Source organism: Carassius auratus, chromosome 25 (genome assembly GCF_003368295.1).
Source record: "Carassius auratus strain Wakin chromosome 25, ASM336829v1, whole genome shotgun sequence".
Lineage (NCBI taxonomy): Eukaryota > Metazoa > Chordata > Actinopteri > Cypriniformes > Cyprinidae > Carassius > Carassius auratus.
This window is the reverse complement of record NC_039267.1, coordinates 4397552-4469193: the sequence shown is the minus strand read 5'-3', so window position 1 is coordinate 4469193 and position 71642 is coordinate 4397552. Positions and strand designations below refer to the sequence as shown.

Sequence of the window (71642 nt, the reverse complement as noted above, 5' to 3'; positions counted from 1 at the left end):
CATCATAAAAAGTGCTCCACATGGTTAATAAAGAACTTCTGAAGAGAAGCAAAGCATGCCACTCTCTTGTAAATGAATGTATGCCAGTTAGCAGAAACTAGAGATAACGGTCTATAAAGATTTAAATATGAATATTTTTATTACATATATGCATTGCTTCTCTTCAGAAGGCCTTTATTATTGTGTGGAGCACTTTTTTATGCACTTTATTGGACTTCAATATTTCAACAGCCATTCCCTGCTATTATAATTTTTGGAAGAGCCAGAGCATTTTTTTTTTACTTAAACTGTATTTGTCTGAAAGAAGTGAGTCATACACCCAGGATGGCTTGAGGGTGAGTAAATCACTGGATAATTTTCATTTTTGGGTGTACTATCCCTTTAATCCTCGACTTCTCGTAAATATTTGTGTGTTGTGTTTTTTGGTTTTGTGTTTTTCTTTTGGTTTTTGGCGTTACATTCAGCTGTCACAAATGCATTCTTTTTTTTTTTGTATTTATTTATCTTTTTTATTTCAGGAAAGGAGAGGTTTTGTTTGGCTCAGAGTTGTTTTATTGTCTCTTAAAACCAGAACCTTAAATCTACACATATAAATAGATACTGTTAAAAAAAGTACTTTTCTCTAACTGTTATTACTAAGGAGCAGATTTTGACTCAACTACTGTTTAGATGTTATATACACTCCAGGCCTCTCAAGAGATCCATTTCAGGTCATTGGTTATTAGTTCAGGACCAGCTTGGACCTTCTGAGACTGTTTGCTGAAATGGTTGTTTTTCTGTTGTTGTAGGAACATGACATTGAAACCCCTTATGGGATGTTGCATGTGGTGATCCGCGGGGCTCCCAAGGGAAACAAGCCAGCTATCCTGACCTACCATGATGTTGGGCTCAACCGTAAGTAAATAGAGTATGTGTGTGTGTGTGTTTGTGTACCTGTGTACCAAGGTAAACTACACCCACATTTCTCTCAAATACCCCAAGCAACATGCACTGCACGATGTCTGTGTTGGTAGACCATCTGTCTCCAAGCACTGACCTGGAGTTAATGTCCCCATCTTCACAAACAAGAAGAGATAGTTCTGTTAGTGTGTGTACTTCTGCATATGTGCGTGTTCAAAGAGCAGCCCCGTGGAAGTGATGTGTGTGGGCTGTGATCAGAGCTGTACTTTGGATGCCAGCTGACTGCAGTTTTTCAGTTCTTTTAACAGATTGCATGCAGTGTGAGATGAAGCTGATCTCAGGTGGCAAGTGATCTCAGCAACACGTACAGTATATGACGGATCAAAAACTGAGGCAAAAAGTACACCAAAAAAATACTAATTATCATAAAAGACAAACGCAATTATGGCTTGGAGATTAGTAGTACAAACTAGCTTTATCTATTTAGTTTTTTTATATATATATTTTATAGTTATATTTTTTATTTACATCGTATATATTTGTATTTATGTTATATTGATTTATAATATTTACAAACATGGCTCTCTTGGAGATTAATGCATATATATAGAATTGATACACACACACACAAAGTTATATAAAGTTATAAGTTATATATCAATTTATGGTGTATACAATTTTTATATATGGAAATAAATATATTAAAGGTTAAATCAAATAAAAAAAAATATTATATATATATATAAATAAACACTGTTAATAATTAATAGTATACACTTAGTACATATAAGAATTTTAATCATTTGTTAATTATAACTAGTTTTTACTTGTAGCTATATTAAAGAAGAATTAATTTCTAATCAAGAAAAACGTTTGTAGAACAAAGGTCGGCCAAGTTGCTATTGACCTTGATATTAAATTCCATTCTGTCAATGTGATTTAATTAAATGACTCGTAACCTTGGCCGAGATCTCTGCACATCACTCACAGCATGGCTTTCCTTTCCTTTCCTTTCCTTTCCTTTCCTTTCCTTTTCTCTACTTCTTCTTTTTTGCTTCCTATTTCCTCATAATCTCCTCCTTCCTCTATCTATCTATTCCACATTATCTAGCCCTGAAGTGTGTTATTGTCTGCTGGTTCTTATTCCTATGCAGTGCGCGTACATGAGAAATATGTAGGTCACAAAAACATACCCATCATGCAGTGATGGGGAGGGGAGCGGGGAAGGTCAGCACTGCGGCATAGAGTAGCTCTGACTCCGCTGCGGATACATGCATTAGTATGCATAGCCATCCTCCATCACAAAACATGAGTCAGTGAGCGAGCGAGAGAGAGACAGAGAGAGAGCAAGAGGGTGACACAGACCACCAAAAGCAGACACTGGCTTATATAAAAAATGAAAAGTGAGCAATACAGCTGGGAGGCAATGGGAAAAAATTGGGTCACTTACTACAGGGTAGGGAAGCTTGGATATTATTCATGCCATAATGCAGCACCTTTAAATCGGCAAGTCTTTTTGGGTTAAAGACCATGAGAAAGGTCATTTTTATTTTATTTTATTTTATTTATTTTATCTTCTGCAGCACACAAGTTATATAGACGGCTTCCAAAATTTCTACTTTTGTACTCCATGGAATAGGTAACAGCATATGGGTTGGGAACGACATAAGGATGAGTCAGTGTTTTTGGGTGATGTTTTCCTTTAAATAGCTTGAAGACCTGCCAAAACACCATTTGATGATGATTCTTAGTGCTGCTTGAGCAGTCAACTAGAACACTGAAATTGTTTTGTTTCTTTATTTCATGATCCAATGATTCTGGCATGAGAGACGAGCGGACAGAGAACCCAATTTACTGAACTGCCCCAAATTTGAAGTGTTCTTTTATAAAATGTATGATGTTACTGAAGGGGATCAAATGTAATCTAGGATAACAATGTATTATACAGTATGTGGTTGTTTAAGAAGTACCATGTAAATACCACGGACACTGTATAAAATGTGATATTCATTCTGTAACATCTGATACAATTTTACCAAGGTAATAATGTAATATAATTGTTTTTCTACAATGTCTTGTTGTCTTTCTCTGAGCAGACAAGCTGTGCTTCAACACCTTCTTCCACAATGAAGACATGCAGGAGATCACTAAGCATTTTGTGGTGTGCCACGTAGATGCCCCTGGCCAGCACATTGGTGCCCCTCAGATGCCACAAGGGTACGATGAACACACACATGAATATGTACACCAGTATTTGCCATTTTACAGGATATGTAAGGTATAGGCTATACTCTACTGAAAAAAAAAGGTTAATGTATTATTTGGTCTCTGGTAATTTGTTGCCTTCTACAAGGCAATTGTTAAGAGTTTATGTTTTTTATGTTTGTAATGGTCTGGGCCTATATGTAGTCAAAACCATTAGAACTTATTCTGCTTATTCTTTTTTATTTTAATTTAATTTAAAAAAAAATACAGTGGGGTAGACTTTGTACGTTACAGTTAGTCAGAAAACAATAATAGGCCTATAGCTACAACTGTAAGACTATTATGCATTACTGCACTTATAATAAGGCTATTTACCAATTAAATTATAACATGGACATTAAATATTGAATTGAGTAGAATTGCGTTAAAATCTTACCTTAAATCTAACAAAAGTGTCGGCCTAGCAACAAGACGAGCACCGCTTCAATAGAGTGTAATTAATAATCATCTGAGGTGATTTTCTCTACCGTCGATTACTGAAACACAAGATGGCGCCAGCTGCGTTTGGATGAAACACAATGGCGGGAGTCTGATGAGTATCTCCGGTTTCGGTTACGGATGAGTGGACTATGTAAACATTTATGTGTAATAGAAGATGGCTAATTTTTTAAGCATTGAATGCTCCGAATGACCAATTAGAATCAAGTGTTTCAGAAAGCCATGTAAGAACTCGGTATATCATTTAAGCCTATACTTAATTTATTAATTTTTTTATATCATATTATTCCTAGGTATCAGTATCCCACCATGGATCAGCTAGCTGGGATGCTTCCTAGTGTGGTGCAACACTTCGGGTGAGTGTGGTTGGATTATACTCTAAATTATGGGCTGTGATGATAATCTAATCTAATGATAATAATCCATTCCTTTAAATTCCTAGCTTCAAGAGCATTGTTGGAATTGGAGTGGGGGCTGGTGCCTACATCCTAGCCAAATTTGCGGTTAGTAAATCTCAACCTTTTACTGTATGTTAGTCAAGATTTTTTTTTTTCATTTACATTCAGTGCAATTCAGTTGTGCTCTCTACCTGCAGCTGATTTTCCCTGATCTTGTGGAGGGTCTGGTTCTACTCAACATTGACCCCAATGGGAAAGGATGGATCGACTGGGCCGCCACAAAATTGTCAGGACTCACCAGTACTTTACCAGACACTGTCCTGGCCCACCTCTTCAGCCAGGTACAATATCAATCTACATTCCTTATGTTTCACTGTAGATAAAGTATACAGTCACCTTTAAAAATGCATTTCAAGGCTTTAAACTGATTTGAATATATGCATTAATTTCAAGAACATTTAATGTAAAAACAATAGTTATTTAACTACTTTTCACATTTTTTTATAATAAATGCATATCAAAGATTTAATTTCCGAAATGTTCAGTTGAATTTTCAAGCTAAATATTTAGATAACATTCATTGTATTACAGGAAGAGCTTATGAGCAACACAGAAGTGGTCCAGACTTACCGCCAACAGATCAACAACACCATCAACCAATTCAACCTGCAGCTCTTCTGGAACATGTACAACAGGTAACCGCCCACTACCTCTTTTATATACAAAACATTGTAGGGAATGCATGAGTAGAATAAAAAAAGTATATATATATATATATATATACTGTATATATATGTAATATTAATAATAACTAAATAATTTTCTTTTTTTCCACAGCCGCAGGGATTTGGAAATGAACCGCAGTGGCTCTGTGCTAAATGCTAAGACCCTGAGGTAAGAATTAAGTTAATTAGAATATGATTCGTCTCATTTACATATGCCTAAATGATAAGACATAATTCTGAAATCTCTTTTTGCAGGTGCCCAGTCATGCTGGTCGTAGGTGACAATGCTCCAGCTGAGGAAGGCGTGGTGAGTCTTTGTTCCACTTTTGTGCCTGATATTTAATCTCACATTTTTGTCTCTCAAGTTTCAAAGCTTCCAAACTTTTCTCTCCTATGAGTCTTTACATAAACTCCTGTTTCTATGTAATATTTGCCAAACTTGGATGTATATTGTCATTCAGAGACAAGTCAATCCGCTCAGCATTTCTTCCGGTTGTCTCATGGGAGCAGATGGCACTTGATCTCCCAGGCTTTGCCAGCTTGTGTGCGTTGGATATTTTTAACTCCGCACTATAGTCCTTTAATCTAACATATGAAAGCTGGGTCAATGCCCCATCACATCTAATCAGACACGCAGGGTGAGAGATGAGGAAAAGAGGGACATGATGAAGGAGGGGAAGGGATGGATAAGAGCGAGAGGTACAACCAAAGGAGGATGAGAGAAGAAATGGATTTGAGTAATTCAGGCCAAGTGGAGAAAGATGAAAAGGTGGGAGCAGAAGAAACAAAAGAAAGATGAGGAAGAGATTAGGATGTAATAAAAAATGATGCATGGAAAATGAAGTGATTTAGAGCAGGAGGAGAGATTAGAAAAGCAAATACACCACTGGTGATGTATGGTTTATTAGGATCGTACAATATTTGTCCGACATAAAACTATTAGAATAACAGAAATCTGAGGATGCAAGAAAATAACTTTTGAAGTTGTCCAAATTAATTCTTTGCAATGCATATTACTAATCAAAAATTAAGTTTTTATACATTTAAGGTAGGACATTTACAAAATATCTTCATGGAACATGATCTTTACTTAATAACCTAATGATTTTTGGCATAAAGAAAAATCAATAATTTTGACCCATACAATGTTTATATACAGATATAATACATATAGTAAAGGATTTTGATTTTTGTATTTGACTTTTAGATTTAGCATTTAAATAAAATATTAATTAATACAGTATTGGTTGGGGGGAAATATACATGAGGAAAGATGTGTTCCCAACATCAGTATCACATCCATTGACTGATGTAGACTGTTGTGGTGAGAGTTTTCATTGTGTCTGCGGTGGTCCAAACAAGAATCCACAGGCGAATGCGTCTACGCAGCTGTCTTTCTTTAGCACTGGAATATGACTCATCTCTGCAGTAACGCAGAACTGGGTCAGACCTCACACACACACACACACGCACATCCATCTTTCTGCCCATCATTCAAATACCTTCTGTAGAACTTGTACTGCTCTGTAAATGCCCGATAAATATCTGTTTACAAACATTTATAAAATACAGTATGCATGTTTTCTGCTCCTACTGTAGGTTGAGTGCAACTCTAAACTGGATCCAACCAACACCACATTCCTAAAGGCAAGCGAACTGTTAAAATAGAGGCCAAATTTAAACCATTTTAGCACGTACAATTTCAGAAATAATTTCTCAAAAACATATTTGATTTATTTCAGATGGCTGATTCCGGTGGAATGCCTCAGATTACACAGGTGAGACCGCTTGACGTGTCTGAACTCAGATCAGTCTCTGATAGTATTACAGTGGCGACTGAACACAATACCAAAATTGTTCATTGTACAGATGTTAATAAAATGTCCTTAAAATCTTTTTAAAAAAAATTTTTTATTCATGAATGTATTACCATTCATTTAAAGCTTGTCAAACACTAGTTTAACAATTAAACTATGTTAAATGTTTTGAATCCTACAGCCTGGAAAACTCACAGAGGCGTTCAAGTACTTCCTGCAGGGAATGGGTTACAGTAAGTTAACAATGTTAATAATGTTTCTGGGTAAATCAGTTCAATTGATGATTCTTTCTCAGGTAAATGTAAACCGATCCTGTATGTTCAGTGTGTCCTTTCTCCCTTGTGTGTCTATTTCCCATGATGAGAGAGTTGTGAATGTGTGCAAGCAAATAAGTGTGTGTGGAAGTGTTGTATTTGGTATAATCTGTACCCTATGTGTATTTTCCTGCCCCTTCTCAGTTGCTTATATGAAGGATCGGAGAATGAGTGGGGGGCCAGGTACTTCCTGCTTCCTGTTCACGCCTGCCCTCTTCCTCATTTAGATGACACATTTATTCTTCTAATCCCTTGTTTGCCATTCCTGTATTTATTCTTCCCAGACTGATATTTCCATTCATTCATCATTTACTTTACTGATCAGTGATTTTTCCTCTGAAGGAAAAATGTGCTTTGAATGCGCTCTCATGCTCTCAGCATGGCAGTTATTCGAAACTGTACCATTGAAAACAAAATCATAGACGAAGTCATGGCATGAAATGCAATTTCTTTTTTCGTTTTAGCTTAAAATTATTAAAAAGTTGTGAAACGTGCTGCTTAATGCATTCAGAAGCCTCCCCTCAAAGAGAGCATTTGTAGGCTGGAAGATCTTTTATATTTGAATTCTTGTTTTTTAAAATAAATATGTATTTATTTTATTTATTTACATATTTATAATATTGGTATATTTTCATACAGTATTTTCTTGTTTAAAAAAACTAAGTATCATTGGAACAAGTGTTCCAATGATACTTACAGTATTTTTGCCTGCAAATATCTAAACATCCATTAAACAAATGAAAAAATAATGTAGAAACATTATTTTGAGTGCTGAGTTTTTAATCAGAAATTGCAAGTAAGTTTCACAGTTTACTAACAGCGAAGTGAAATGGCAAGTAACACACTGAATTAAATCCTAAAAAAAAAAAAACACACACAAAAAAAAAAGAGAAATAGAAAGAGTGAAATAGTTTTTTTTTTCTAAAACATTTATATTATTTGCACCTTGGAATAAAATTGTTTCATCAATGTGTATTTGTGTGTGCACATAGTTTTCTTGGTTTTGGTGCAGAATCTCACAAAATGTTTTGAAGTTAATTCTGAACAAGAGGAAAAATTCTAATGGACTAAGGGGAATTAATTCTTATTTCTACACAATTTGACTTAAATTATTTGTTTTTGTTTTGTTTAAGAATGTATAGATATACAAGAAAAATACTTATTAGGAAAACAAAGGCATTTATATATATATATATATATATATATATATATATATATATATATATATATATATATATATATATATATATATATTCAAAAAGATTCTGGTTGGCTCTTTAAGTTGGATTTGAGTCAGTATTCGCTGTGGAATGTTATCAGCTTGAGGCTGAAATTATTTTCAACAAAAAGTTCAAGCATGTCAGCCCTGCCTCCTCTGCAACACATCATGCAAATTTCCCTGTGGATAGGAAATGACTATTCATCCCTATCTCTATCTCTCCTTCTCTGTTTTTCTCAGTGCCTTCGGCCAGTATGACCCGTCTTGTTCGCTCGCGAACGGCCTCTCTGACCAGCGGCGGCTCTGTGGATGGTTCTCGTAACCGCGCATGCACACACTCAGACAGCACTGAGGGCGTCGGGCAGGTCAGCCACACCATGGAAGTGTCCTGCTGAACACTCTTGCACTGTCTCACACGCACACATTTAGAGAGTCGTGGCATGGAAGGAGGGCGTGAGAAGAATGGAGGTCTCATATTGCTTTCATTCTTTCTTTCTCAGCCATTTTCTATGTCATTTTCTCTCAGTTTTTTAGTGTTAGCCATCTTAAAGGAATAGCCGACTCAAAAAAAAAAAAAAATGCCATAATTTACTCAACCGGATGTCTTTAGAAACCCATATGACTTAATTTCTTCTGTAGAACACAAAATGAGATGAATAAAGTCCAAGCAGCTATTTCCCATATAATTAAAGTGAATGGTGACCACAACTGAATTTCAGTCGATAACTACATGTGTGTGTGTGTGTGTGTGTGTGTGTGGATTAGCTTTAGAAGACCTGAAATGTCATGCACAGGTCATGTAAACCACTTTTATTATACCTGAGCATGATGCCTCTTGGTCCCCATCCACTTCCATGTTATGGAAGAGAGCTGCTTGGACATTCTGCTGAACATCTTTTGTGCTCTACAGAAGAAATAAAGCCATACAGGTTTAGAAGAACTCTAGTATGAGGTTTTCTTTTCGAGCAGAATTATTCCTTTAACCTGTAAAATGCTGTCCTTTTTTTCCCTTCAATACAGTGTTTAGTTTCCCCCCAACTTTGTAACGCGGTTACTTAACGCTCTATGTGTCAGTATTCTGCACCCTTTGCTTGCTGCCTCTGGCCTTCAGCTCCTCCTAAGACAAAACTACAAGTCCCATCAGCCCCTGCTCTCACTCATTCTTTGAGGAGAAACTGATTGATTGGGTCGCAGTTAGAAGGGGTTGGTCTTGAGGAACAGCATAAAGCAAAGTAAAAGAAAGAAGAAAGGAGGGTTCTTAAACCAGAGTGCTTTAAAAGTTACATTTGTAGCTCTCCCTCTCAATTTTGAGTGAAAGCAAAGTGATTGTATATAGGCGAAGAGGGCAAAAATCTCTTAACCAGTAAACAGTGGCTTTCAGCTAATCATCTCAGCTCATTCAGTCATTGGGAGTGTATGTATCACCACGTACTGTAAGAAAGAATCAATTTCTGATAGTTTTTTAGCATTATTTGATATCATGATTGGTTTTCTAATTTAAAATGTTATTAAAGCATGAAAAATGCTTTAAACTGTTTTTCTCCATTAAAGCAGGATCAGAAGTATGACTTGACTTGCCTTAAAAGGTATTTTTTTCATGTTAGCTTCATTTCACCATTCCTTTAACATTACGCACTAATACAATCAAGTGCTCTTTCAAATCAAGTCTCACTTCGTTAAATACGACATACCTAGTACCCTTTTACCCACTCTCTGTCATATGAAAGCGGCTTTGCCTGGGATCGGTTCTGTACGGTCTCCTTTTTATAGACAATCAGCTTCTGACCCAAACCAAACCGGAACCGTCGACTGAGGCAGAGCCTGTGTGATAGAGTTTGCAGGTCGTTAGCGGTACAGAATTACAGCTTCAAGCTTCCTTTACAGCACCCAGCCCCGCTACAAGAATATACCAAAGCTACTGATACAAATGCACACACAAATGCACACATACACATTTCGCAATGAGGGCTGGGTTCTGCAGGGTAACAGAGCTTTTGGGTCCATATATACTGTATATACACACACACACAAACAGGCACGCACACAATTCATGTACTCACATTTACATTTACATTTAGTCATTTTGCAGATGCTTTGATCCAAAGCGACTTACAATTGGGGGATGCATAAAGCACATTACTTGCATGCCACTTACATATAACCGACACTGAAAGATTCATAAGCATTACAATTGATCCATAATCAGTGCATGCTTATTTCATAATTTACTATAGATCTGTAGATTCAGATTTACTTATTATATGTGACCCTTGTCACATTTCCAAATGTTCATCATAGTTTGATACATTTGATAGTAAATGGACACAAAAAATATTGTTTGTGTTCCCATTTGCACCAATAACAAAAAAAAAAACAAAAAAAAAAAAACAACACAGACCAAAACAATAGTGTTTTTATGACTTTACAAATGTAGAAAAAATGAAGAGACTGATTATGGTGTTTGATGTCACTCCCTTTTCACTTCCCTTTTTGTTAGAAATACCTACATAGCAGCAGCTATCAGGTAATATACAAAGTATGGTGTTATATTTAAAAAAAATTCTAGATTTGCAATTTTATTAACTGGAAACATGTCATCAAAGTCTGTGAAATAACATGTGTGGTTTGTCTACATAAATCATTCGATTTTTCCAGTCTGAAAAATCTATTGATTTATGTACACAAACTGCACAGAATTTTGAGAGAAAAACCCCACCTACACAACTGCACAAATAAAATAAATAAATGAACGAATGAATGAATGTACAAATGAGCAAACGAATGAATGAGCCAACAAACAAGTAAAAGAAATAATGAACAAATTATTTGAATCAAGGTCCAGAGATGACTGACATGAGCTGAGATCTGATTGGCCGATGCAGTTAACATGGGACTTATGAGGGCGGAGCAACCGTTGACTTTCCATTCCACACTCACGCTTTTCTGTCTTACTGAATGTCATTTTTTCTGCGACAATTACGACTTTTCAGGGGTGTTTCCTGCATGTTTGTCTGTAAGGGGCGGGGCTTTCTGGAGCATGTAGCTCCAAGCTCAGAATGTAGGGCAAATCCCACCCCAACAAACCCAACCCCCAAAACACAAGGTGCCCCGCCCCTCACAGACACTTCCAGTCGCCCCTTAAGGGCTATCGACCCAGGCAAAGCATCGTGATCAACCTCACTCCGTGCAAAGCTGGGCGCAGTACTGTAGATACTGTACAAAGAGAAAAACGAATGCGTGATATGGAATAAACAGTGAATGTGACAGAGAAAAGAGAGGGAGAGGAGGAGCGAAAGGATGGTGTTCAAAGCAGGAGGGTGAAAGTCAAACACAAAATATTGACGGGTTTCCTCCTAAAGACTGAATGGACAAGCACTCGTTCTTCCCCAGTATTGATTTGCATGAGTTTTGATAATGCAACCTTGTGTTTGTGTCGTTTTTCTTGATTTCCTGTCTGAAGTATGCAGTCGTTAGCTCTTATTAAGAAATAAAGAGCATGCCCACCTTTCAAAGGTGTACTTTTTCCTGATCCCTGATCTCTGCCTGGGGGCCCTGAATGTATAATGTCCTTTGGAAGTGCTGTACAGTATTGTCAATGTGGCCCCATATCACCTTTTCTTAAATCAGGGCTCACACCAGTTTGACCTGCCACATCTGCCTTCCCTTGCACCCTTTTCCTTCTCAATCTATGTTCTATGCTGTAGATATTCGCTGTTTTTAGTGCATAAATCTAAAAATAGGTCCGTACCACTAGCCTTGTCACGTGGAACTGTTATACTTTGGATTTCCTTTGAGTTCCTCTTTTTATAATACAAGTAGTTCTTATTTAACCATGTGTTGCATCTATTCTCGTGAGGTTTCAATGAGTATTATTATTAATAATAATATGATTACAGTTGTTACAATTAGCCATTGTTTTATATTAAGCAATAAGTTGTCTGTGTTTCTTTTTTGGATGGGGGCTGGTTGTTACAAATATGTCTAAAGATACAGCAAGTGTCACTCTTAACCTGCTTTACCATAAGAAAACTACATAAACTAATGTGTTTATGGTGTATGTATATCTATATACAAGCTGTCACTGTCTGTGTACTGAAAAACTGAACGTGCAACCAATAAAAATGGATATACAAAAATTATAAGGGCTTTTGTTTTATTTTCTTTAGCTTAATTGGTATCGACTCACAATGAGCACAAATTAAATATCAAAATATATATTTATAGTTTTTAAGTGGATATCATGGAGAAAAATAATGCTTTGGTAAATCATAAGTGTGACATAGGAAGTCGACAAAATTAGCCATTATCACAAGTCATGATTATTAGATAAAAAGTCGGAAGTAATGCAAAAGGTCAAGAATATGCTAAATAATTATGAGATAAAAAGATGAAATTATGAGATTGACAAATGGGTCAAAATAATCACATTATTATCAAAGATAAAAAGTTATTTGATATAATTTATATCATAAATTTTATATCATAATGTTTTTTCATCTCACAGTTTTGACTTTCAACCATCTCAGTTTCAGCTCTTTATGTCTGAATTATCCTTTTCCATAACTATGGGTCTCATTCATGAAACACGAGCAGAACAAATTTTTGTGTAAATCGCGTGTAAAGTGGTTCTGGCATAAATTTTCGGATTCATTAAAACGTTCTTATTTTCCAAATGTTAGTTGGTACGAAATAAATCTACACCTGCTCCCAGCCACACGTAAATAGTGCGTTTAATGTCTTAACGTTTTGCTCATTAATATGGCTGCATTTTTATCATAATCGGGTACATATTTACACAGCATTTTGAAAAAAATATTATATATAGTAATTACATAGGTTTTTTCTTTTCACTTCTGGGACTGTTCGATTAACAGATGAAACTCTATTAACAGCATCTGTAATATGCTGCCAAGCTTCCTTTTTCTAGGACCTGATACGCCACTATATACGCTTGAAAATAATACGTGGCGTTTTGAATGAACTTCTGATAATAAAACTTCAATTTCTGCAGCTGAGAAGTTTTAATTTTTCATTCGCTTTTGAGAAGACATGTTTGATGTCATAATATGATGCTCATATAGTTGTCAGTCTGATTTATTGGGCGGGATTTATGGTAATTGAGAATGAGCGTGCACGCGCATCCCATTTACGACTGATTGGAATTCATTAACACACACATTTCACTATTACATCTGACGTTTACAAAGTTTTTGTGAATCAGGAGGAGAGTTTTCTGGAAGTTCTCTTTACGTGCAAATCACTCACATATTTACTCGTATATTTACTAATGTTTCATGAATGAGACCCTATGACTTTTAATTTTAACTTTTAAAGTGGTGTATGTAATAATGCCTTTTGTCATAATTTAACAAAACTTGATTTTTTTTTTATGTATGTACTGTAATTTGTCTACAGAAGTAATTCAATACACTCATTGTATACATGCAGTCATTTATTTCAAGAAATTAAATTTGCGATACATTTGTGAATTTCTTCACCTCATGTACACTAACAAAGCTGAGCATTTAAAGATGTATGCATAGCTGGAATTCCATTCACATACTTCTATAAAGTAAAAGTACATACTTCACTGGTGATGGTGAAAGTACAGAATTTTGAATGCGTGGCGAGACAAGACACAAGTAATCCTATGAATACAACAAAAGTTTTTAAACTTGATTCTATATACCCCTTAAAATTGTTGCAATTTATTTGTAAAAAAACCCTCCAAATAATACACACTTTAAAAAAATTGTTATCTGGGTTTCTTTGGAATACAATTTTTACCTTGCATACAATACAGTACAGACAGTATGTGAAATAGGATGCAGCCATATTAACATTTCTTGCATGAAGTCACTGGAAAATTACTTAAATACAAGCCCGTAAGTTACAATGTAGGCGTCACTGTAGGCATACAGCAAATGATCTCTGGGGTCATAGTTGAGAAACTCAATATTAGTCTGCATCTTCTTAATATTAATTTTCAAATCATAGCGCTCTTCCATCGTTTTGGTGTCATAAGAGTAAAAGATCTGTTCTGTTTCTTTGTCCAGGTAACGAGTAGCATAAAGCACACCGCACACCATGAACGTGTTTGTGGCAGTCTTTTTGAACAAAGACGTTTTCCAAGTTTGGCCCAAAACCGGCGGGCTACTAGTCTCAAGCTTAGTGATAACCACATTTCCAAAGTTGCTTGTGGTTGCATAAATAACATAGATGCCTGATTCATCAGAGGCGAAATCCAAATCAGTATAGCTGTATGAGCTGGTGACGTGTCCGAATGGAAACTTGCTATTGTAACCTGTATCACTAGGTAAAACCACAGTACTGACAGCACGAGTCGCCAAGTTGAACTGACAGACAGTGTATGTATAGTAACAGTTATAGTAGAGCGCATTGGCATACATGACCATGTTTGGTCCCTGAATTGTGTTTGTTGTGGGATTGGAGCTTGATATGTATGTATCTTTTGGTCCTATACCTAATAAAAGAGTACTCAAGGTGCTGTACTGACGGACATAGTAGCCATATACATTACTACTTGTGAGCACCACCAGCCAGTACTTGTTCTCGTCTCCTGGAGCGGGGTTTGCATCTCGACCCCAAGCACCATAAGGGTAGGAGGTGCTGTATACCGTGATAGAATACGTTCTTGGTCCCACCACACCGACCACTTCACCCAGACCACATCGTGCTGAAAACACAGAAGAAAAACAGAACTAAAAATCTACAGCATTTGAGCTGAATAATACTGAAAATGCTCTGGAAGCTTGAGTTAAGGGACTATTGGGATCTTTAGTGTACCTGGGGCAACTGTAGGAGGTGGTATTGTGACCTTGAGATCATTCTTGCACTTTTCCAGGTCCCTTTTAACACGCTGGTTCTCAAGATCCATCTTTATCACCTGCATGTTGTCAAACTTCTCCAGCTCTGCCATTGTGTCCTTCATATTTTCAAGCTATAAGAAAAATATCACTTACATTTTTAATATTCTTATTATTTATGTTTCTGAGGGAATATATTTAATATTTTTTATGTGTATGCCCTATTTTATCGCTTCTTGCAATCATTTTTAATTATCATTTACTATTTTTTCTTAAAAATAAAGTATTTATTTAAATTCAATAGTTTTATATTTTATATTAGAACCGTTTATTTATTTACTAGTGCTGTGTATATAAACTATGTTGAATATTATTTTTAAGATTTTTTTTTTTTGGATTTTTCATGCATCATGAACAGAGTTTGCTCTGCCAGCCAGAGTATTTTCTCCTATTTGCATTTGTCATCAGCATCTTTGACTTCTGTTAACCACTGTTTACTGTTGGTTTATTTGCCCAGTTAAAGAATTAATTGTGTATTATTAACAGTTCTCCAAATTATCAGAAGTGTATGCAGTTAACAGGGATCCCTCACTTCATGATGCTGTTTTTGCAGTTTAGCAATTTGTACTTGTATGCCAATTTTTTATAAAAATTTTATACACACCTGTGGGTAATTCAAACAGTAAACTTACTGTTTGAACTAGTGTATCAAACAACACTATTTTAATATACGTTAAAAAAGCCAATGACATTGCCCCAATCCCGCAACAAAAGAAGCAATAAATACATAAATAAATAAGATTTACAATAACAAGCGCTGTTTTGTACAGCAACTCACCTGGCCTGCAACCTGCACATTGAGAAGTTGGTAATCGTTGGTGGTCCTGTTGAGTTTGTTGAGGAGGTCCTGTATTTCGGCAAACTCTAACTCAATGATGCGCAGAGACACGGCTGCATAAAGATTATTGTCATCCTCCTTTTCCAACAAGAGCACATTGTCCTCTAGTTGCTTGATGCGTTGCTGTAGACCCAGCAAAAGTCGGTCCAAGTCTGTCATCTGCAGATATTTACATTTACATTATTCATTTAATTAGATTTAAAATGTATTTATTTATTTATTTATGAACAACAGATAAAATAAGAGAGAGAAACAAAAAACAATTACCCTTTCTGAAGTGATGCTCTCAATGCATTGCGCAGACATGGCTTCTACTCTCTTTAGTTTTTGATCAGGGAAAGCAGGGTCTGAATTTTTTAGATCGCACACACATCCCTTCCCTCTCACTGACTGTAAAGACCAAATCATAGGAAATTACATTTATTACAAGAACCAATATACCCTAATGAAAAACAGACAATTCATGTGCTGTCAATATTTGAGACGGTACTTACAGAAATAAATAGTGAAATTGTTCATTGTAAAAGGATTTTATCTTTCTTACCTGAAAGAAAGTTAGAGGGATGATGATCATCAAAATGAGAATATTAGACCGACTCATGTCTGAAGTGGAACGGGAGCCAAACATCAGAATAAACAGCTTCGTTTGGCAGAGGCAGAGTTTTAAAAGCATATCATTATGGTGAAATTTCTGATGAAAACTGAGTCTGATTTCTTCATTTATTTCGGGTGGAGCAGTTAGGGTCTTTTGCAATCTTCATCTTATCTCTGTGGGCACCTTTGGATGGCCATGAATAATGGAAAACTGCATCGTTTACTAGCTAAGTTTCGACATTACTTTTTAAACTTTTGTAATACTTCACGTGGTGTTTGCAACATCAGAATTTTTGTTCGGTTTAAAGCAGAACTTTCAGTCTTTTGGGTCATTCGCTCATCATGTTGTCGTACCTGTTGGTTCTCTCAGTCATAGTAAGTCCAATAGTTTTTTTTTTACAATACTTATGCTTAATTATTATTCATTTATATATTTATATTTATTATATTTAATTGAATTTTAAAAATAGCAAAATAATTCCATGACGATAAAATGAAGTGATTAAAATGTATTAAAACTCATGCATTAAAATTCATCACATAATTGTTTAAATATCATTAAACGGCAAAATTGCAAGGAGTAGTCTGTGAATTGTGTCCATTATCATGTGCGCACATTTTTTGTGTTCATGTGTGTAAATCAGGTGACTGCTGAGGCTCAGAAAATTCAAGGTGTACAGACGGATGATTCCTGTGTGTGTAAACTGAGCAGCTCTATCTGGGCTTTTCCTGCTGTGAGGTTTGAGGGAGTTCAAAAACAACTCCAGACCTGTGAGGACAACCTTCTACAATTTAATAAAAAGGTGGGTTTAATAGATATCACATAGATTTCATTCTTAAAATAAAGCAATCGCAATGACCTCATTTGCGGTGTAACTTTCAGGTAAAGGACAGTAATGCACGACTGCCTAAGATGGAACTCACTCTTAAGAACATCAAAACCCGCCTGAACCGTTTCGAATATCTGGACACAAAGGGCCTGTACAACACCCTTAACCTGCAACAGCTGACTGAAGAAATTGACTCAATCTATTATACTGCCAGAGATGTGAACAAGAAAAGCCCCAGCAAAGAGACAACTGACCTTCTCAAGGAGGTAGATCTCCAAAAATTTTTATACTATTATAGCATTTACTAATATTTTGAATTAGCTTTTTTCATTTTCAGTTATTGTTTTTGTCTCTCATTATTATTATTATAATTGTTTTAATATTTCTACTGAGATTTTTCATATAATATTTATATTTTAATGTATTCTTTACTCTATTTGTTTGTAGTTTTATTTAAAAAATAAACAAAAATAAATAGTTTTGTTATCAGTGTGAAAAACACCCGTTTTTAAAAGTCATTATTCAGTTCCACGAAGCTCGTGTTTAGTCTGCATTCATTTCCAAAAGAAAATCAAGTGACAGTAAATATCTTTTGATTATGGTTAACTAATCATTGAGGTTCTGCGAAGATGACTTGAAGATACCAGAAGACTAAGCGGATAAAAACGGAAAACAAATGTATTCAAAGATATGTTGCCCACTATATCATTTGTGTTCCTCTCAGTTGACTACTGCAAGGAAGGACGTTGAGAACATGTACAAAAATAATATCTTCAATCTAGAGACAATGAAATCCAGGCTACGTGACCTCAACAACCGAGTGCAAACCTGTAAAACTATACCCGAAGACTTCAGAAGTAAGTACTCTCAGTGAGTGGAGAAACCAAGGGTTTTGAAAATCGTTTGATGTTTTTTTTTCATGAAATAGGCAGTAAAATGCTTTAGATTAAACAAATGACCAATCCTTATTACTCCACTTGCAGGTACTTGTTATCAGCGTATTATGTCCAACATAAGTTCTCCAGTAGTCACCAAGCTCAATTCCATCAGCACGTCCTATGTCTCAGGTGCTTGGGGTCGCGAAGCCAAACAGGGCAGTAAGGAGCGCTTCTGGGAACACTGGCTGGTGAGCAGCAACAAGCTTGGCAACACAATCAGGATGTACAACTCACATGAAGATTTCATGGGCAGCAAGAACTACAAAGATGAGAAAATCGCATCATCCTACAGCCACCAGAATGCTGTTCAGGGCTCTGGCACTATTCTGTATGACAATACTGTATTTTACCAATGCTACGGTACCGCTGAAATCTGCAGCTTCAACATTACAACTCAAGCAACCAAGCGTGTAGAACTAGCTGGTGCAGGAATCAACAACAAGTTCCCTTTCTGCTACTACAGCTGTCGGGATTGGACCGATATCGACCTGGAGGCTGATCAGAATGGTGTGTGGGTGATATACGCCACTGATGAGAACCACGGCAACATTGTTGTGAGCCGTTTAGAGCCAGTGTCACTCAATATCACTCATACCTGGAAGACGCGTCTCTTTAAGAGGTCCGTCACCAGCACGTTTATGGTGTGCGGGGTCTTGTATGCTACACGCTTTGTCAATACTTACAAAGAAGAAGTGTTTTATGCTTTCGATACAACCACTGGTCATGAGATAAACACTCTTTCTTTGCCCTTTGAGAAGGTTTCTGCTGGAATAGCTAATATAAACTACAATCCTGTTGACAGGAGACTTTACATGTATAATGATGGCTATCTGTTAGCATATAACACCTTCAGCTGAGGGCCTTTTCTTACGCAGCTAATAAAAAAATATGCAATCCAAAGTCCAGCATGCTGAAAAATCTAAAAAAAAAAATGCACATTAGTTGAACTAAAGCTTTTCCCTATATCATTATGTGATTGTGAGTGCTTCAATCAGATTAACCATTTTAACTAATTATGTCATTTCAATAAATATGCTTATACTGCACTTCTCTGTGACTGTCAGTGTCTTTTTTAAACTTGCCTTTTCTATAACTTTACTAATTACTGTACTAAAAACTCTACAATTTATTTCAGTACTCCAGTTAACAGATTAACATTAGCATACTGGCAAAGGCCAAAATGCAATGTCATCATGGCACTTGATGGTCATCATCCTATCTGACAACGTTGCAAAGGGAAGGCCTTTTAATTTGCCAGATCAGAATATCACATGCCTGATTATTTCAGCTTAGTATTGCGGTATGCAATACTAAACTGTATGCAGTAATAGTATTTTCACAACAGTATGCAGCAATAGTTTTGTTACAATCTTATGACCTGTAGACTGATTTGTGCATAAAAAACACTGGGATCCCACCAGTGCAGCTGCGTGCATGCACATTCAATTTTTGAAGAAAAGTTCCAGAGCTCCATGCTCCTACAATGTTTGACCAGTAATAGAAGATTATTTTAGATTCATGATTATATGAATTGGTAATTAGTTAAAGTGCTAGTTCACCCAAAAATGAAAGATCTGTCATTAATTACACACCTTCATGTTGTTCCAAACCTGTAAGACCATTGTTTATCTTCAGAACACAAATTAAGATATTTTTTATGAAATACCGAGAGTTTTCTGACCCTGCATAGAGACCAATGAAACTACCACAAAAGAGGCACAGAAACACTTTAAGGACATCGCTAAAATAGTCCATGTGACATCAGTGGTTTAACTATAATGTTACCAAGTTACAAGAATACTTTTTGTGCTTACGGGTTTGAAACAACGTGAGGGTGAGTAATTATTGACAGAATTTTCATTTTTGCGTGAACGTTCCCTTTAATAAAACATGTTTAATTGTCAGATGTTGAGAATAAGTTGGTACTTTTCAAGGCACAGGCTATTGGCTGTTACTCACTCAACTCAACTCAGCTTTATTTATAAAGCACTTTCAACACCACAAGTGCAACCAAAGTGCTGTACAGAAAGTATAAAAGAGAAACATAAAAACAAAATCAGACATATGACATACACACTTATAAAGCATTGTCAAAAGCTAAATAAAACAAATAAGTTTTAAGCGCACTCTGAAAAACACCCAATGAAGGACAATTTTAACAGACAGAGGAAGGTCATTCCAAAGCCTAGGAGCTGCAACAGAAAACACCTGATCGCCTTTACATTTTAAACGCGTTCGTGGAACTACAAGGAGCAACTGATCATTCGAGCACAGAGATCTGCTGGATTGATAGCGGCTGATTAAATCAGTAACATACTCAGGGGCTAGACCATGCAGAGATTTAAAAACGTACAACAGCGCTTTGTATTGAATTCTGTAACGTATGGGTAACCGATGTAGTTTAATTAAAACCGGAGAAGCCTAATAAATAAAGGGAAAATAAAATTGGTCCCAGTATTGAGCCCTGTGGAACCCCACACACAAGGGGGGCAATAGAAGAAAAATAATCCCCTAAACTGACTGAAAGAGTCCTATCCTTCAAACAGGAAGAGAACCATTTCAGGGCTAAGCCCTGAATACCAACCTGATCCCTAAGACGATCAATGAGAATGTTATGATCTACTGTATCAAATGCCGCTGTAAGATCTAACAACAGAAAGACAACGCGGTTTCCAGAATCAACACCTCGTAGGATATCATTAGTTACGTTTCTTTTATGCCTTACATTGATATCAGAAATATAGAAAAGTCATCTGTGACATCAATATAAGGCATCTTAATGTAATCATATCAAGGTTAAAGAGATGACATTAAACAAATGTTATAAAAATAAATGCTATAAAATATTCAACATTAACCAAACAAAAAAATGTCCATATTCCGCTTTTTACATCACAATTGTAGCATACCAAACTGTCCTGCCACAAAGTACTAAAAACGTAATTTCAAGTAGTTACTTGAAACTTCACTCAGCATCATTTGATCACCTTCACAAATAAGACTACTTTGAAATTACTGAATATATTACAATGTAAATATAGGAAATAAGTCAAATAAAGTTTGCAATTTGAAAAATTAGCAATTTGTGTGTTTTTCATATTCAAAGGCTGCATATGTTTAATGTAAGCATGTTCTGTATCTGTGTTTGTAGGTTATAAAGCAGCAGAGACATTTCATTCATATTTTATTTTATTAGGGGTAAAACACATGATTTTTCTCCACAAGACAAGCAGTTCTGGCATTTAAAATATGTAAAATATTTATTTACAGTAAATGTGCATACTTCACTGGCAATAGGAAAGTACTTTTGAAATAACTGTAAGAAAGTGAACTAGTAATTGGACATAGTATCATAAAATTGTTCTGATAACACAGTCCACTTTGTTTTTGCATGCATGATTTTGCATGTTGCTAAGTCTTAAAAGCTTTGGTGTACTTTACCTTTGGGATACTTTATTCAACATACAATCATTTGCAAAACACATATAACGATAAAGGCACAGAGAAATTATATATCGTTGGAATCACTGTCAGAACATTTTTTTTCCCAGCTGATGAAAGAGAAAAGCATTGACAGCCAATCAGAATCCATCCTGCTATAACGAGCTTGAGAATTTAAAGTAGCAGATGATCGTGCACATAGAATAAACAGTTGAAATCATTCGCTGGTGTGGACACTAATATTGTTATCTTTATAGTTATCATTCTTGGCGTGAATGCGGCTTTACTGAAAGATAAGCTCATAAGTTACAATGTAGGCATCACTGTAGGCATACAGCAAATGATCTCTGGGGTCATAGTTAAGATACTCAATGTTAGTCTTCACCTTATGGATTTTTATTTTCAAATCATATCGTTCTTTTTTGGTTTTGGTGTCATAAGAGTAAAAGATCCGTTCTGTTTCTTTGTCCAGGTAACGTGTAGCATAAAGCACACCGCACACCATGAACGTGTTTGTGGCAGTCTTTTTGTGAAGAGAAGTGAACCATGTTTGTTTGAAAACTGGTGGGTCACTAGTCTCGATTTTAGTGATAATCACATTTCCGAAGTTGCTTGTGGTTGCATATATAACATAGATGCCTGATTCATCAGTGGTAAAATCCATATCAGTATAGCTGTATGAGCTGGTGACGTGTCCGAATGGAAACTTGCTATTGTAACCTGTATCACTAGGTAAAGCCACAGTACTGACAGTACGAGTCGCCAAGTTGAACTGACAGACATAATATGTGTTGTAACAGTTATAGTAGAGAGCATTGGCATACATGACCATGTTTGGTCCCTGAATTGTATTTGTTGTGGGATTGGAGCTTGATATGTATGTATCTTTTGGTCCTATACCTAATAAAAGAGTACTCAAGGTGCTGTACTGACGGACATAGTAGCCATATACATTACTACTTGTGAGCACCACCAGCCAGTACTTGTTCTCATCTCCTGGAGCAGGGTTTGCATCTCGACCCCAAGCACCATAAGGGTAGGAGGTGCTGTATTCTGTAAGGGAAGATGTTCTAGGTCCTGCCACTTTGACCAATTGACCCAGACCACAGCGGCCTGAAAAAACACAGAAGAATTCAAATGTACAACTGAAAAATATCTGTTTGGTATAAAAAATATTTTTGGGTATACTTTTTATTCAGTAATATATAAATATGAATCATTAGTTTGTGAATTGAACTGTACTGCTCTAAAAATTATGTTTTAGAGTGTTACACGAGGAGAAAACTCAATAGGCATTATTTGTAATACACACTCTTCTTATCTCATCACAATCAACTTCTGCTGCAAATTGAGGTAAAGTGTAACTTCTTTTATCTCGTGGCTTTATATTTGGCAGCTGTGCTGTATTTGCACCCCTGCTAACAGGCAGAGCAGGAAATACTGGTAAACGATATTGAGATTGAACAAACGAAGATCACAGTTAATCGAAAGACTATATTTTTACGTAACACTAGTGACTAATAATGGAGAAAAAAGACCATTGAGGTCTTTAGCGTACCTGGGGAAACTGTAGGAGGTGGGGATGAAGCCTCGAGCTCTTCTTTGCACTGTTCCAAGTTCTTCTTCATTTGGTTCTCTCGATTCTTTTTAATCACTTGCTTTTTGTCAAACTTCTCCAACTTCACCATTGTGTCCTTCATGTCTTCAAGCTTTAAGAAAAAGGGAGAAGTTAAGAAGAATTTAGGCAATTCAAAAATTAGTAATGAAAAATGTTTCACAAAACAGAAAAAACGTCCAATCCTTTATTATTTCAATTTAGATAACACAAATTATTAAAGGCATAATAATTTATATTAACATATTATTTAAAATTTCACTTTTTTATATCATTTTATATTTCAGTTTTATTTGAACTTAACTTTTAGTATTGTTGCGTTTATTTACATTTATGATTTAAATGATTACATTTTTATAGTTCCTCTGTGTGATTATACTTTTCATTGCATTGATTCTATCGATTTGTTTATAATTTTAAGAACTTTTCTGCACAGTTAGTCACCTGAACTGTAGCCTGCACACTGAGAAGTTGGTAATCGTTGGTGGTCTGGTTGAGTTTGTTGAGGAGGTCCTGTATTTCGGCAAACTCTAACTCAATGATGCGCAGAGACACGGCTGCATACAGATTGCTGTTTTCTTTTTCTAACCCGACCACATTGTCTTCTAGTTGCTTCATACGTTGTTGTAGACCCAACACAAGTCTGTCTAAGTCTGTCATCTGCAGATAATTACATTAACATTATTGATTTAATTTGATTGAATATACTAAAACGGTTTAAAATTAATTTGAATGAAATTGAAAGAAACATGTGTAAATAAAAACATTTACCTTTTCTGAAGTGATGCTCCTTACGCATTTCAAGGCGGTGGTCTCTACTTTTGTTAGTTCATCTTTAGGAAATACAGGATCTAAATTTTTCAGATCACACAAACATTCGTTCCCTGTCGCTGACTGTGGTGAACCAATCACAGGAAATTCAATTATAGAATTAAATTATAAAAAAAAACAGTATATGCACTCTCTATAACAATATATTAGATACAGTATTTTGAAAAATAAGGTATCAATAATAATGGATGGTAATTGATAAATTGACTTTATCTTTCTTACCGGCAAGAAACTGAATGGGATGACAATCTTCAAAATGAATATATAGGACTGGCTCATTTCTAAAGTAGCGAATGGACCTAATAACTTTTAAAAGCTTGTGTGGTAGCAGCAGAACTTCAATGCTATTTCATTATGGAGAAATATATGATGAAAGTGAGAGTGAAGAATTCATTTCTTTGGGTGGAGCAGGTCATCTCTTGCAACAGAGTTTGCTTTTAATTTTCATATTTTTGTCTAACTTATGTTGAACCCACAATGTCTTGAAGATTTAAAGATTTAAAGGTTTAGCACATTTTGCACTTTTATAGAGATTGCAATTTTATACAACATTTGTAATTTAACATTAAAAGTAAAATCTCAACCTAAATGGGCATTTTATATCACTGCTTATGAAATTCTTTTTCTTTTTATGCTTTGTTTAAAATTCTTCTTTTTATGCTTTGTTATTTATTTTAGAAATTAACAATATGTTTTTTGGGTTTAGGCTAATAGTAGTTTTTTATACCAAACATTCACTTTTGACCTTCTCACTTTCTGACCTTATTCCTCACCTATTCTTAAACCTACAAGTTTAATGTGAAAAAAAAAAAAAAAAACGACAAATGAAGAAATAAGAGAGGATGTTGTCTTATCTCTGTGGACACATTTGGCAGGTCTATGAGTAAAGTAAAACAAATGTCTTGCCTCACAATCTCACCGCAGAGTTGCTTTATATAATTTTGTGTTTGCGTGCAGTCTTAAAGGGATCATGACGTTGCTAAAATGAATTGTGTATTTGGTGTAATGCAATATCGTCCCCTCGGAATTATAAGGTTCTATCTGCCATTTTTGTTAAAATTGAGTTATTCACATATTCTTATTCAGTGACAACTTATTTATATTATTTGATTGATTTTTTAATGTTCTGTATATTTTGAGACTTTTTTTAAAATAGCCAACAAAGTTGTATCCATACAGTCGAATGGAAGACAAAAACTTTGAAGCTTCAAAATCTCAAAACTACTCGGAATGCAGATGAACCTTAATTCCAAGGGGACTTATTGAGGGTAAAACAAAAAACACATTATTTTCCAGATACTGTACTGTAATAATATAACCTTCATATTCATCCGAAAGAAGGAGGAGGGAACCATCAACTGAAACTTTAATAATTCAAAATAAACACAAAACAGCGCATCAGCCCCTCACGGACGACTGATGCCCACAAATAAAAAAGCAAAACATAAAATAAGGCCCAGACCTGGTCCTCTCTCGTCCTTCACTGTCGTCGCTCCAGTTTTAAACCCTTCCATCTCCTACGGTGGACTCGAGACCGGCGGTGGGTCGCAGGTGTCGCTGATTTTCCAATCATTACACCGGCCTCACTCCTCGTTCCCACGTCCCTCGGCCCCGCCCCACTCGTCACATGTACATTATTGTTTCTCCTCTTTGCCCCACCTCTCTGAAATGCCTCGATTTTTACAAAGCTCATCGGTCTGAAAAGCGAGGTGTGCTCTGATTGGCCAGCTATCCAGTGCTTTTTGTTTTTCTGAAAACCTCAAGCTTGTGACGGAAATGTTACGCCCCTCACCATACTGTGATGAAGTGTGTCCCGGCACGACGAGACAAAACCAATAAAAGACATTACAAACTAGGCATTTGTTGCATCCAGTGGGGTCATAATTACTTATTATAATGACTTATAGGGCCCTATTTTAACGATCTGAAACGCAAGTGTCAAAGCGCGAAGCGCAAGTAAGTTTGTGGGCGGGTCTCGGCGCTGTTGCTATTTTCCCGGCGGGATAAATGGCTCTTGCGCCCGGCGCAAATCTAAAGTGGGTTGGTCTGAAGTAGCTTCATTATTCATAGGTGTGGTTTGGGCGTAACATGAAATAAACCAATCGGAGCGTCATCCAACATTCCCTTTAAAAGCAGGTGCGCAAGTTCCATTATGGATTGCTATTATTATGGCGTATTTACCAGGCGCACGCCAGGAGCGGTTCACAGCCGAGGAGACTGATGTTCTTGTAAGAGCAGTGAAAGACAGAGAAGTTGTGTTGTATGGGGATGGGAGAAACCCACCCAAAATAGCGTCGGTTAAACAGGCGTGGGAGGAAATAGCCACAATTGTTTCATCGATTTTTTTTCCTGGTTCTTGACGGACAAACAAATTTGTCAGATGTCCTTATATACATATATGTCTTGCCACTATCGGGCAAACAGGTCTGATCCTTAATTACTACAATTAGCCTGAATAATTTGTAAGCAAGATTTCACAATGTTTTCCGTCATCTCACGTGTTAATATTTTTTTAGTGTAACAATTTATGATTTGCAAAAATAACTGTTGCATCTGTGTAGATTACATGAGCAAAGTGTATGCGCGTTGTGCACGCTATACATTATGGTCAAGCTTGCGCCCTTAAAATAGCATAATGAACAACGCGCAACGCGCCACTGACTTTAGACTAGGTTTTTTCTGGTCAGTGGCGCAATTGTTTAATGGAACAGCAAAATAGCACCAGGGATTGCATTGTTTGCGCCGGAACACGCCTCCTTTTTTGCGCTGAACCGCCCAGGGAGCGCAAGTTCATTCACTAGTTTAGCGACGTGCTTCTGTGGAGGGAAAAGCGCGCTTTGCGCGGGTGCAAAATAGGAATGACGCATGCGTCGGTGTACAAAGTCAATTGCGCTGGGTGCAAGATAGGGCCCATACTGTCTTTTTACATGTTGCATATCGCGCCTCATATCGCACTGCATAAACATAAAACAATGTCTGCATTTCTGCATATTTTAGGTTCGTTGGATTATTAACTTGATGAATATATTTGAATGTATTTAACAAACTCATATTCAAGGGTTTGGGGTAATAACCAGGTGGAAAAATGTCAATCGTTTTGAATGTCATGATGTAAGCTTAAACGAATTTTAAGCATTGTTTTAAAGACAAATGGTTTTAAACTATTAATGGAAATTAAGCGTGGGGCATAATTATTGTTGGTAAATGCCCGCATTAAGACGGTTTCAGCACGATACACGCGGCACCTGCTCGTACAGCGCCTGACTAAACTTGAGTTCTTTTTCGCGCCTTGTGCTTAAACGTTCAAATACAAATAGTGTGTCAAAAAGTTATGTGTCTTTGCGAGTATCCTAGTCAACACAGTCAGTTGTGTCTTACATGAACGTTAACAGTTAAAGATAAATCATGTGTAGTAGTGGGCTATATGAGATCCAGGCATTATATGATCTTCACCTAAAAATGAAAATACTGTGATTATTAACTCACCCTTAAGTTGTTCTAAACCTGTATGGATTTCTTTGTTCTCCTCAAAAAAAACAGAAAATATTTTGAAAAATGTTCATAACCAGAAAGTTTCTGGTCCCCGTTGACTCCAATAGTTATTATTTTTTTTTTTTTTTAACCAGTAGGCTATTGTTCCAAATATATTACTTTGCATTCAACAGCAGAGGGAAACTCATACAGGTTTAGAAAACAACAGAATTTTCATTTTTATGTGAACTATTCCTCTAAAGCAGCCTAATATAGCTGCTCTTGTCATTTGTGTCAATAATATTAATCAAACTTCAAAAAGAAAATCCCTTACTGTCCTTGACAGAATCACTTTTGTAAAATAAGTAAGAATTAATGTATATTGACTTTATACAGTGAAGACTTCAGTCTATTTGTACATTTACTTGATACAATATAATATTTCTATGTTTTTAATTTTTTGAAGTTTTTCAAGGATGATTTCGTATATATCTTTGTGATTTTGTAATTTGTGATTATTTACTTGTGTTCAGTAAGCATTATTTTACTTGGGCTAGTATTTATTTTTGTGTACATAGCTTAGATCTTTGAGTTCAGCTCATGAAAAACAATTCCAGAACCTGAGTCTATCGAGAGCATACAGTAAGTATTATAATATGATATGCAATTTTGTTAATCATCTTCGCCCAATTAAATGTTTGTACAAAGATGTGCAAGTTAATAGTGTTACAATAATGTGCTCTCGATAACACCGCAGAAACCGCCTAAAATTAAAAGAAATTAAAGTCTAAAAGCTGCGTCAGGCCAGGATCTTCCTCTGACTGTCCTGTCACAGACTTTTAATTACAGGTAAGACAACTTTATCTGAAATGACAGCACAGCGTACAGTTTAGGCTACTCGCCCTCATGTTGTTTCAAATCTTTTGTGGAACACAAAAGAAGATATTTTAATTGTTTTTTCCGTAGTTGCGAACTCAAATAAAATATGTTTTATATGTGAAAAGTTGGAATATTACATAACCCATGTTTTTGTGTATTCAATATTTTTTAATCTGTGTATTTTTATTTAAATCAGGTGAAAAATAAGCATGTTCTGTATCAGTATTTAATATTCATGGTTGTAAGCTTTGGTTATCCATCAGTAGAACTTAATTTCATTCAGATTTGATTTCAATAACCAAAATGTGTAATACATATAATAAACACATGACTTTCCTCCACAAAACAACCAGTTTTAACATTCAAAACATGTAAAATCCTATTTATTTACAGTAAATTAACATACTTAACTGGTGATGGTAAATATTGTAAATACTGTATTTGAAAATATTTAAAGATAGAAAACTAGTAATTGGACACAATACAGTATAACTGTTCTGATACCACATATACCTTGTTTGTGTTTGTATACAAGCATGTATTAAATCATATTTTCGTGTTTTCTTAATTCATCTGGGTTCTTCTATAGTAGAGAGCATTGGCGTACATGACCATGTTTGGTCCCTGAATTGTGTTTGTTGTGGGATTGGAGCTTGATATGTATGTATCTGTTGATTCTATACCTAATATAATAGTACTTAAACTATTGTACTGGCGGATAAAGTTGCCTTATGCATCACTACTTGTGAGCACCACCAGCCAGTACCATTGAGCTCTTCATTGCATCATTCCAAATCCCTCTTAATAATCTTGTTCTCATGCTCTTTCGCAATCATCTGCAAGTTATCAAACTTCTCCAGCTCCGCTGTCGTTTCTGTCATGTTGTGAAACTGTAAAAATTAGGGATTAAATAGGAATCGGTTAAATGCACATAATTTACGAAATAGTATAAGTGTGACGTGAACAGTCAAAAATGAATAGAAAAGGTAAATAATAAATAATGTAAAAATCTGTTTTAGAAGTGTAACCCTGAGTAAACTTGGGTTAATTAAGCCTTTACATTATTTCTAGTGTGATTAATCCTTTTATTTTGATTGTAAATATTCACCTAGTTCGTTTCCGTATTTAATTTTAAGAGTGGTCACCTATATTTATAATCTTCAGTAGCAAATATGGGTAAGCAAAATCATTTGTTTTGATTGGTTTGTAAGTGTCATACTCCCATCCCCTTAAAGGAACACTCCACCGTTTTTTGAAATAGGGCTTATTCACATTATTTCCTACATTTAGATAGGTGGGCAAATGCATTTTTGTGTCAGTGCATGCATTGTTTTAGTTTTACTGGGTCAGCGTTAGCTTAGCTTAGCACAATGAATGGAATCCTTTGTTGCCAGCTAGCATGGCCTGAGTAAAAGTGATCAAAAAAATAAAAAAACCCACCTAATTACTTCTTGTGGACTGCGTATTCACAACGAGTACAAATAGCGATCCAGATTAACACTAGGCGATTTCCTAGGCAGATATTGGCTTGGGACTATATTATGGGGAAGCACAGGCGAAGCACTGCTGCTTAGGCGAAGCACTGCTACTTCGGCGCAGAGATATCACGCAACACATGAAATCCCACGACTTCCGTCAACATACCGGCGTGAATAGTAGCTGCCTGGCTATTTTCCTTACAGTACACGAATGGCGATGAACATGGCTGATTTTGAGAGAGACGAAGAGGGTGACTTCTCAGAGAGTCAAGAACCAGAACCATACCTATTTGAACCAGAGTTTACAGAAGACGAGCTGCGTGCTTTGGAAATAGAACGACAGTAGGAGACTGCGGTCAAGCCAGCCGCACTTCAGAAAAACACCGTCAAGCCAGCCGTGAGTGAAATTTATATGCGCGTGTATTAGTTGCGATCGCTCAACAGCCTGAGGACGTGAGGATGAGAGCCAACATGAACTGGTGGTGTGAATGTGGGGGAATATGCCAATCTATGCCGACGGAAATAGAGTGTCTGTGCTGTAGAGAGTGGGACATGTTTTTGCCATTGATGACCAGGCTCAACACGTCAGATCAAGATGAGCGTGCCCAAAGTTGTGTCACATCTACAGAGGATTTCACGGCGCTGATCCATTCTGCAGTACTCGATTTTTTTTTCCGGTGTGACAAAGTGAACTGGAAAAACGCCCCACGCCGAATGGACCAAATGGACAGCTGTCCACAGAGTAAGTGATTATTTTAATCATGACGCATGTATAGATCGACCCATATTATACCTGTATTCACATAGAGTTGATGTTTTCATGTGTTGCGTGATATCTCTGCGCCGAAGTAGCAGTGCTTTCTTCTGTGCTTCCCCATAATATAGTCCCAAGTCAATATCTGCCTAGGAAATCGCCTAGTGTTAATCTGGATCGCTATTTGTACTCGTTGTGAATACGCAGGCCACAAGAAGTAATTAGGTGTTTTTTTTTTATTTTTTTGATCACTTTTACTCAGGCCATGCTAGCTGGCAACAAAGGATTCCATTCATTGTGCTAAGCTAAGCTAACGCCGACCCAGTCAAACTAAAACAATGCATGCACTGACACAAAAATGCATTTGCCCACCTATCTAAATGTAGGAAATAATGTGAATAAGCCCTATTTCAAAAAACGGTGGAGTGTTCCTTTAACTAGTTGGTGTATTCTGATTGGTGGATTAAGATCCTTTTTAAGGGGAAAACTGTTTAATGGGAGGGGGAGAAGAGATAGACAAGACTCTCTATGTACCACAGTCAGCGGAAGTGAGAAAAGTGTTTATTACGTTTGAAATATGAATATTTATCTTACAAAAAAATGCATGGATTCTCTACATGAGGTCTTTATTCACCCCCAGGAGCCATGTGACGGACTGACGATTTATTACGGATGCACGCCCTTTATTTCATGTCTTCTGAACGGTTGACAACCGACACCCTCATTGAAAGGCTTGGTGTTACTTTAACTGACTTTGAGTTTCCTTATTTGGTTATTTTCCTGTTCTCGTTTGGTTAATTGATTAATCCCCACCTGTCTCCATTCGCCTGATTACTTCCCTCGGGTTAAAATAGTTCCTCCTTGTCTGTGATTGAATTAGTATTGTATCGTATTGTATGGTTATGTTGGATGTGCCCTTATTCTCCTGTGATCATTAAAAGAACCTGTTTATATATATATATATATCTTCTTCCTCGTGCGCCTTCATTCACACACCAGCAGCCGTAACACTTGTAGGGACCAGGACAATTTTTTTTTATATAACTCTGTTTGGATTCATCTAAAAGATGAAGGTCAAATACACCTTGGATGCTTTGAGAGTGAGTAAAACACGGGCACATTTAAATTTTTGGGTGAACTAAGCCTTTATCTCTCGAGAGGGCAGGGGGTGCTACAGAAGTATTTAATTAATATTTATAGCTCTTTCTTGGCATTAAACAAAATAAAGAAATTACAATAAATATTTAAATGTTTTTTATAATTGAATTACATTTAGTTGAATATTCATATTATTTTACATTTAAATAAATTAAATAAACATTTCCTTTTAGTGAAATACATTTTGAACATCATCGTATCACCATTATCATATCATGATCTTATCAAAACAACTAAAGAATTTAAAAAATATATTACATTTAATATTTATTTACTTTTAATTAAATATTTGTATGTAATTTAGATAAAAAAATTATATAATTTAATTCAATATTTTCATGAGCATTATCATGTTCTGCAAAACTGAGTGTGAAACAACATTTTTATATTTTGGTCTTTTTTTATAAATGCAAATGTATGTGACTGAAAAATTATCAGTTTTGATGAGGAATTTGTCTCATTTAGGAAAATGTCACAACGAACACATTACATATAATTACTTTACAAAGGTGTACATAAAAAATGTGCATTTAGTGTAAATAAATTTACCTCTGCAGCAGTCTGTAAACCTTGCTGTTGTTAATCGTTTGTGGTTCTGTTGAGTTTATCCAGAAGGTCTTGAATCTCGGCTAACTCTAATTCAATAATGCGTAGAGACACGGCTGCAGACAGATTTCCATCGTCTTCCTTTTCCAGCATGGACACATTGTCCAGAATTTTCATTATACATAAATACTTTAAGTAAAGTGTTACCCCTATGATTTATTAACATGGATGGAAATTAACTTTAAATTAATTAAAATAATTAAAATTATTTTTTGTTAAGATTGATTTCAAAATCTACCAGCCACTCAATGTTTTTACCAGCCACTTTCTTGTTTTTAACCAACAATGTGTAACTGCATGTGAAAATTAATACTACAAGATATACAATACTTAAGCAGTTTATTTAATCTCAAGTCTCATTGAAATACTGACATTTTCTCTTTCAGTGATGCTCAAAAAATGCTGCCTATCTAGGCAGCTTACTAAGTTTTGAAACAGCCGACTCTTAATGAAGTAGCTCTTTCTTACAACTCCGTAGCCCAACTGGATGATACACTGCACTGTTTTCGTACGCATTAATAATTTTGTTTTTAATTCCAAAGGAAAGGATTCACCAGTATTTGTATGTGTAAGTGTTTTTTTTTTTTTTTTTGCATGGAATTATAAGAGGGAATCTTCCCTTCGTTCTTTTTTGTTCTTTTCCGAACTCCATCACGTCTTCAGCACTCATAAATTCTTAAAGAACTTTACTACAACTAAACTGTTAGATCCAAAATGACTGAATTATTAGTAATGAGACCAGAGTATGGATTCCCAGAAGTCCACATTTTGTAAATGTGAAACTTGAAAAATGAGTTTATTTTGCTTTGGCTACAGTCCAATGTGGACAGCAGTTGTAAATTTCACTTCTTACTGTATGAGACAAAACAATAGCTTCATAGCATCTATCTTCATAGCATAGCTTCAGCGACACTTGCTCCTGCTCTTTTTCTAGAAATTAAATAAATCACTCATCATAAAATGTAATCTTAAACCAAAGGCCCGATTGTTTCTATTGACCTTATTAATGCATAAGTTATGCTATGCTATGTTATGCGAGGACATCGGGACTCAATTTATTTAAGATAATGTAAAGACATGAATGAACATGCATAAGCAAAAACAGTAGATTTTTAAAATCACCAGTACATTTTTAGTTTTCAAGATTTATTTTTTATACCACACTTCATATAAAGATGATTCTCAACTATGTTATTAGAGAAAGATTCAATATACTATTTTTCTTTCTGCAAAATGTGTGTAAAATGACCATGAACAAGTTTTCTCATTATATACAAATGTATCTATAAACTACATCTGATTTGCATATTAGTAAGTTTTCGGGGTAACATGACAAAAGAAGTGTAATAATGGGAGTAATAATTGACAAGAGTTTCATAATAAAAATGTAGTATTAATAGAATATTGAAATATAATTTCTTTCCCTATTCATTTCTGTCTCCAAAAATGCATAATAAACATGGTTTTAGTCATATGAGGACATGTATGAAATCAACGTCCTGTCCCGTCCTTTGTAACAGAAAGTGATTGATTTGAAATTTTGATTTGAAACCCCATAACACTTTCACGATATGTTGATTTATTTAAAAAATAGATTTAAATGATAACTACAAAATATTATCATATTTCCATAAGAGTGTCACTAAATTAATTTCATACATATTTGATACATATTTAAGGAGAGGGAGTGGTCATGTGAAACATCCAATCATTTGGTATCTCTGAAAAGCCCTGAATGTGCTCTGTACAGGACATCCAGACTTAAAACTGTGGCATGTACAGTCTCAGAAAAATTCACAAAAATAGAATGTCCTCCTATGAGGCCGCAGGGTCTTCACGTTTATTTTTATTTTTAATTACTCCCCTTGATAAGTTTTGGTTTAATAAACCTGTTTATAAAGCAATAATGACAACAACAAAAAAGCCTTTATCTAGCCTTTAATAAAATAAAATAAAAAACAACAACAAAAAAACAATCAAGCATATAGCGCTAGTCTGGCAGGTCACATGAGACATGAGAATACAACACCTATCACAGATTTCATACATAAGGTTTATTCAGTATTATTACTATTCAAATTAGCCTCCTCCATCCCCAACGCCTCCTTTTGATCAGCACAACTTGGCTTTCTGATATATGATCTTGAATAATGTTATACTTGTATATCAAGTACATGAATGAATGAATGATATCTGCTTTGTTCTGTTCTGTTTACCCTAGGGGGGGTTATAATTGCACTCTCCCTGCTCATTTAGTGGCCAGACCTCAAAGTGAAGGCACAAGAAAACACCTTTTTTGCAAAAAAGCACCTAAAATACAGACTGTGAGAAGCAAGATTCTCTGGTCTAATGAACCACAGTTTCAATCATCATGTATTAAGGAAAATAGGCACTGTTCATCACCTGCACAGTACCATCCCAACAGTAAATTGTGGTGGTATTAGCCTCACACGAACTCGTACCTTCCATATACTCTCGAGTATAGAGATAGCCTTAATGAAAACCTAGTCCTGAGCATTCGGAACCTCGGACTGGACAGAAGGTTCACCTTCCAACAAGACAATGACACTAAGCACACAGATAACACAAGAGTGACCTGTGGACAACTCTGTGAAAGCGTTGAGTGGTCCGGTCAGAGCCTGGGCTTGAACCCAATCTACCATTTCTGGAGAAATCTGAAAATGACGGTAATTAAAACGTACAGAATTCTGCCTAAATTTTATTATGGGCTGGTGTACAAAACAGGGAACCTGTGGTTAAATTATTGCGCTTCTCAACAAATCTATTGCTGAATTATGAAAATTAGCCATATTCACAATTTTCACATCCTCCTCAACAGACCCCTCACCAATGCAAATTTGAATATATATTTTTAAAAAAAACTTTAGTCACTGTAATGAAAGTGCAAATGTCTGCATATAATGTATAATAAAAAAGGAGATGTGTAAATTTTGGGGGGAACTTGTGGTTGAATTATTTCTCAGCCAAATTTCTTCCCAAATTGCTGAAATTAGCCATATGTGCAATTTTCACACCCTCTTCAACAGATAACAAAACTACACATTTGAAATTTGAATATCTAAAAAAATTAAAAAATACTGTTAATCATTATAATGAAAGTTCAGATGTCTGCATAAAATCCATCATGGACTGGGAATGAATACATTTTTCGGGGGGAACTTGGACTAATTTGTCATTTTTCAGCAAAATTTCTTCCTGAATTTCTGAAAATAGCCATATGTAAATTTGTAAAATCAACATCTCGGTGCTTGTGTGGTGATTTAAAGCAGTTCTGTAATCTCTCATCCCATTTGGTCATCATGCTTTTCTACCTGCTTCTCCTCACAGTCATCGTAAGTTTTCTCTTTGTCTTCAATTGGCCATACCATTCTGATTAATGTCTGAAAACGTATATATGTTTAATGCAATATTGTTTTTGTGTTTGTACATAAGGCGACTGTCAAGGCTCAGAGAGTTCAAGGTCAACAGACGTCTGATTCATGTTTGTGTAAAATAAACAGCTCTATTTGGACTTTTCCTATTTTTCATTTTGAGGAAGTCACAAGACAGGTCCAGATTTGTGAGGACAACCTGAATGAGTTTGAGGAAAAGGTAAAGTTAAAGCTTCTTATGGCAATAGCTACATAATGGACTGCAACGCTTTTCAGATGATGCACATTACAATTGAACAGAATCTTGAATCAGGGCACTATCAATTAACTTTCTGAGTCGATTTCCAGATGAGGAACACAAATGCAGAACTGCCTATGATGGAAGCCACTCTGCAGAACATCTCAGCCCGTCTAAAAGCATTTGATTACCTGCACACAAGTGGACTGTACAGCGAACTTCATCTGCGACAGCTGAACCAGGAACTTGAGGAAATCCATCAATCTGTCAATGAAACACACATGCAGAACCCCAACAAAGAGACACATAACCTGCTCAGTGAGGTAGACATTGCAACACATGATCACAAACCAATATTTCTGTAGACTATTTTTTAATCAGTGTTTCAAATCAATCTCAAATTAAAGATGATGACTCAACAATATAAAAGTAAAGGGAACCACAGTTTAATGAGACCATTTGTTGTTCTCAGTTAAATAAAGCCAAGATTGATGTCCAGAGGATGTACAGAGATTATTTATTAATCTAGAGACCATGAGGAAGAGGTTACGTGAGCTCAACAACCGAGTTGCAAGACCATACCAAATGATTTCAGAAGTACTTTACTGACTGTCTGTAATTTATTTTTCTGAAGGTAGGATATAGAAATTTGGAGGAATGGAATTGCTTCAAATGCCATTTTCTGAATTCTGAATATCCAAAAAGTTCAACTAAATTGCTTGCAGGTTCTTGTCATCAGCGCACTATGACCAGAATAAGTTCTCTAGTTGTTACCAAGCTCAATTCCATCAGCAAGTCCTATATTTCTGGTGCTTGGGGCCGTGATGCCCTGCTAAGCAGTACAGAACACTATTGGGAACACTGTCTGGTGAGCGATCACAGGCGTGGCAACACAATCAGGATGTACAACTCACTTGAAGATTTCATGGCCAACAATTACTACAAAGATGTAGAGATAGCACCATCCTACAGCCACGAGAATGCTGTTCAGGGCTCTGGCACTATTCTGTATGACAATACTGTATTTTACCAATGCTACGGCACCGCTAAAATCTGCAGCTTCAACATTACAACTCAAGCAACCAAGCGTGTAGAACTAGCTGGTGCTGGAATCAACAACAAGTTCCCTTTCTGCTACTACAGCTGTCGGGATTGGACCGATATCGACCTGGAGGCTGATCAGAATGGTGTTTGGGTGAGAACCACGGCAACATTGTTGTGAGCCGTTTAGAGCCAGTGTCACTCAATATCACTCATACCTGTAAGACGCGTCTCTTTAAGAGGTCCGTCACCAGCACGTTTATGGTGTGCGGGGTCTTGTATGCTACACGCTTTGTCAATACTTACCAAGAAGAGGTGTTTTATGCTTTCGATACAACCACTGGTCATGAGATAAACACTCTTTCTTTGCCTTTTGAGAAGGTTTCTCCTGGTATAGCCAATCTGAACTACAATCCAGTTGATGGAAAACTATACTTGTATAATGATGCCTATCTTTTAGCATATGATACCTTCTTCTAAGTGCATTTCAAATGCAGTTACCCAATAAAAAGTGCATTGTTTTAAATTCAAAACTGGTTTGTTTTATTTCCCAAAGCTTTTATGTAGATGGTCCAGAGGCATTTTACTACTCGCAACCAAGAGAGTGCCTCCCAAAAACATGACATTCAAAAACTACAAGACAGGGGTACAAATAAACATACAAACAAATGCATACATGTGAGAATAGACATCAAACAAAGTCTGCAGTAAAAGCTACAAAACGTTAAACTCCAGCACCCTCTGTTGTTTGAAAGGGAGGTTCTTCAGACTGTGCTGTTTCTTGCCCTTGTGTTCCTGGATTTGCATGCTCCCGTTCAATTAGTCCCTGATCATCTGAAAAGTACAAAGACAATCCAATATATCCTACACACTTACTCAAACATTAGCTTTCCTGAGACGAAAGCAATTACAAAGCACTTTATTGGATGAGCCACATTTGAATTCTGGTACAACAGCCAGTATTTACACACTTGCTTTGTTTACCTAGCATAATAATTTTTCATTTTTCAAGTCTAAAGTGGCTTATTACTTCAATAAATGTATTTTTAGCGTGACTGGAGAAGACTGGCCATATGGACCTCTTCATACACTGATTTTTTTGCACTCATTATTGTGTCTCTCTTCGCTTTTGATTTTATAGACAGGATTGATCTTATGGGTTTTTTTCTTCATCCCTCACTATGGAGCCAGTAGTGCTTTATGAGCCGTCAGAACCCAGCCCACAGCTTTATGAGTCACAGGATAGAAGACAAGTGGCTCGTATAATTGGAGGTGCAAGCAAAGGTCAGTCTGAGCTTGTTATTGGTCAGGTGCTTCAAAAGAGTATTATAGTTGCTGATTCAATATGACAGGCTGGGATTTTGTGAGTAACCATTATACAAGCACATGAGCATTTCAGAGCAACTGTTTGAATCAGCTAAGATTGGAGGCTATCGCAGTTCATGTGTTACTTGCAGCTGCAAGCTGAAAGAAAAATTAAATAAAAATACTCACCTGAGTCTGAGGCAATATTGTCTAACAGTTCTTTTGTGTTCTTCAGCCTGTACATCAAGAACTTGTTTTCTACAGAGTATGTAAATATGAATAAAATAAATTGTATATTCATTAAAAATAAATTTCAGCAATTTATAATAAGTTTTTCAGTTCTTTAAAAATATATTTTTTTAATCTATAACATTTTAGCAAATATTTGGTAATTTAGCAGTATTGGCTGATTAGGGATATTAAACTGCATCCTCTATCATTTAGATGACCTTTTCCATCATCTAACTTAAAAGTCCCCAAGTCACAATTTTACACCTGCATATTAAATTGGGAGATAATAACCACAAAAACTAAAATATAACATAGATATATTAATATACATTTAACCAATATAAAACCAGAGCGAAAGAAGGATTACAATTAAAAAATGGGAATAGGAGAGTGGAAAAATTAAATTTGAAAAAAAAAAAATGGTTAAAAAGATAAGGACAAAGTAATCGAAAGAGATAGGGTTAAGAAGGTAAGCGTTAAGGGCCTAACCTATTTAATGATTAAACTGTCCAATATTAAACACCAAATGACCAAAATGCTTTTGTAGACTTGACTGGTACAGGTGCTTTAACCCTCCCAATTGTGTTTTGTGTAAAACAGGCAGGCAAATATTGAGGTCTAAAAATTTGCACCTGTACAAACATACCTATATCATGTCGCTTTCGTTTTTCTTGTTCTAGCTTGGAGTTGAGGCGGTCCACTTCCTCACGTTTTAGATCTAGCTGAAAAGCCAGTCACCATGGAAGCATGTGATTACGTACACACACACACACACACATACACACACACACACACAGAGTGAGAGAGATAGAGATACATGTGCAACGTGACAGAAACACAGAGTCTGTATGATTATAATACACTCAATTGCAGTTGTCGATTGGTAAGCGCATGTTCAAATATCATGCGAAATGTAATATCACCTGTTTGCGTAAGATCTTGACCTCTTCGAGTAGTCTCGTCACACACATTACCTGTTGCTGATATGCAAAGAGAGCCTGCGACCTTCTAAGAAACAGAGACACTATTAACCTGATTGTCAGATGTTGATCAATATGCTTTCGATTATTTTTAGAGGTGCTTGCAAAGATAACTGCTCATATTAAGAGCTAAGTTAGGACAAATTTAGTAACTACCCAGCAACAGCCAGCAAATGCATAATGCAATGAATATTAACTCACGCCACATCCATGTTCATCTCCACCTCTCGTAAACTCAGGGAGAAAACGGGATTTCTCATTTCTAAGTCTAGAGGAAAATGTGTAGAGTGAAAACATGAAGTTGAAAGTGTGTGTTCATGAGTTTGTATGTGTGTGTGTGTATGCCTTACCTGTAGTAAAGGGTGGCAGGTAGCTCATGAGAATACTGTTAGTCCAATCATCTTTCAGCTCTCTTTATAATATACAAAAACAAAAAATAGAGTTAAGGTTATAGAGTCCCATCAAAACTAATTTTTAAAGTATGATTGCTTAATACCAATGCTGAATTACTGTTTTGAGTGTATTACCAGTGTTATTTCATTTTAAAGTGTCTAAAAACTATTTATGAATACTTCAATATTGAAAAATAAATGTAAATTAAATAAATGCATTAACGACAGAAACATTTTAGGTTCATTGCAATTAAATATTTAAATATATATAGATACCAAACTGTTAATAAATAGTAATTTTCATGCTACCACAGTCATATACCACCTAGCCTACAGATGGCACTGTTTGTAAACTTTCAACAATAAAAAACGAAATAGCCAGAAACTCCTGTCTCATATCTGCTGTCAATAGAGACACATTGGTCTCACAGAAAGAGCCAGATGTTTGTTGAATGATCAGCATAAAGTCTTGTTTAAAGTCAGTTTTTAGCTAATTCTGGCCAAGAACGAGTCACTTGTTGCTGTGTGGGATGCATTATCCGTACTTGAACTGGTCATTGAGCAGAGGGTCATCAGTGAGCCCGTGGAATTTGAAGAAGCCTATTGCATCAGTGTCAGCGTGGGCAACAAGTGTATCATATTTCCCTACTATAGACTGAGTCTTCAAAAGCTGAAAAAAAAAATAGGAAAAAGTACTTACAAAAAAAAAAAAAAAGATGCAAACAACAGAGGGCAGTGTCTATGCAAAATACAAGCTTATAGGCTGTGTTCATTAAACAATTGGTAAAGACACAGCAGCACTGATATACACTGTCATTTACAAAGTAGAATAATACGAAGAAGATTGAGAAGGTCCAAGCAGAAACAACTGTGTGTTTACCTCCATTATGTAGCTGCCAATCCCAAGGTGCCGGTATCGTTTCCTAACAGCCAACAGAGACAGCTGAAGCACCATGTCTCCTGTAGATCTACAATTCACAGACAGAAGCAGACGACTCCATATCATTGTTCTTATTACGTTAGCTTATGTCTTAATTTAATTCACATTACGTTTCTGAGAAACATCCATTTGAACTGTCACAATAAAACAGTGTATGTGTGTGTGTGTGTGTGAGGCAGACGCTTGAGGTTAAACTAAACCACAGGTCATGTGGAAGCGATTGGCACAAATACAGAGTGCAGAAGAGGGAAAGGAGAGAGAGGAAGCCATAGTCTCTCGTTGACTGGGAATAACGCCCCACAGCCAGCAGGGCAGGGCAGGTTTCTCCACTCTTCAGCCCCACTGGACTGGAAATAGACTCAGGGTGGAGCAACACCATTCAGTGGGATCTCATAATGACAAGGCTTGTTACAGTTTGATGATATAAATAAAGTCTTTTTTAGGAATCCTGGATGGAATCCACTCATAAAGAGCTTAAATGCTGACTGAGGCTATGGGAGGGACAGTCAGGCGCTTGTCTTTACAGCTGGACAGAGTTTGATTTGGATGTGTGGGTTGTAGGTACAGCAGAAGATGATTCTGCACAGAAAGTATTCTGTGAGGTAGACGTGTGTGTGTGAGTGTGTATGAAAATCCCTTGTAGTCAAATAGTGTGACAATGCTTTGTAGATTGCAACAAACAAGAAGTGTATCTCATAATTTACATTTTGTGTGACTTCCTCTTCATTGCAAAAATGACTTTAAATGCAATTGATAAAGATTCGATGTTATGAGATGCTAACAGAAGGAAAGTATCTTGATTTTAAAGCATTAGTGTTTTTCCTTCTTCACAAAATAGTATTCTATGGCTCTTTCGCAGCTGTTTGATTGAATCAGACACAGTGCTTGTGCTTTGCTTACAGTATCTTGAGTTCGTAGCAGGCAGCAGCCATGATCAAAGATTCAACTCCCACGGCGGATGGCAGAATCTTTCCGTCTTCTTGTTGTACTGCTCTTTTTTCTTTCCTATCTCTCGCTCCGTCAACAAATTCCTGGAGGCCTTCACAGAATTGCTCCCAAGACCAACTATGGAGAACAGAGAACAAACTTTTTTTTTTTTTTTAGATAATCCTGGTAGGTGACCATAATTGGATACAATTGTCCAAACAATTGTATAACCCAGTTGTGTTGGCATAGAAACATGCGTGCATGGTGACATTTGTCAATGTAATTGACTATAATAAGGTCATGATGATCTCTGTCAAATGTCCTTCTGAAATGTAATAAATTAATATATAAAAATGCACTTCTTTCTAGATGTAAGCCTATAAGGGTAGAGATAGAGCTGATAAGGAACGCTTGGCAAACTGTTCACCACAGAGGATTTGGGAAAAGGCTCTTGTAATCCCGTTATCTTTAACAGAATCAACAAACCATTTATGACGAGTCATGTTCATATTCACTTAATTCTCAATCATGACTTAATGAATGACTTTGTTTTTAGTCATTTTCCACACAAAGGTCTCTTATGACTTCAGAAGGCTTTAAACAGTCATTTTTATGATACTTATATATCTGTTTTGGAGTTTTACAGTATAAACCACCATCCACTTTTGTTGCACAGTCTTAAAAGTAATAGTTCTTTATTAGCTTTTTGGGTTCCATGAAGAACCTTTAAGATCCACGGAACCTTTCCATTTCATAAACAGTTCTTTATTGGGAAAAAAAGTTTCTTCAGATGGTCTTCACACTAAGAAGAAAATAATGGTTCTCTGAAAAACTGTTAACTGGAAGGTTCTTTGGGGAACCCAAAATGGTTTATCTATGCCATAGTAAATGTTCCAAAAATGGGTTTTAGCAGTAAAGCCCTATATTCTATAAACCCCATTTTTGGAACCTTTATTCTTAAGAATATATTGCACAGTGTGAGCTATACAAAATAATCAACCTCCCATGTGACCAATTTGAAATGTGCTTGGGGAAATCTTTCACCGTCATATGACATTCCCAATTAAATGGATTCCAAATGACTGGATTGTGCTCACGAAAATTTGCAGAACAATAGAAAATGTGATCACACTATTCGAATTACTATTAAAAAAAATCTTAACCTGACACTTGTCTCTGTTGCTATCATCTCCTCTGAGGTTTCCTCTGTACTCTCTTCAGAGTCGCTGTATAGCTCAGTCAGCAGCTTGTGTGTGGAATCAGCTTCCACTTTTGCTTTACAGGGTACTGGGCTCAAATTTGTCCCCTTTTGGGAAGCTCTCCCGCTATAGTCCTCTAAAACATCTGCAAAGAGAATTCAGCATAAAAAAAAGCCTTAGGCCAACACTCGTTCTAGATATGGAATCATGCAGGATATTTCTATCACTAGCATAATTTATGCTCTGTTGCCCAACCAAGGTGAATTACATACCTGCATGGTCTTGTGACAAAATAATAGTATGTATCCCAGGGTAGTGTACTGTTTCATGCACATCTCTGGGGCCAATTTCAGGCAAAGAGGTGTCCAATAGAGCCACCACAGCCCGCAGAACATCCTCATTTTTTACCTGCAAGACCAAGACAATCTACATATTCATATTTATCACAGCACAAAATAACATCTGCCTCAGGTAATGTAGAAAAGAGCAGCGGACTCAAGAACACTCATAGATCTGGTGCAAACCAGTGCATGAGGCCGACTGTCTGCATCGTGACACCCACCCCCCACACCAATGTTTGCAAAGCTCTGGCTGAGAAACAAATCCATTCAATTAAGACAGGGAGTTCCTGGACAACACGAGGGGAGGCTGAAACGTGACCTATATTGCCGATCGTGCTGATGCTATAATTTCATATTTTGAGGAGTAAGAGCAATAAAAGCTCAGATAATATTTCAAAAACAAGGAGGGAGTTAATATGCAGAAAGGAATTGGAATACAGCACTCAATAATCAATAAACATCAATGAAGGGAAAGCAAGCAAGATGATAAAAGAGGTTTAGTGGGATTGAAATGAATTAGCGTGTGGGTGGGCGTAAGTGTATGGGCGTGTATGAGGCAATTTGGCAAATTTACGCTGTTAGAAAACCAAGTCAGATGCCTACGGAGGAAGCATTTAAGGCACATTTCTGATGCAAAGGCTTTTCCAAAAGGTACGCAACTTAATTATGTTGCCTGCTAAGACACCTTTTTGGGCCTAATTCTGTTGAATATCTCCTTGGTGGAGAATGCAATCCAAAAATGTACTCCAACAATCTCAGTGAAAAATAAATCCAGTGGCAGATAAGGTGACAGTGATGATACATTCTAATGAAAATACATATTAATAAAACAATATTTCATTAAATATTTAAAATATGATATTTTAAAATGATATTTCATCAAACAGAATATTGGAACATTTTTATTAAATAAAAAATACACAAAGTTAGAGTAAAAAATACCATTTCAGTCATTCTGATTAAAAAATTCATGTTTAATTCAATGTGTTACTTGCCATTTATTTGTAATTATTACTTAGCAATTCAAAACATTTTTTTTTTAAGTGTAATAAATGTTTAGATTTTTTATTTTAATTAACTAAACTAAATTTGTGTTTATCCATTTGATTTATTTAATGTATTTGAACTGACAAAATACAAAAAGTTATCTCAAATAAAAAAATGCAAAAAAGAAACAACATAATCAACAACAGTTGGGTATTTAATTACCCACCCAGATCTAAATGTCTACCTGTATAGAAAATAAAGTTTATTTTGGCCTTCTAGTGTGATATCAATCTAGTTATTTGGAAAGAATCTGAATCTAAAATAAGAAAGAAATTTATGTTAACCGTAGGCAGAATTGTAGGAGCATCTCTGGTCTGGAAGAGTTCGTGGAAGTTGACAATGATGGGCTGAGCACTAAAAGCACCCCTGAAGTGAACACTGTGGAGACGGACCATGCATCCCTCCATCGCTCACAACAGACCTGCTAAAATAAAAGAGACACATTTATGAGCATTCATTAATGAAACATTAGGACACTTGCCCATGCTGTAAGAGTTTCAAAGAGGGGATGGGACAGCGGCTACCTGTCACAACTATGTCCTCAGGCTGTAATCTAAGTTTTTTTTTTTTTTTAATGGGAAATTAGTTTCAATTATTTTTTGTTTTGTTCATAATATACTGTTTTCTTTTTTAGCAGTGTTAAGTTTACTATAATACATTTAAATGCTGCTGTTTTGTGGAAGATTGGGAACTTTTTTTACTATAAGTTGGCGTTTTACTTTATTGTTTATTGTGAATTACCCATGGTGGCCAGCTGTGGACACAAACGTGGGTTAAATAAACTGCATTTTATGCCAAGCTAAAAAATAAGGAAATGTTCGCTAACGAGTAATTGCCAGTATGCCGAGTTTTGCACAGAAGTTGACGTTCAAAAATAAAACAACCGTTGTGAATAATAATGGGAGTGTGACAATTTAACCCGGTCTCCTGAGCATTTGTTTTTCATTGTTCAATTCATTGTTAAAACAAAACTGTGTGTGATAGGCTATTTATTAATATATACATATATATATTTATCTTTAAACAATTAATAAACTATACCTTCAATGCCTGCTTCAGAAGTGTTGATAATTTGGCCACCTTCCTTCGCAAACTTGGCTGCGTTATGCTCGTCACTTGGATAGCGAGTGTATCTATGGCAACGGTGGAGCTGGAAATCAATCGCAGTGTCTCCTGGGATTTGCAGTCCCCAATAATGAACATGCGATGACCGCGTAGGATGGTGTGGTTGATTTCCCACTTGATGGCTCTTAAAGTGATAGTGATACCAAAATGTAGGGTCTGCCATATTTTATACACCATCGAACATGGTATTAACACACAAGGAAAAATATTGTAGTCACTTTCAGAACATGTTCAGATGATGACTTATAGATAGATAAACCTACAAACTCCCAAAAATCCTCCCATAACTGCAACAAAATTTCATATGGACACTATTCAATTTATCTTTCCTGTTTGCGTGAACACGGCTATTTGTAAATGTACATGTTATGTGCGAGGCTTCTGGTCTCATCTGCTTCTAGCTATTTTTAGAAGGTTTTGCTGCATGATATTGAAAAGTGGTGTGTCTTATCATATTACTCCAATGTATTACCTTATTTATGAACAAACTGGTTTGGAGTGCAAGTTTATTTTATATATCGCCTTTCTGCAAACTCAAATTCGCTTTACAATAGTTTAGATAATATGACAGCAGACAGATAAACAAAATACAGATTAAAAAGGAGTCCATGACAAATATATATGTCTAAATAATATATATAATATATATATCCATTTGTCATGGACTCCCATATATAAATTTTTTATATATGGGATTCCCATTTGCTCAAATAGTTGAAGGAAAAACTCCATGATAGTGTTTTCAGGACTTTAAAATAATAATAATAATAATAATAATAATAATAATAATAATAATAATAATAATAATAATAATAAAATAAACCTGGAGAGACTGATGGACTTGTTCAAAGATCGATGCAGATGCTGCATTTTAGAAACACCTCGCATTTGTAATTTCATGCAAATGTGATATAATACATATAGGCCTATAGAGTTATAAATGTACATTAAAAAAAAAACAGAATAAAAAAAATACTTTCTATGATTTACGCTGCTGATGACCGTTGAAACGCGTCATCTCATCACAGTTTTGTGAAAAGGATCCATTGTTGAGATTTGGCCCCATGCTAGTCCAAATTGAACAAACTGAACAAATCATTTAGTTAACCGATTGACTGAAAAGATTCGAATCGTGTAGATGAATCGGAACACTGGCGTGTGTTGGGTGGGGTCTCGGAGCCTGATGGGCGTGGCGTCGGTTGGCTTGGCGGTGAGTGACGTCAGTGGAGCTGTTCAAAGCGCGCTGGTGCTGGAAAGAAACTCACGTCGTCGTCAGCAGTTGCTTCACGGGGCGGAGAGGCGGACCACGGCGAGGGAAATCAGATATCTGGAAACGGGCACGGAAATAGCGAAAAAGGAGACACTCACCTGTTAGACTACTGAACTGTGAGTACTGAAAACACCCCATTCGACCGGTTTAAATTAAAGTTACGGAGCGAGCTGAAACGGGTTTGCCTGTAAATGTATCAGCATCATCTGCCACGCTTCTTTGTGCGCCTGAAAGGGGTTTGTTCTTTTTAATTGTGAGACTGTTTATTAATTATTTGTTTCACAGAAATGCTCTGCCTCTGGCTTTAAAGATTTAATTTCGTGGCACTATTGGAGGGAAGCTATTTGAATGAAATTTGCATGCGCATGGGACTGTGTTAGACTCCTATGGTTGATCGCTTATCCACAGAGCACTGCTTCCTTCTGACAAATGCAGTTGCCCCCATCAGCCATCCGTTTGAGGCAAGGCATGCATTTAGAGACTGGTATGCTTTACTGCACCTACAGGGATGTGTATCTGTCAATGTTTACGGTTTCAAAATAAAAATGAAAGGTGGATTTCTGTGAATCACAGCATTGTGGAAATAAGTAGCTTAAATCCATGTTTTTATAAGCATACTTTCAAATAAGACTGTGTAGAATTGAGTGATGTGGTGTAATGGTGTGATTTAGTGTTTAATTATAAACCACAGATCAAGGTGTGGCAGCCACAACGTCTGTGTTTCTTTAACCCTGTTTGTCTAGTTCTTCTTTATACACCCAGGTGACCGTTACCAGTTAAAAAGGTACATTATTGTAAGTGACAAAGGACTGATAGTTGCAGTGTTGAACAACATATTCTTGTTGGTGTGAGATTTTGACCAGGCTTCCCATCTGTACTGCCACAGACAATTATGAGCTCACAAATTCATGATACACTCAAAAAATATTCAGACATAATTTTAAGATTTATATATTTGAATTGTATATATTCAGATTTAGCATAAACAAACTTTGCATATTTTTCAGTCATACATAAGTAGAAAGGATACATTGTCTGTGCTACTGTAGTATAATAAAATTATTTATATTATATTACTATATATGAATGCTAAATATGTATACTTTTAAACTTAATATTTTTTTTTCTCACAATATTACACTGATTCTAAGCAATTTTGAAAATTATATATGTAAAAATGATTTATAAATCAAATGGATGCAAATAGTAATAATAAATTGCTACCTATAAACTAAATCTAGCATGTTTCCAACCAGTTTCATTTATGTATGACTGACAAATATGCATCACATTAAGTTTGTTAGTTTGTTGATGTTAAATGTGTATAGGCCTAGTTTAAATGGATTCATGTTTTATATACAGTTCAAATAAATTCTACTTTATTTACTCACCTCAAATAGGTGCCAGACCTGTTTGATTTTCTTTATCTCCATGGAGCACAAAAAAGGATAATTTTTGAAGAATGCATTTAATTTTTTCCTCCCAAATGCAATAAAATATAACAAAAATCATCATACAAATGTACATACAAGTATTCCATATGACTTGTGCTCTGTATTGCAAGTCTTCAAAGCTATTTAGATTTTTGTGAGATAAAAAGCCGGGGTTTGAACAACATTAGAGTAAATAAATAAAGTCAGCATTTTTATTTTTAGACAAACTGTACCTTTAACATGCTCTGCTCACTAAAGGACTATTGTCGTTTCCCCACCTGCGTGATGTTAAGCATCATTATTGGTGGATCACTTTGGCTTAGCCATTAAACCTCCCATGTTGTTTCCAGATTTACAGCAAGCCATTTTTCCTCCGGTCTTTAGAGAGCCTCTCAAGATAGGCATTAGGCCAAGTCACGACAGTGGGCGAGGGAAATGTGGTCACTGTATTGAAATTAGTGATGACGCAGTGCTAATCCGACACAGCGGGTCATTTTCTCAGTGGATTTGCTGAAGTTTCTTCATTAGTGCACATTATCTGAATGCGAGACAAGCTCAGGACATCAGACAACACCGGTTCATGTCAAATACTCCGGTCAGAGTGCCAAAACGGCCATCAGGAAGTGTTCACGTAGGTTTCTTGGGCAGATAGCCATTATGCCATTAGAGGAACAGCTGAGAGGAGCTTGTGCCATCCTAATATGCTTCTTAAGAGCTGAAAAGCATGATACATTTAATCTGCCTGAGCAGGATGTGCTTCAGTGGAAGCCACAAAATAAAAAGATACTCTCCTGAATGACATAATGTAATTCTTACAAGTTCAGTTCCACTCTTTAGTTGTTTCTTCTGTTTGGATTTTAGTCTTGTGTAACCATACAGCATGTGGGTGACTAAAATTAGGGATACTTTTTTACTAGTGTGAATTAATACCTTTATCCCATCATGGTCAATCTTCAGATGGATTTTGGTATATTTTTTGATGATGTGGACTGAGATGTTTGCCCTTTTTGGAGAAAGTTGGATACATATATATTTTGAGATTTAGATAGACTTTTAAGTTATTTAGCAGTCAGTTAATTTTGAGCTTTATCATTAAAATAAAAAAATAAAAATGCATTGTTTGTCATTAAAATTGTACTGTGCAAAGAACTAAATCATTGCAAATTAATGTTGTAATTGAAGTACATTCCATCGATTAACAACCCTTATAGCTCACAGTAAGTCTTCAGTTGTCTGGAAGTTATCTTAAAAAATCAATTCCCTTATGGAGAAAATGAATGTGATTTTTTCTTCCGGAAAAACTATATTATAACTAGTGCTGTCAAACAGTTAATCATGATTAATCACATCCAAAATATATATATATTTTTTTTACATAATATATGTATGTGTGCTGTGTATATTTTTATGTATATATAAATATACTGACATGCATGTATATATTTCAGATTTTTAAAATTTTTTAATATATTAAATATATTTATTTAAAATAGAAAGTATATGAATATAAATATATGCCTGTAAATACATGTAAATATTTTTCATGCAAATGCATGCATTTTTATGCAAACACAAACTTTTATTTTGTATGCGATAAATCGCGATTAATCATTTGAAAGCACTAACTATAACCTATAAATGAAAACTAAAATTATTTTTTTCTCCTAAAACTATCCAGGGACAGTTCCTCTAACTAAAGAAACATCCATATATAGATGATCTCCATCAGTTTATTTTTTTATTACTCTTTTATGTTGTGTTTTAGCTTGATCGTGAATGTAAAGTGTGACTACTGTCTCCCTGGCAGCTCTGGAGTGGTTGTGAACCACATGGGCTGGATTTGCTCAGATCTTGTGTCAGATGGCTTGTGTTTGTGAACATCTAGTTGCTGAACTTGTCAAAGTTTGCACGGATTATGCTGTAAAATCTTTGATTTGTGTGCAAGAGTTTTGCGTGAGGCCATTTGTATTAACAAAACAAGATGGAGAAAAGCCAGACTAGTTTATTACATTTGTATGCTGTACAGAAAACTTTCATTGGCTATTGTTATATGTCAGTCATATGCACATGCACATTTATAGTCAAAGTTTTTTTTTTTTATCAAAATATTTTTTGTTCCCACTTTATATTAGGTGGCCTTAACTACTATGTAGTTAAATGTAAATTAATTATTTGGTACAATGCACTTATTGTGTACATAATTTTTTTACATTGTACTTATATATTTTTTTTAAATACCTGTAATTACATATTTAATTAATTTCTTTAATTACTTTTGTAATTAACTGTTGACCCACCTCTTACAACTCAACCCACCCTTAAACCTACCCATACCAACAAACCTGTCTCTAATCTTACTCGTATCCCACCTCAATAGCAGCAAAAGTGTTATGCAATACAATATGAACACAATAAGTACATTGTATTTATTTTTGATGTAAGTACATAGTAGTTAAGGCCAGCTTATATAAAATGAGACCCATTGTTACACTAGGAATTTTCATCTTTGGAATAACTTTACTTAAAAATGTTAACCTTTATTTTCTCGCACTTGCATATGGCCATGAATGTACCCTCAGAACCATTCCCACCCACACCACACTACTTACCCAAGAATAAGAATATGGTGTGAAAATTTAAATGCACAACAGAGCACATTGTGTTATTTTCTTCAATCTCGGCCGTAAATGGGAACACGGAATCCGTCAACAGCAATCTGTGTAGCAGCAGGGTGGATTGTGATCGTGACGAGGCAGTCTATTTTTAGGACAGGTCTTTAGTTTTTCTACAGGTCAACAGATGTTACACTAGGGGACTGCTGGGCCAGAAATAGGGCAGGTATAGCACAAGGGTGCGTGTGTGTGTGTGGTGTGTGAATGTGTGAGTGTTGGGCACAGCTTGTTCAGGCTCATTCACTGTGCTGAATTTCAAGGATTTTTTTGAGTGCTGAATGACACGGCGGGAACAGTGAATCTATTCTGTGTGAGGTTTGCTCATGTTTTCTCATGCTGTGAGGGGTAAAAGAAATGTTTGCACATGGAAATTTCATAGGCAAGTACTGTATATTCAAAAATACATGCTTGAAATCTTAGGGGTTTTTTTTAGATGGTTTTAAAGGGATAGTTCATCTAGAAATTTCAATTTGTTTTAAATCATTTACTCACTACTTTAGACCTGTATGACATTCTTTCTCACTAAAGGAGACTGTGCTGGTTGCTGCTTTCTGTAAAATTACAATGAGAGGGCACTGAGGATATAAGGTTTAATTTAGGATATAAACAAATCATACAAGTATCATAAACATGGTCTGTTTGACTCGTGCACTCTGTTACCAGTCATTTTAAAGCCATATGATAGTGCTAAGCTGATAATAAAGCAGTAACGTCTGATGCAATGAATCGTACAGACAGTTGCGTCGGCTGATTTGATTTACAAAACTAGTCCAAATGATTCATTCACAAATAATCAAATGCCATTTTAAAGGATGATACCCATAATGGCTTATGCTGAGACATATTTATGCATATTTATGGTTCATAAACACCATAAAAGTATCACAAACACAGTTCATAAGAGCCATTCTGATTGTTCTGTGCAAGCAAAATATCAAAATTCAACCATATGTCCAAGCAGTAATGTCTGATTCAGTGAATCGCTCATTTCAATCCAATGATTTGCGTCATAAAATCAGTCTGACTAATTTTGATTTCAGTCCTGATTTTTCAAATTCAAGTGAATTTTGGTTCAAATTCTAGTGGTTGATGCTGGTACCAATTCATGCATTTTGTTTTATAAACATAAAACTATCATAAAGTTGGTCCATATGAATAGTGATATTCCATGCCATTCTTATTCCATGCCATAGTGCTCTGCAAGGAACACACCAATTTCAATGCCATTATTTATTTATGAATCAAACAGCAATGCCAGATTCATTGATTGATTAATTTGGTTCTCTAATTCAACTCAGAATAAACCCTATAGATCTATTAATAAACAGATTTATGGCTCAATGTGCCTTCATCCCTCAATCCAAATTAGTTTTTCAAAAATTCATTCATTCTGAAGGGTGTGGAATAGATCTTAAAGGTGCAGTTTACCAAAGTTTTTATTGATTTTCGCTCATGACCAAATGTTGAGCAGCAAATTAATTTGGGTCCAATTGACTTCCATATTATACTGGACAAAAAGTACTTTGGGGGTCAACCCCAAAACCATTTGTTTTAGTGTCCCTTTAAATAATCTGTTTAACAGGAAGATCTGAGCCATGTTAACCTTTGTTAATCTGACTGTGTTTTTAGCCGGATTCAAAAATATGCACATGCACAGTGTCGTGATATTTCGTATGTTTTATGTTTCGTGTCTGTTTACATCTTAAAAACACTTGTGCTAAATAAGGTATTTTTGCAATCTTTTTGAATCTTCAGTGTCCGTTCATTGTAACTGCATGTAAAATTGTGTGGAAAAGCACACACACACACACACACACACAAAATAAATAAATTATAAATAAATAACGGCAGCCTTTCATTTTTAAATTTTTAGGTGAACTGTCCCTTTAAATCTGCCTGAAGAACAATATTTACCTTACCATTTCTGAGGCAGACTTCTCTCCTGTGTGTATGTGTGTGCTGGCTGCTGTTGGCAGTGCTCTGTGAACAGCCTGCATTAACATGGAGAGATTAGTTGTCCTGTGCTGGTACACAGGGAAATATGAATGCAACGAGAGAGAAGGATTTGGTTTTTGTTCAGTTAATCTGCCAGAGCAGCGCGATACGATTGTGTGTGTGTGCCCTTGTAGGTCATTTATAGAACATCGGCTCTGTGCTCAGCTCTGGTTTTAACACTACCTAGCCATCCATCCATTAATGGATTGACAGGCATTTGGTGAAGTGATATGTTATTTTGATATAGGATGGCTTTAGCTGTGTGATAATGATAATCATAGTAATTGTGGGAAGCACTTGTATAGAGAGAGGTAACTGTGTTTGACGTGATTGGTAGCTGGAGTGTGTGCTTAGGATCCGTGCTTTGCTTTGTGGCTCCATCCTTATTTTAGGGCTGTGGTTATGGGAGAACCTCCAGTTAAAACTCTCAGCCCAGCCTGGTTGTGGGTGTATGCACTCAAGGCCATGTCTGTTGGTAGATTACAGAGGGCACTTCGGTTCAGAACCACCCTAATGCTCCCTGCTCTTTCCGTCACGGGCCGCTCGGCTTTGGGACGAGGCCTGTCATTACCTGCAGGATATGAGCTGACCTCCAAACAGATGAGAGGCTTTTCTGGTGAAGAGGTGTGCTTGTGTGCAGGACGGAGTTGGAAATGTGTGCTAGTGGGGGAATTATCAAATCATTTCTGGGGGGTCCGGTTTTTGTGGGGGCAATGCCCCTAGTGGCTGTTGTTGGTACATTTCCATTTTGGTGCATATTGAGGATGCTGGAAAAACTGTACATTCACAAGTGTCTGATTTGTACTGCTTATTTAGTTTTTATTTATCATTATGTAATAACAATTGCATGTGATTTTATCATTGTTCAACAATGAGGCAAATTATAATTTTGTATTAATTTAGATATTGAATATATATTGGGCTCTCTGACAATGAGAGTAAAATGAGTTATTTAGTGAATTGAGTTAGTCAGTATGTATTTTTTATAATAATTATTATTAATATAAACATTTTACATGCTAATTAATTATTCTGGAGTTTCATGAACTACAGTGTATTGTGTAAAATTGTATGTGCTAAACACCATCCTGGTCAGTCCTGGATTTCACACTTGGAAAATATGAGCAAAAAAGGCTGTAAATATAAATCCATATTGCTTATTCTTTTAATCTTTCATACATAAAATTCACAAAAATCTAACTTTTCATTTATGTAAAACAACTGAAAATGGGGGCGGGACTGATAAAAATAAATGTTTTTCTCCAGTATACATTGGCCACAATTATTAGCCCTCTTAGAAATTCTTATGGGTAAAATATCTCAGAAACATAATTACATTTGACATTTCAAAACAATTTTCCTAGCCTTTTTTCCCAACAAGGATGACAATTGATTTATTATTATTATTATTTTTATAAATTTTTTTACATATTGTTTTAAACGTATTATTACAAAGTCAACATAAAATCAAAATTCACATTTTTTATTTGTTAATGATTAGACAGTCATAATGATGATGTTTATAATTATGACCCATAGGGGTTATTAAAAATAATAGGTTTATTCATGAGTTTGAACTGAGTTGTAATGCGTAAAATTTAAGCTGCTTAATATAAATATATAGCCTATATACTGTACATAAAACCCAGTTGTTGGTCTAATTATGAATGATTATTGCTTTGTTATTTTAATATAGGACTGTGATTAATATTAATATTACTATCACTGTTGTTTAAGAAAACTCATGTTTCATATTATTATCTTCACTTCACAATTCATTCAATTCCAGATTCAGTTACTATTTTCTCATTGAATAACTTTGATACATCAGATTATAGTAAAGTGGGCAGCAAATTAAACTTCACGTTGATTTTAATAAGGAGGGCTGCCATTTGTTGCAACATTTTGTAGTCTATTGTGATTTTTGTGTGGCTTATAAATACTTTTTAGACTGCTGTCTGTATGGCAAAAGCAAACGTCTGTGTCTGTGTGTAATTACGCCTGATGGTCTCCTGCTATCATTAACCAGTAGCGGCTCTATACACATCAGAGACATATGGATGTTAATGTGGGCTGCTGCGGTGCCAGGCAGCAGGAGAGGGTGTTGTAGGTGCTGATATGCTGTCACAGAACTTGTTATGCTCAGCAGGAAAAGCAAAAGAACATGTGCACCGTCTCTGTCCTGCTGGGCCGCCTCTCTCTCTTTTCCTGCCACATGGTCATATGACCAACCGCTCACCTCTGTTTCCTTTGTCGGTCGGGTTTTAGGGCGGTTTCCCTGGCAACTCTGTTCTCGTATGCTTGTGTTCGCTCTGACAATGCCGCCCCCTTTCCACCCCTCCCGTCCTCTGCTAGCGCTCTGGGCTGTGCTTGTCTCGTTCTGTTCATCTGCTGTAGCTGTGATGCAATAAGACATGAAGGATCAGGTGCTTGCAACGAGACACATCAACTCTGACACTCTTAAACTGCATGATGGACTCACTGAGACACTGAGGAACCACAAGGTAGTTATAGGCCAATATATCAACCCAGGCAGATTAGAGGCAGGCTATTTTGAGATTATTGTCTTGGTCGATTAACAACCTGGTGCCTGTTACAAAACCTACCAACAGCCTTGTCAATACAAATAGTTATTCAGAAAGGATTTTCAATTTTCAATTTAATATTACAATTTTTTTGCGCACATATTTATTTATTTATTTTTAGATATGATCATTTCCATTGGTATTTTATTTTATTCTGCTCTGTTTAATTTAATTTTTTTTTTTTTTTTCTGTTACAAGGAGTCGTGACAACTTAGGTGTGGATGCTTTATTAATAAATCGTAGTGAGAAAGGCTGGGTCAGTAACAGCAAACAGAATCATCCAAGTTAATCCAAAAGTGTATTTCAAAAACAGGCAGAGGTCAGGGCAAGCAGCAACCAATCACAAAAACAGACACAGTCCAAAATCAAAGAAAACTAAGGCGAGGAAATGTTACAGGCTAGCAATCAACTGCGATGGGAGAGTGTACGTGTGCCATTCTTAAAGTGAGACTAATGAGGTAATGAGAGACAGGTGACAGCTATTGATGATGAGTGCAGCTGAGTCTGGGCAAAGGATTATGGGAAATGGAGTCCTGGGTGAATGTTAATAATTAGGGCCGGGACTCGATTAAAAAAATTAATCTAATTAATTAGAGGCTTTGCAATTAATTAATTGAAATTAATCGCATTTTAATCGCAGATAAATATTTGACCTGGGAACAGTGAGAAGTAATTTTTTTTTCACATGGATTTATAATATACCATTGAATAATGACTGAATACATAAGCTTAAGCAACAAAATATTGTTTATTTTTGTTCAACCAAGTCTAGCAGACCAGTGCAATTTTTTGCCACGAAGTGTAACAATAGCATATTTAGAAACAATTTAGAAATAGTACATTTCAGAAATTCAGGAAGCTTATAGGTGCTGGAACCTTCTGTAAAGTGTTTTTTTTAGTAAAACACAATACTGTCAATTACATTCAGAACATTGGAAACACTGACTATTAGAAAACATCTCTCTGTTGCTTCAGAGGCCATAACATACTAAGTCCAACTCTCAATAACCTTGGCCAAAGCAATAACGAGTTCAACATAAACTGTTGCACCAACAAAATAATACCTAGTTCAACATAAAGTGTAAAGTCCACGCTAGCTGCTATATGTTTTGCATTGAGGTGATACTTGAGGCTCGATGTGCTGCGTTGATATGTGAACGCTAGTTGGTGCTCCAGTATAATCGGTGCGCCGAAACTCAACCAGTGAGAAACGTTCCGCAGTGCAAAAATAAGTTATAAAAAATGCGGGATTTTTTTTTCTGTAATTAATTAATCTTAGTTAACGCATTATTTTTTGTGCAATTAATTAATCTCAATTAACACGTTAAAGTCCCGGCCCTAATAATAATCAAGGAGGAAGTGTCAACTGGTGGAGCTCATGGGCACTCCAGCTGGTGATCGTAATAATTTCATTTATAATTTTTTTTTGTTTTTGTTTAATTAAATTACATTTTAGTTTTATTTTGTTCTGTAATTTTTTTTTTTCATTTTTACTTTAGTTTTGTTTATTTTTTCATTTCATTTTTTTTTTATTTTTTTTTTTTTTATACATATTATTTTGTTTGTTTCATTTCATTTCAATTATTTTATTTTGTTTGGTTTCATTTGATTTATTTAATTTTATTTAGTTTCATTTAGTTTAGTTTTTCTTTGCTTTGTTAATTTTGTCATCAAACTGGTTATTATTCATAAAAATAATTGGCTACCGGTGTCAGTCAGACTACAATGTCTGTGCTCTGCTTTTGTTGCAAAAATATTGGAAGAATAAAGTAAGCAAATGACTCATTTGCATCAGAGCTGAGGAACATTTGGATGACATGCTTGAATGTGGCTTGTTTTCCCTTCCTGTTCATGTTTGGATGATACTGTGTTGACTGTACACTATATTCAATCTGTCTTCAAAATACCCTTTGACCACATTAAATCTACTGAAAACTAGAGAAAAAATGTTTTCAGCCTGAGCAATATAGAGACAATCAATCCACATCACAGATCTATATATATTTTTTCCTCGAGAGAATATGGATTTAAACTCGTGATGTGTGTTTTGTTGTATTTATGTGTGTGTGCAAACATGCGTTTTATTTTCATTTGCTCACATGGGTGCTTTTGAAGATAGGTCAGGGTTTATCGATTTGCAAGTTGTCTTTGTTTTTAGCCACAGAAGTCTGAAAGCAATTTGTATTTGTGTTGGGTCACTAGAGGTCACGCAGATGGAAAAAGCGAGTGAGATGGAGAGCGATGTGAGCGGGGGCAGGAGGAGAACCAGGTTAAATGACCACAGAGAAAATGTCATGGAGGAATTATTCCTCTAGTAGACACAGTATGATATGTATAGTAGTGGAATGTTTGTGTTTGTGTCTATAGCAGAATATTGATCCACCATGATCTAGATTTGAGAGTATATTTAGAGCAAACACCCTGTAGAGAAGGGGGGGGGGCATATGGGCCACCGCAAGAGCATGATGGGTAATACTGAATCATCATCATAATCCTCTGCCGTCATTCCACAGACCAAAGGATCTGTGCACAGCAGCTTTATTCATTCAAACACAGTTCAAACAAAGTACATGAGAAAATAATTCTGTTGCATTTTTTTGTTGTTGCAAATATACATTTTATATTTGTGTTTTTATAATTAGATTATTGATTATTGATATAGATTATGATTATTTTTTAATTAACAATTTAAGTGAAGTTTGAATTGATAAAATATTTAATATTTTTATTTTAAATGAAAATCTGTTTTTATTTTAGATTATTTATATTAAATATTTAAAGAAAATATTCGGTCATTTTAATTAATTTGCAAATTAATTTTAATATGTTTTTTGAATTCTTATTATCCATGTTATCCAGCATGACTCAAAAAGGTTTACGAGCATCTGCTCTGTGGTTCTGACGTTTTGTACAAAGGATTTAACATAGTCAAAGTCACAAATCTTCTTACATTTCAATTTGTGACCCAGAAACAGTCTATAGTCTTAAATATTTCTTGTTCATTTTATACCATGAACAGTTCTTTTTGGTTACACTTTCTAAAGATGTTTGGTTAACATTTTAAGGTGTACTTGTTACATGTTACATGTACCAACTATTATAATTACAGTTAAGTATGCATAATTACATGCAAGTAATCCTAACCCTAACCATATAGTAAGAACATGTAGTTAATTAACTATTTCCCCGCCATTGACGACTTATCTCGTCTTTTAGACGACAGCGATTCGAGTTTTTATGACTTTTCGCGTTTTCACTGTTATACACTAGGGAGCGCTATTACACATCTTCTGAATGAGTACAAAACCTCGCGAGCAAAAACACATGTGAACAGGACGGAGAAACAAGCGATCTGTTATGTAAACAGATGCATATGAAAAATAATGCCATCATCAGCAATAGACAGCATATAAATGAAAGCTGCATAATGTTACAGAGTAAAAAGGGTGATTTACTGGATTTATGCTTTGAAATTCGTACAGAATATTATCCAGATGTAGTTTTTGATGAAAATGTGATTTCCTCACCTTTTTGCTCATAATTATGCATTTTTATGAAACCTACCTATATTCAAGAGTTTTAAGCTAGGATAAAACAATTTGTTTAAAAGTAGAGTCTCTGATCTTTATTTTGGTGTATTGTATATTCAAATATATAATATTTGGCCATCAAATTTTTCATGAAAATCATGAAAAGTACTCAAATGTATAATAACATTGTAACAAAGACACTTTCAAATAAAGTGTAACCCTTTATTTGTCAGAATTTTGAAATAAAAAAATCAATTAACAGTGTGCTCTCAAAGTGTTGGCCCCCCACTGTACAGTATGTTCATACCCAAATCACAAGAAATGAACAGTGAGAAAAATCCAGAACAGCCATATCTAATAGCACCTTGCCTCTCCTCTGCCATCCCACGCACTTCTTCACTCAAACACTCGCTGTCTGTCTTGCCCCTGGATGCCACTCAATCTCACAAACACCCACACAGTAAAAGCACTCATCACCTTGTGAAACCAGGTGTCAGGGACTCTGGGTGAGTAATGATCGCTCCCCGCTGAATGAAAGTGGTGGCGCAATCAGACGTGAGTTTCTGCTGCTCTTTGGAAGACAGATAATCGTGATGATTGTTCTTCTATTGGAAGTAATTCAGTTCATTAAACCAGTTCAGTTCCATGCATTAAAAAGCTTTAGACTCTCGACTAGTTTAGAGTAAAACTCATCAAACAAGGGGCAGAACCAGTCTTGTCTCTCAAAAAGTCTTTTGGACAATCAAGCACCCTTCTATGTTTTTCTTTAATAGTCTAAATGTATTAATACATTTAAACCATAAAACAGTAGGGGGTTTGTTGTTGAAACAGTTAACGGTTGCCAGATTGATAAGGATTACAGCTGCATTGATTAATGCCGGATTATTTAGAATATGACAGTCATAATCCCTCCACAATGGTGGCACATTGATTAGCATCTGAAATGAGCTTTATCTACCATGCAGAGGAAATGCCATTTGATCTGTTGATGGATTAAATTATATCACAAACATTTTGCCACTGCTATTAGCCTTTATTTAATAGCAGTCAGAGAATACTCAAGAGAGGCAATGCTTCGGCTGGAATTTCCTCGTCTCATTTCAATCGTGTAATGTCTGCGGCTAAATGAGTGCTCGAGAGCTGTACCCAGTTTCATTAACACCTCGCATAAAGCAAGTGTTTGCATCATGGGACTTGAAGACACTTGCCTGGTGATTGCTGTCCCTTGTCAGTCCTATTTATTTATTTTTTTTCAATTGTATTGAGGCCAGAAAACCATTTGCAAACTATTGGTTGATTACAGTTAAGCATCTGCGATTGTACACATACATTGCCAAAAAAGATGGTTTTTCAACAATCGTTGCCCAAATATTACTCTAATGAACATGAATCTGCCTTTAAAAAAAAACTTAATTATGTTAATATATGGCGAACTGAATGTGTTACTTATTAGACGTTCATACACTGTATTTTTATGGTGAAAAATCTTGCTAAACATATAAATCCCATTGCCTGTTTTTCATGTGCTAAATTCTATGATCATTTGCACATAAATCATAATAAAGTATAAATAAATTACAAAATATAAATTATAAAATATAAACATAAAAAGTAAATTATTTAAAAACAAACAGAGCATATTTAAAATGTTTTCCATTTTATTTAAAAAAGATACTTGAGGAATGACAATTTGTAGACAAATCCGTGTTTAAATTTGCTTAGAAAATGGGAGAAGTCTTTTTGATGGAAGGGTAAATAACTTTAATTTGGCAGCTTAATATTTGATAAATTAACAAGGCTTATTTTTACAGCACAATTTTAGTTTGATGTGGTAACTTCTGTTTGTAAAGTTGTAGTGTTTATTTTATTTGGTTTCATTTTACTTTATGTCATGCCTTTACCACACACACACACACACACACACACACACACACACACACACACATATATATATATATATATATATATATATATATATATATATATATTTTTTTTTTTGATATATTTTATTTCCTTTAGCCTGTTTAGATGACTAAGGGATATATTAAATAAGTTATTGTGTGTGTGTGTGTGTGTGTGTCATACTAAATGGGCATTGACCAGACTGATAGACAACAGCAATACTGTTCATGAGTGAGTGCAGTGTCGCCATGGCAACAAACTCCCTTGAGTGTGCTCAGTGCAGTGTCACTCGCTTGCTCTGGTGCACACACACACACACACACACACACACACACACACACACACACACACACACATGCATGCATGCATGCACATACACATTAGTCCAGAATAAGCAATGCCCGAGTTCCATATGGAAATTAAAGAATGGGGTAAATGAACCGACATAAAAGTGACAAACCTTAGGGTTTGTGCATTATGTCACAATATGTTTTATTAGCCTGACCTTGTTGATTCTATGAATGAATAAAGTAAAATATCTGTACCAATCATGTGTCAGGCCTTTACCGCTGAAGAAGTTTTTATTTTATTTTATGTCTATCTCTCTCTCTTCCTGTGGTCTTTTAATAATGATCCAATAGAAAAGTAGCACAGCCCTGCTGATGAGTTTGCACTGATCTCTGAAGTTACCGGATACAAAACCAGCACCTCACGCACACTTATCAGCCTCATCACACATTATTTCATGCCTTTACCACACACACACACACAGACACACTAAGAAGACCAAAACCTGTCCACACATGCACACAAACACCAAGACCTGTCCACACACACACAACAAATTAATCAGCGTTTTGATCAGAGAGTTCACAGGAAGCTAAAACTAAAACATGCTCCTTTATACAGCATTACTCATATGCATTCTTAAAGGAATACTGCATAATTATTATTGTTTTATTTTATTTTTACATTTTTCAACTGCTTACACACAAAGGGCCAGTTTTACTAACAGCTTGCACCAGCGCAAACCGTCTTTTGGTCATTAAAATAGTACTTTCAAATAATTTGTCTGTTAAAAAAAAAAAAAACTGTAGTTTATGCACATACCTGTAAAACATCTACTAAAGAGATACATGCGATAATCATTCTCTTTAAGAGACAGTGTAACCGTGTCACTTTTATTTTCTTAATTATCCTAACTTGATCAAACTTAAGGAGAACCTTTACGTATTCCTTAGATAATATTTAATTTTATTTCCATACAGTTAGTTTAATAGCTTTTTCTTTCGATTTTGTGGTAAACATTTGACACAGACATGTTCCCAACAGCTTTTGTAAGTCACTTTTATTAAATACTGTAGGCCTACTTAATAACCTAAAACCGTTAATAGCTTCTACAGAGCAAATTCTGTGTTTCTAGGTTTATATTGGCTGGTAAACAGTCACAGTCATCGACGTGACATTTGTCAGTGTCTGTCTCTTTCCTCATGGGTAAAGTTGTGATCAGTATTGATTAGTAGGTGAAGGATTCGTGTATAAACAGATCTATAGCTGAGGCTTTCTAAACAAAGTGTTCGCTAACAGACTTCCTGTTGGTGCCTGCATTCATTTAGTTTATTGCCTTGATTATCAGGCTTCTAGTCTGTTCTGGAGCAATATTGACTCACATAGGAAAGTTATCAAAGGCACACGTAACATTTAAGTGCAAACACTTAAAGTAAACACACGGAGCAGAGAGCTGGTTGTTGAAAACCACAGGTAGAAGTTTCCCGAACACAATAACAACTGTTTTAAGACTACACAAGGATTATATCTCCCAGGAAAGACAAATTACATCTCAGTATTGTTTTGGTTGTTTTCTCCTAGACAGCTGTTAGATTATAATAAGAGCAAAGAAAGTCTTATTATGAATTATTGTTCATAGTTTGTCTTCCCTAGGGTTTCAGAAGATATCTCAACAGTGTCTCAAAAACGTCTGTGATAAAAAATCAGATCTCAGTATGAACCAGTGTTTTTGTTGTTAACTAAAATGATTCAAAATCATTTTCAGTAATTAATATTAAATGAAAACAAATATGAACTAAAATAAAATGACATTTAAATATTAAAAACTAATAATAAATATTTAAAAACTTGGCAATTAACTGAAAATTACTAAAATTATTACAACTAAAATACAAATTAAAGCAAAATTGAAATTTTAAAAGGTTATCTAAAATATTACTAAAATAGTACATAAATCTTCACAAAATTAAAACTATATATATATATATATATATATATATATATATATATATATATATATATATAGAAACTAAGACAAATCACATAAAATTACTAAATAACTATAGAACAGAAATGTTATTATAAAAAAAAAGCCAATTGAAAATGTGAACAAATGCTATAACAATATGTAAATACCACTAATGTGAACTTGAATTTCTCATCAAATACTACCAAATACCAAAATTATCTGAGCTATTTTGTCCATATATTTAAAGTTGCAGCATAGTATATTACTGAATTAAGTGAATTAGATTCCAATTTCTTTGTTTAGGCAATTTCTATATATTATCATGTTTACAGGACAGCCAATAAACAGCACTTTTGTAGTTGAGTAGGTTGATTTTGGAAAAGATTCCCTGTCTAACAGTCCCATAGAGGATAATACCACTTACTGAACCTTTAAATGGAGCATAAAAGTGAAGTAATGTCCCCTGAGCTATTAAAGAGCAATCTTTGAGCAATAAAATGTTCCTCTGTGCTGACCCAGATCATCTATCTGGGCACTGATAGATTTACATCTATTTATCTGTCAGTTTCAGTATAGATTTAAAGGGTTTATTTGCCCAAAAGTTAAAATTAGCCTGTGTTTTGCTCCACCTCAGGCCATCCTAGGTGTACATGACTTTCTTCTTTCAGATGACTTCAATTAATTAGAATGAATTTTAAACGGCTTCCGTGTATGACAGATATTGGAAGTGATAGAAAAGTGTTCATTACATTTGATATATGAATATTTTTCTGACAAAAACGCATGGATTCGCTACAGGAGGTCATCATTCACCCCCCGGAGCCATGTGAGGCATGTTTTATCATGGATGCATGCACTTTATTTGACGTGTTTTGGACTGTTCAACAGAAATGCCCTTCCATTACAATGAAAGAGCTTAGAACTCTGGTTAGATTCGCCTGAAAAAGAGTCATATACACCTACAGCAGGATGGCTTGGGTGAGTAAAACACTAAATGGCTAATTTCCATTTTTAAGTGTGAATTAGTGGTTAAGTACGTATGTGTGATCTTACAAAACCATATGGCAGCTTGGTTTAGGGGCTAAACAACAGCAGGCAAATCTTTTGGGAATCTGTGAAGAGTTGAGGACATTGTTGTTGATTCCCTTTGCAAGCTTTGTGTGCGTGTTTGTTTGTGTGTGACCTGAAAGCAGCTCAGCAGTAGGCAAGCTTAACCTAAAGACATGGTCGCTTAACCCCCTTCGCACATGTGTGTGTGTTTGTGTGGTAATGTGCATGTATACAGCATGCAAAGCTGCAAACTACCACACATTCATTTGCTACACTCTTCCTTTTCCTGTTCGTGTGCACTGACGTCCCTGTCTGTCACTCTTTGAGTCAGACGGCTCAAATTCTCCCCAGCGCAACCCTGTGCACGCAGCAGGCTGTAAAAGTGCAGCCCTCTCAGAAAAGACAACGAGGAGCCCAAAAGAAAATGATTTTTTTCCTCACGTCTAGGCCACTATGCAGTCGACACACTGGTCCGGCACAGATTAGGTGGCGGTGATGGATAAAACCCTGGAAATTATTATTCCACAGATTGAGTGTGTGTGTGCAGATGAGGTGAGTGTGGATGCAAAGGGATTATTTGTACGTGAAGCTTTGTGTTATTGTTATCTAGGGAAACTAATGTACTCTTATTGGGTAAAATACAGACTTTTATCTGTGCTTTAGCAGTGTTTTTAGGAGACTTTGTGTGAGAAAGGTCATTCGTATGAGTGAATGTACAAGATGGGTTCTTGCTGATCTGCATGAGATGGTATTCACAACCCATTATAATCTGTAATGTGGCATAATTCTATGTGAAACAGCATATTCAGTTAGAAATGTGTGAGATAGGACTTGCTTTTATCCAATGGGGATTCATTGGATACTGACCATTTAAATTTGATATTAAGTTACGTCTTGTGAACTTCTTCTTCACATGAGCGTCATCTGTCAACCCAGTTATAAAACCACAGCAGTAACATATACACTTCCTGGTTGTGTCAAAGGCTGACCTGTCCTCTTTGATCTGAGGTAAATCTTTTGATGATTTAGGTCAGGGTTTCAACTCATTTAGCATCTGCTGTAAAAAGGCAACTAGCATCTCAACATAAAAGGACAGCTTTTGCCTTCAAAACAAAGATTCAAAGCACTTTAGATTTATGTTTTATGAGAATCTCTAAAATGATAGCTTTTTTAAAGGTTATTAAATATCAAAGGAGTGGAGGGAAAGTATTAGGGGTACAAAAAAAAATCATATGCAACATTTTTCTTTTCTTCTCATTTTAAGCTCTGTTTCAGTCTGTATTTAATTACATTTATATTAATTATATTTGACAATTTTAAATTGCATTGAATAAAGGGTCTAAAACAAAATAATGTAACACCTCTGTGAGTTCTTTGTTCAAGAACAAGGTACATTTAATTGGTACTTCCTTTTGACAAAGAATCAGTGTAATTGTCTCTCTGTGAGGTTGCAGTCTAATCTTCCTCATCATCTGCTCTTTTTTTTGTATAGGCCTGTTTCTGTCATGAGGAATAACCACAAAATAACCACCACTCTACAAAGGGACTTAGTTATCATATTTTACAGTGACACCTGTGCAGTGGTAGCTTTTTAAATGGTAATTATCCAAATTTCTCTTTTGTTAAAATCAAAAGGTCATTTGGGATAATAAGCCACATCTGGTAGACCCTCTTTCTAAATTTTAGATGATTTAAAGATTTAAATAATGAGAATTTATAAGGTCACTTGTATTTCATACAAGTTTTGATTTCATTTACAAACAATAAGCTATATTAAATGACATATTTTGCCAAACCCAGTTCGAGATGAAAATGAAGCACTTTAGTAGCAAAAAACTAAATTCTTACACAGCAGGCTACATTTGGTGTCCTGATCTGCGTTCTGTGAAAAGCTATTATTATTTATTATTCATCATGATTTCCAAAACATTTAAAATTTTACTGGGATCCAATTTGTTGATTGCACATTATCCTCTACTTTCATCTGATTGCCTGTGTATTCTGTTCCCCCCTCCCTTTACTTGTCTGCAGGCTCTGTGCTGACAAGGCCTTCCCTTTCCTGGCCCGACATATTCTGAATCCCAGGAGGGTTTTTTTTGTCATCACCATGATTAGAGTCTTCAGGAAATTCTAGCACTGCAGAGCCCCACCAAGGAGGGAAGAGGCTGGGCTTGGAACCCTGTGTATCCCAAATTCAAAGTCGCACATAGCGAAGGACCCAAGAACCATGTAGTATACCTCTTTGCGCCACAGGGGGGAGGGTTAACTTTTTAGGTCTTTTTTTTGTACAATTAATTTTTTTTTTGGCTGGGAGTTGGTATACAAGGTGAGCCAGAAATGGTCTTGCACACCTCTCCCTACCCTAGTGCCTTTCTCAGCTTTCTGAGCTGTCTGTCTTGGGTCTTTGTTTTCCCTTGCTACTGGTTATTGGATCGGTTGTTGGCCTCCTGTGTAGCAACATCACTAGAGAAGCGTAGACGCTCCCAAGATCCCTGCTCTTTTTTGGCACTTGGGGTCTTGATCTCTACACCGCTCTACCTGGTGCTTTTACTGGCATCCTTACCCTTTGCTTTTATTGGCTTCCTCTTGTGGGCCCCACTGCAGACCATTAGGAACCCCTACATCTACTCCTACCAGAAACCAGACAAGCATGGCGCCGAGCAGGGAACATTATCTGGAACCGGGGCGGCACTTGCTGAGTGGCGTCTACAAGGTCGCAGTTTTTGCTTCGGCAGTGCCAATGTTTGCCTGCTGCCGGACTCACTCGCACGCTTCAACAACCTTGCAGACACTCAACGGCGAGCTCGTGAAGTGGGCAAGCGGATCCGAAATGGTGCGAGCAGACCCCAGATCAAGATATACATCGACTCACCCACCAATACTTCAATTAGTGCGGCATCCTTCTGCAGCTTGGCTACCCAGGGCTTCCGCCGCACCTCATCTTTGGACCATCGTCCCGAGCCTGTAGTCACCACTGAACCTGAAACTGAGGCCTTAACTGAGTGTCCCGTTCACCCCTCAGGAGATACAAGCTCGGATTGCCCTGTCCACAATACTGGAGCCCAAAATTCCTCGGAGTGTCCCCTGCACCCCGATGGAGAAGAGAATGCTCCCGATTGTGCCGTCCACCAGTTTGCAGACCCACAATCCTCTGGTGACTCTCCAGTACACAGCAACATCATCCAGAACTCAGAAGACTGTCCTCTCCATCCGGCTGGAGTGCAAATCAGCATCACCTCTCCTGATTCTGAGCAGACTGAGGCTGAAAAAGGAAATCACCAGACCGGGGATGGAGATACGGGTAGCCTAGAGAGTCGTACGGCCTCACGGGAATCCCTGGTTCGCTTCCACGCAGCCGATGGAGGCATCTCCCCCAATAATACCCTTTCACAACACCGCACCTCAGTCTTTAAAAGGTCGATTGGGCGCAAACGCCGTCACGGAGATGACACCTTTGACCATGAGATCTCTGCCTTCTTCCCAGCCAACCTGGACTTCCTTTGTCTGCAGGAAGTCTTTGAAAGGCGAGCTGCAGAAAGGCTCAGGAGACAGCTGCACCGCTATTTTCCATTTGTGCTGAGCGATGTGGGACGCTATGGCTGGAAAGGCTGTTGCTCCCGGTTCAAGTTCTTGAACAGCGGGCTTCTGTTGGCCAGTCGCTACCCTATTCTGGATGCCCATTATGAGTGCTTCCCTAATGGGCGCAGCGAGGATGCTCTGGCTGCTAAAGGAGTTCTTTTTGCCAAGGTGAGCTTGATCCTTTCTTATGGTATGCTTTTTTACCCATTTTTCTTGCATTTGTTATATCCAGGATATCCTTATGTTTAAACTGGTTTATGCTATTGTACATCCTTGCATGTGAACCAATGCAGCATTCAACTTGATTTACTGAATCCTTAGATCTCCAGTGTAAAGGCATCTTTAAGAGTAATGTTTTATATTCAGCCAATTCATTCTGATTATCATTGTTTATACCTGCTGTACAACATTTGATGCATGTCACTGATATCGAAATGTCACATTAGGGCATGTTCCAGTTCTTGAACTTTCCATGGCACATATCTGGAGTTAAAGTTGGACTTGTGGTTTGAGTGTACACAAACAGCCTGAATAATTTACAACTAGCCCTTTGTAGCCCAGAGGGCCTTTTTGAAACACTCATCTGTCATGCTTTCAGAAACACAGGCTGCCGCTCTTTGTTGAAGCATGGCTAGATGTACACTCCTGTTGCATTATATATGGTCTTAATGGGGCTGTGCACTTATGCTAAGTAGTTATTACAATTCTATATACAAATATAAGAAGCGGTGAAAGTATGCACTAGCAGATGATGGATTATGAACTAAGGTGGTATTTAATTAAAATTATGAAATGATTTTTATGTACTCTGGTACATACGGTACTAAGGTAAGTTTCAGTACATATTTAGCATACGTGACATACAGTAAATTTTATTTGAACATCAGGCTTGTACCTAATTTAGTATAGTGTAGAAAATTACAAACTTTTGGTTTAGCCAAATATGAACAACAAATTGTTCTGAATTCTTCATAAATGGTGATGTGAACTGACCTGTTGAATGTTAGTAGACACATGCTAGTTTAAGTTTCAGTTACAAAAAGTCCCTTTGTTTATGTTAGCATATGGACAGCGTATGATTAACTATGAAGCTGTAGTGCTTTGTACTGTTGTTCAAACAATTTAGTATTCAGGATTTTTTGTATGAAATGATTTGACATGTTAATTGCACTAATTTCGCTATTTGCTTACATCAGCATGTTGTGATGTTTCATGCTTTGCATGTATTAACTAGTGTTTATATTTGTGTATGATATTAGCTTGTTTGCATAGCCCTCATTTAGAGTGATGATGAGCACAGGCTTCTAGGGTTGAGATATCATTACTCTCTCAGCACTCTATCCGATCCTGGCCACATTCCAATCCAGATCTTTATTCCCCTCTGTAAGGGCAAGAGGCCAGCCGCCATTGTGTGTCAGACAAAGCTGCTAAATACTATCTCGGAATGTGTGTATGCTAGAGAGAAGCCTGTTAAATACTGAGTACTGTACACAGAGAAACAGAAGGTCAATGCCTTAGCCCTGTACATGTACTTACTAAATAGATTCTTACTTGAATTGACGTTCAGTCTTTTACCTGGGTGTAAGTTTAAACAACTGCTTCCGGAAGTTATTGATGCTCTTTGGATACTCCTCCAAGCTCCTGGCCTCTTATCTGTTGAACCACTGAATACATCTGTCATCAAGTCCTGAAGGTTTCAAAACAAGGCTAGGGGTAATTATGTTTTTCATTTCAAATTCAATGACAAAAATAACAATGTGTTTCCAGCGACAATCTATTTGACTAACCACTTGAACTTGAAACTGCTGAATGATGTGGCACAATCGCAGCCAATTAGACAAAATTAATACACAGCTATTCAAAGTAAGGTTTTGAACCAATGAGATTTCACAGTGGGTGGGGCACCTCAACCATCTACAGTACATAGTACACAGTGTTGGACTAGGACTAGAGTTAGATTGAACTGTAAGTTAAAGTCTGTGCAGTTAAATGAGACATAATTCCAAAAAAAGTACTGCTGTGAAAATCCCGAAAGAGCCTGACAACTGGAGCAAAGCCTAAAATAATTAGTTTGAAAGCTCACACTTCAGTTCATAGGAGAAAAAAAATAGTTTAATTAACACACTCAGATGGAACGGGGATGTGGAAGGTCAGTGTCTCTCTGTCTGTCTTGCTCTTTTCTCGCACTAACTCTCATGTTATTTACAGAGTACATTAAATCCTTCCTTAAAAGCTGAATGCCCAAATGGTCAAATCATGTAACGTCGTAAAAAAATAAGTTTACTGTGGGACATGCTTTATATTAAAAAGGGATATATTTCACCAAGTCTCTCCTGTGCAGAAATTATAAACAAATTGCCGATGTTTAGATTTTAATACTTTATTGGCTGATTACGATAAAGAATTAAAGGGAGACGTGTGTCGCATTCTTGTTTTCATGTCCAACCCCCTTCATGGAGGGAGAAAGTTGTCGACATTACAGCTGTGACAATGAGCACTTATCAGGAACAACTGAACACTGGATTTTCAAAAGTATGTGAAATATGTCAAGTTCACGCATATACTCTTTAAAATACGTCCCATAGTTTAACACGTGACTTTGGGGACATTTGCACCCCCATAAACATGACTCAACAGAAAATGAAACATGATTGGTTGTATTACCTGTCAGTCATGTGACCTCTTGGGTGGTCCTTGAATATTCAAAGTGGCTATGTTTCAGCATATTATATTGTGCATTGTGTCTTAAATAGACAGTAGCCTAATAAACCTACTGCTGTCTGTGTCATTAATGTAAAGACAGAGAAAATCACTCAATGCTCTTGCCTGAATCACTTAATAACTTTAATAAGTTATCCATGTAAATTTAATTTATACAGTCATCGCAAGGTTTTAAAGTTAAACTTAGATTTTAATGACCATTTTGACAACTGATTGATTAATGCAATATTGTGTTTTTTTAAATGTGCGAAGTAAATAGGCTTGTTTCAGTTGGGATATTTTTGATAATACATCTCAAAATTTGGAAGATCATGGTTCAGATCCTAGATTGTGATTTTGGGACGACTGCCCATGCCTAGTTACATTACATTAATTATCATTTTTGTGTTTATCTGACAAAAAAAAACAAACAATAAAATCAAATTTAACCATACATTAACACAAACTGCATAATTCTGGAAAGTGGAAATTAGTGAAAAATGCCAAAACAGCAGAACTACTCTCACACTTCTGAAAACAGGTCAGTAGTATTGTAACACTGCTTCTCACCCCCTGGTCATTATGGGTAATAAAAGGTCAGCTTCTGATAAATAACAGACGAAGCTTTGTCAAATCATTTGTGGTGGGGGAAGGGGTGTAAAATGAACTGGGGAGAGAGGGAGGGATGTGTGTGGAGTGGAAAATTAATTAAAAAATGCTTCCCGTAGGACTGAGCGGCCCTTTAATTAAGGCTTTCAGTATGTATGTTCAGCCCTCTTATTATCATTCAAGAGCTCTCTACACTCGCAACATCAAGGGTAGATGCTTGTTTAGGGTTTGCATGATCGTTAGCAAATCGTTAATGTGTCCTTAAATTCCATGTCTACTATATGTATTGGAACGTTTATTGCATTTTTAGTTTCTTATGTTTTGGCCATAGTGTCCCAATAGAGAAAAATATTTTTAACTGTAATAATATTCTAACAATATTACAGGTTTTACATTACTTTTTGATTAAATAAGTGCAGCCTCGGTGAGCACCCTCGTTCAAAAACTGAAAAATCCCACTCGCTGGTCAGACATCGATTTCATGGCTTCCAAAAATAAAACGAATA

General features: G+C 36.0%; 5 protein-coding genes and 2 pseudogenes across 15 annotated transcripts in view; 4 read left to right on the top strand and 3 right to left on the bottom strand.

Moving 5' to 3' along the window:
* The window catches only part of LOC113043041 (protein NDRG4), a 26273-nt gene extending 14484 nt beyond the window's left edge, over nt 1–11789 (top strand). For 5 of the 8 annotated variants that reach the window (XM_026202148.1, XM_026202144.1, XM_026202151.1 and 2 more), the window contains 13 exons: nt 789–894; nt 2997–3117; nt 3897–3959; nt 4046–4106; nt 4199–4342; nt 4593–4696; nt 4839–4895; nt 4982–5033; nt 6326–6373; nt 6469–6504; nt 6725–6776; nt 7002–7040; nt 8317–11789. In XM_026202148.1, the coding sequence (XP_026057933.1) occupies nt 789–894; nt 2997–3117; nt 3897–3959; nt 4046–4106; nt 4199–4342; nt 4593–4696; nt 4839–4895; nt 4982–5033; nt 6326–6373; nt 6469–6504; nt 6725–6776; nt 7002–7040; nt 8317–8471 (1038 nt within the window). In that variant the 3' untranslated portion in view covers nt 8472–11789. The remainder of the gene's footprint in view (nt 1–788; nt 895–2996; nt 3118–3896; nt 3960–4045; nt 4107–4198; nt 4343–4592; nt 4697–4838; nt 4896–4981; nt 5034–6325; nt 6374–6468; nt 6505–6724; nt 6777–7001; nt 7041–8316) is intronic. The other 3 variants (XM_026202145.1, XM_026202150.1, XM_026202153.1) reach the window with 1 other exon arrangement.
* A 1718-nt stretch (nt 11790–13507) lies between these two features.
* LOC113043037 (olfactomedin-4-like) lies at nt 13508–16500 on the bottom strand. Its single transcript, XM_026202140.1, has 5 exons — nt 16346–16500; nt 16069–16191; nt 15742–15960; nt 14884–15037; nt 13508–14773 (listed from the first exon to the last, which is right to left on the bottom strand). The coding sequence occupies exons 1-5, from the start codon at nt 16472–16474 to the stop codon at nt 13944–13946; spliced, it is 1455 nt and encodes a 484-aa protein (XP_026057925.1). The 5' UTR covers nt 16475–16500; the 3' UTR covers nt 13508–13943.
* Nucleotides 16501–16659: 159 nt separating this feature from the next.
* LOC113043040 (olfactomedin-4-like) lies at nt 16660–19209 on the top strand. Its single transcript, XM_026202143.1, has 5 exons — nt 16660–16770; nt 17040–17198; nt 17279–17491; nt 17950–18082; nt 18209–19209. The coding sequence occupies exons 1-5, from the start codon at nt 16738–16740 to the stop codon at nt 19018–19020; spliced, it is 1350 nt and encodes a 449-aa protein (XP_026057928.1). The 5' UTR covers nt 16660–16737; the 3' UTR covers nt 19021–19209.
* Nucleotides 19210–21334: 2125 nt separating this feature from the next.
* LOC113043038 (olfactomedin-4-like) lies at nt 21335–32479 on the bottom strand. Of its 2 annotated transcripts, none has more exons than XM_026202142.1 (5): nt 32340–32479; nt 23991–24070; nt 23664–23879; nt 23163–23313; nt 21335–22717 (listed from the first exon to the last, which is right to left on the bottom strand). In XM_026202142.1, exons 3-5 carry the CDS (start codon nt 23877–23879, stop codon nt 21888–21890), a joined length of 1197 nt encoding a protein of 398 aa, XP_026057927.1. In that variant the 5' UTR covers nt 23991–24070; nt 32340–32479; the 3' UTR covers nt 21335–21887. The 2 variants fall into 2 exon arrangements, with proteins under 2 accessions (XP_026057927.1, XP_026057926.1); XM_026202141.1 differs by lacking the exon at nt 32340–32479 and adding an exon at nt 24273–24396 and having other exon boundaries at nt 23991–24113.
* Nucleotides 32480–35695: 3216 nt separating this feature from the next.
* LOC113043036 (olfactomedin-4-like) lies at nt 35696–37554 on the top strand (annotated as a pseudogene).
* Nucleotides 37555–37591: 37 nt separating this feature from the next.
* Nucleotides 37592–45582, bottom strand: LOC113043035 (uncharacterized). 3 transcript variants are annotated; one of them, XM_026202139.1, is made up of 13 exons: nt 45471–45582; nt 44714–44853; nt 43314–43449; nt 43006–43186; nt 41816–41980; nt 40856–40943; nt 40521–40645; nt 39934–39995; nt 39785–39851; nt 39527–39608; nt 39250–39325; nt 38562–38630; nt 37592–37901 (listed from the first exon to the last, which is right to left on the bottom strand). In XM_026202139.1, the coding sequence occupies exons 2-13, from the start codon at nt 44834–44836 to the stop codon at nt 37792–37794; spliced, it is 1284 nt and encodes a 427-aa protein (XP_026057924.1). In that variant the 5' UTR covers nt 44837–44853; nt 45471–45582; the 3' UTR covers nt 37592–37791. The 3 variants fall into 3 exon arrangements, with proteins under 3 accessions (XP_026057924.1, XP_026057923.1, XP_026057922.1); XM_026202138.1 differs by having other exon boundaries at nt 39527–39611; nt 44714–44850; nt 45471–45581; XM_026202137.1 differs by having other exon boundaries at nt 39527–39611; nt 45471–45580.
* A 19033-nt stretch (nt 45583–64615) lies between these two features.
* On the top strand, nt 64616–68076 carry LOC113042810 (sphingomyelin phosphodiesterase 3 pseudogene; annotated as a pseudogene).
* Nucleotides 68077–71642: the final 3566 nt, after the last annotated feature.

Bases quoted from the DNA above. Each gene is read 5' to 3' on its own strand.
- LOC113043040 (XM_026202143.1), top strand. From the start codon at position 16,738: ATGTTGTCGTACCTGTTGGTTCTCTCAGTCATA. The intron at 16,771-17,039 runs GTAAGTCCAATA...TGTGTAAATCAG, and splicing joins TGTTGGTTCTCTCAGTCATA to GTGACTGCTGAGGCTCAGAA. The intron at 17,492-17,949 runs GTAGATCTCCAA...TGTTCCTCTCAG, and splicing joins CAACTGACCTTCTCAAGGAG to TTGACTACTGCAAGGAAGGA.
- LOC113043035 (XM_026202138.1), bottom strand. From the start codon at position 44,836: ATGGAGGGATGCATGGTCCGTCTCCACAGTGTTCACTTCAGGGGTGCT. The intron at 43,450-44,713 runs GTTAACATAAAT...TTGGTCTTGCAG, and splicing joins CTCCTACAATTCTGCCTACG to GTAAAAAATGAGGATGTTCT. The intron at 39,852-39,933 runs GTAAGGCATACA...ATTTTCCTCTAG, and splicing joins CCTGCCACCCTTTACTACAG to ACTTAGAAATGAGAAATCCC.
- LOC113043037 (XM_026202140.1), bottom strand. From the start codon at position 16,474: ATGCTTTTAAAACTCTGCCTCTGCCAAACGAAGCTGTTTATTCTGATG. The intron at 16,192-16,345 runs GTAAGAAAGATA...TGGTCTTTACAG, and splicing joins TCCCTCTAACTTTCTTTCAG to TCAGTGAGAGGGAAGGGATG. The intron at 15,038-15,741 runs GTGAGTTGCTGT...TTTTTCTTATAG, and splicing joins ATGTGCAGGTTGCAGGCCAG to CTTGAAAATATGAAGGACAC.
- LOC113043038 (XM_026202141.1), bottom strand. From the start codon at position 24,329: ATGAGCCAGTCCTATATATTCATTTTGAAGATTGTCATCCCATTCAGT. The intron at 23,880-23,990 runs GTAAATGTTTTT...AATTATCTGCAG, and splicing joins GGAGCATCACTTCAGAAAAG to ATGACAGACTTAGACAGACT. The intron at 23,314-23,663 runs GTGACTAACTGT...TTTTTCTTAAAG, and splicing joins GTGTGCAGGCTACAGTTCAG to CTTGAAGACATGAAGGACAC.